Here is a 65,648-nt window from a genome sequence, read left to right as displayed (position 1 = left end):
TCTGTCCCTCGCAAAACTCACACTCTCCTCATCACTGAGCACAGCTCCATGGGAGGAATCAGTGGCCCAGACACAAGAAATCTTCCACAGAGGAGCTGCCCCAGCCTCCCTGCCCCCAGCATGTGCCTGCTGCCCGCTGCAGCAAACCCTCCCCGGTCTGCTTGCTGGGAGCCATTCAAAGGCTCCTCTGTTCTCCTCCCTTGCTCAGGGCTGAGCAAGATAGGCAGCCGCAGAGCTGGGCAGGAAATGCTAATCTCCCAGATGTTCTCCTCCATCCTCCCTACTCTACCACCATCAAGCCCAAATCCTGCACCAAGTGGTGGGAGCAGAACTGGGCCGGCGCAAGGCCAGGGTGTGTCTACTCTTCGCCCTGCTCTCTGTCCCTTCCTAACCCACTGCCAGGCTGGGCACTCTGGGGGACCTGAGCCTGAGACAGTGTAGAAATGAGGATGAGGCTGTTTTCCCAAAGAAGGAGGGCAGGCAGAGGGCAGAGACTGGGAGGTTACATTTGAGGAGAGAAGCCAGGTTCCTGGCCCCATACCAAACTGGGAGGAGGACCTGACTGACAAGTAGGATATGGGGTCAAGTTCTAAACTGATGGTGCCTGAGATTCCAGCTGAGACTATGGCTGGGGATTGGACCCTGGGTGATGCTTGGTGTGGGAATGGTTGGGATGCTTGGGGCCTAAGGCTTTTGCTGTGATATGTATGTGCCTGGGATGTGCCTGTGACTAAGAAAGTTAGGATGGTGTAGATCTTGGCATAGTAACACAAAAAAATTGTTGCCACTGATAGCAGCTGGGACACTGTTGTGATGCTATGATGCTGGTGTGCCTAGGCTATTGCCAGAACAATCAGATTATGAGAGAGGCTGTTGTGTGTGTTCATGTGGAAAGGAGGGCTATAACTGAAATGCTGTAAGCCTTGAAGCTGAAGATGTGAGGCTGGCATACCTGAGACTGGCTATAGCTGAGAAGCTGTTCTCTGTTCATATGACATAGGTAGAACTGTAGCTGGATCCATTGCTTAGGTCCTAGGAGATGAGAGGCTGTTGCTAGGAGCCTGTACCTAAGAGGAAGGCTGTTACCTGGGATAAGAGCAGAGCTACTGTTGTGTATAGGACTGTAGCTGGGATGCTATTGGTCCTGAAACTATAGCTGTGATGACAGCATACTGGGGATTGGCTATAGCTAAGATGCTGTTGCCCAGGCTTGTGGCTGGTCTATTACTGTGTGCAGGACTCTAGCTGGGATGCTGTTACGCCTGCAGTCATAGCTCTGAAGCTCAAATGTAGCTGGGAGGTCATTTCCTGGTAATATAGCTGGACCACTCTTGTGTGGGGGATGGAGCCCAGACTCCGTTGCCTTGGAGATGAGAAGCTGTTCCCTGGGAAGCTGTTCTGGGAAGCAGGATGCTACCTGAGATGGGAGCTGATCTTCTGTTGGAGCTGATCTACTGTTGTACTTGGGACGGCTCCCGAGTGGCTGTTGCGTCTGTGGCTGGCTGGGTGGGGGAAGGCGAGTGAGTTCTGCCTTGAGGTCTGGGAGATGCCAGGAGCCCAAAGCTGGGGGGGGGGGGCTGCTGTTCTGGGAGGCTTCAGCAGCTGCTTTGCTGTGAAGCTGGGAAGCCTGTTTTCATTACTGTTTTAACTCTTTTTTTAACCTTGTTTTTCTCTCGGCTGCACTTTTGCTCACTCATTAATTTTGGTATTTTTCTCACGGTGCCTCAGTCCCTGTCACGGCTGCCATGGCAACAGGAGCCAGTTTGCACAGCGCCAAAATATCTGATCAAAAAATAACCAAAATAAGCAAACACCAAAACGACTGTTCTGGGGGCTCCAGCCGAGGGAGAGCCAATGGCTCAAGTCCAGGCAACTCTAGGCTCCCAAGGGACCCTTTTTCTTCCCCAGGGAAGCTTTGCTAAACCTTCTGATAACCTCGGAGGCCCCTTCCCAAGGGAATCCCCCCCCAACAAATTCTTCCAGGATGCTAAGATTTCCAGTGGTCCCTGCCCAAGAGGTATTGAGAAGATGTGAGGACTGGGGTTCACTTCCCAGGAGCTGAGTCAAACCTCTAAGAAGCTCCCTCCCTGCCCTCACCATACATGTCTGCACTACTCCATCCACCCCTCTTCTGTTCCTCCTTCCTCAGGCTTCTTTTACTTTCTCTCCTCCCAACCCCTGCTTGGCCACCTCCACTCTCTTCTTTTCATACCCCAGCATCCTGACAGGTTGGATAGAGGGGAGGAAGCTGCAGCCTCCAGACCCATCTCCAACTCTTCAATGGAGATATGAGGAGAGATGCCACAAAAGCACCTGACACTCCTAGGCTTTGGCCACCTCCAGCTCCAGCTGCCTACAGGAAATTCCTGAACAGCCCTGAATACCCACACCCACTCTGATTTCCCCCCAATAGCATTCTAGTTTCCTGGGGACCTCCTTCTCTCAAGTGGGCATGTCCCCCAGAGGAGTAGAACAATAGAGCCTCAGGTGGAAAAGGCAGGGGCAAAACTCTTGGTACTACCTGTTTCTCTTCTTCACCCACTAATTTCCCCCCTGACGGGGCTTGTCTAGATTTCTAGAGCACTAATAACCGGAGCAACAAGAAGGCATGCTTCAACTCTGCCTGAGTCACATCACAAAATTATGTTTCTGGCTTCTCTTCTTCGTGCCCCTCCAGCAGTGAAAATCTCACTCCCAACAGGTCTTTGTCCCCCTCTGAGAGCTAGAACTCACCTTCTGCTCCTTATGTTCAATTCCTATAGCCCTCTCCCCACCAAGAGCAATAGTGGCCTTGGCCTCCTGGCAGAGCCTTTCTGGGCCTGTTACCATAGAAACCGGATAGTCTGTGCAGTGTGAGATGGGGAGGGGAGACAGGAGCAGGGAGGAGGGACCAGACCTCAGGGACAGCCCTAGAAGAAGGGACCCAGGCACTGAGAGGAGGAAGCTGCCCCATCCAAAGCCAGGGTGGGGGGGGGACCTTGATTTGGAGAGGGGAGAGAGAATCTTTGTAGGTTCTGTCCCTACACAGCTTTCTCTGTTGCCTCCCAAGGAGGCACACAACTGTCTCCTCGCCTGGCACAGAGAAGGGGAGTTCCTCTTTCCCCACACCCCTAAAATCCTTCTTTACCAGGAACTTTCTGATCTGGGATAATTCTCTTTCCCAGCAGGCACCAGTCTTAGTCTGAGACCAGGATCATAGGATACCTTCCCTCCCCCAAGAGCTGTGCAATTGCCCCAGACCAGTGACTCTGTGCTCTGAAGGCTGGGCAGCCCTGGGACCCGGTGGCCGCTGCTGACCCCGTGGTGTGCGGCTCTGAAAGGCCCCATTCATCTCTGGGGGCTGAAGGCACCATTGTCCCTGGTGGGGGGTGGTGTAGGCAGTGGGGGGTCTCTACTCAGAAGGAAGGAATGTGTCTGGAGAAGTTGCCCCCAGGGCTCCAGTCTCCAGGTCCCCACCACATCTCCATCGGGACCCCTTCACGACCCCAAGCCCTCTCCCCCACTGCTCCCGGCAGCCTTCACGCTTCTCCTAAGGGTGGGAATTGCCGCGGTTTTGGGTAGAAGCCTCGCCCCAACCAACCCTCTGGCTCTCTCTGGAGAAATATTTCTGTGGCTGGGAGCTGTCCAGCACCTCGGGTCCTGACGAACCAGTGATTCGCCTAGGTGCCATCACACCAGAAGGGGCTCAGGGCCAGACTCAGCAGGCTGGGAGCTTGGGGTTCTCCTCCACCTAGGCTAACACTGCAAACCACACCTAGCCTGGGTAGGCATGGGTGCAGCTCTGGACATGGGCATCCATGGGTGCTTAGAACTGACCCAAGGAGCAACTTGACTCCTGCCCTATCTGAGGAGAATTGAAGGGTCAAGTGCCACCAGACCACTCCCCTAGAATGCTGTCTCTGATAGAGTTAAAGAAAAAACTGGGAGAGGTCAGGCCCTGCCTCCCTTCCCCCATCTTTGCCTTGCCTCTGTTTCTGTTTTCCTAACTCTCTCCACCCTCCTCCTCTCTTTCCCTCCCTGCTGGGTTGGGGGCTGCTGAATTATCATTTCCCAGCTCTGCTAATGTGCTCCCTGCTGCGGGGAGGGATCATAATTCGGGGAGATGATTAAGTTTCAAATTGTTTTTCTGTGTGTTGTTGAAGATGAGGCTTTAATATGGTCCCTCCCCAGATAGGGAACCTGGCCTGGCCCCAGCTGCTTTCCCTATCCTTCTTTGCCAGCCCTCTCCTCTCTGATAGACCAGGTCTGGGAACACGTCCTTTTGTGTGCCCTCTGAACTTATACAGGGGGATAGGGGTACCTTTGACTCAAACAGGAGTACATATAACGTGATGGTGAGAAATACTGGTTTTGAAGTCAGACAAGTCAGGATTCAAGTCCTAACTCTGCCACTTACTATCTGTGTGATCTTGGATGAATTAAATTGTCTGAGCCTCAGTTTCTTCATCTATAAAATGAAGATACTTTAACAGTTGCCTCATAGAGAGCTTTGTGTATTTAAATCCATAATGCATGTCAAATGCTTAGGAGAGTGCCTGGCTCATGGTAAAACTTGATGAATATTAGTGGTTATAAGTACGCACATATCCCATCCTGTGTTATAAGTACCCATCCTGTGTGATCCTGCCTCCCCCATCCTTCCTAACTTTGTTCTTCAGTTTAGTAAATATATATCTAATTCCTGCTATTTTCCAGGCACTGTGTAATAGAAATCAAGTTATTCAGGAGTGAGGAGGTGGGTTTTCTTGCTTATCTCCCCTTAAATACCCCTTCAATCGCCTCCTTTCCTCTTTTCCATTTAAGTTCACTCCCAGTTTACTCTCCCACATACTTCCAGCTCTTCCTTCATTATTCCTACTTCATTTGTTCTCTGCAGTCTTATCACTTCACCTTGATTCTTATCCTCCTAACACACACACACACACAAACCTTTTATCTTCTACATGATTCTCCATCCCATTTGGGGCCATCATACTAAATAAAAAGGGCTGAATTTTCAAGCTAGGAGAGAGAATCCCGAGTCATGCTCTGTGTGTGTGTGTGCGTGCGTGTGTGTTTGTATCTAAGGATCACACACATTCAGTGTGCATTCAATAGTGGATCTGTAACAGACTTCTGAACTCACACATTTAAACTGAGTACTTATTTGCCTTCTATCCCCTTCATATAAGCCTTACAGCCCTTGAAATATGTCTGTTTCTTTTCCTACTATCTACCTACTCTGCCCCGCCTCTATCTTTGTTATACTCTAATTGGGAAAGCCTACTGGTTGTCAGTAACAGAAGCTGATTTATGATAGTGTATTTTTGTTTTTTCTCGACTGGTTTCCTACCTATCCTTCATTATACTGACTAGTTTGTCCAAGAAGTCATTCCACAACTCTTTGAGGGCTTGATTCAGTGCAAGAAACAGAAACTACTCTAGGTGTTTTAAACTGAAGGGGATTTAATATAGGGAATTAAGTCCTTACAAAAATATTTTAAAAGACTTGTGGAGTGGACTCCTAGAAGCTGTACCAAGAGAGCTAGGACATATTCCATGATCAGAAATGGGGACTCAAAAAGCCACCATTGGAATATTGAATTAAAGAACACACTGCCAAAGCTTTGCCGTCTAGGAATTAGGAAGAAGAGACCAGGAAGCTGGAATAACTGTTGCAGGAGAACTGCACCTCTCCAGATTCCTGCTTACCAGCAGAAAGCCCAAAATAGTAGAAAGAAGGCCTTTTCCACTTTTCTGCCTTCCGGTCACACAAGTGCACTTAACTGTAAGGGAGTCAGGGCTCCCTAGAAAGCCTAACTTTCTAGTCTCTAGAACACAGTAGAAGAAAGTAACAGTAGAGGCTGCATGCCCACTGACCCTATTCAACACTAATTTGGACCTTGCCCTTTAGCAGTTCACAGACTAGAGGAGGAAACACCAGGATCAATGCAGGCTAAAAAGATGAGCCGGAAAGTATCTGTGACAGACCAAATTTCAGCCACATGGGGTCTGGGACCTTAATGGTCTTAAACTGAGTCCAGACCTACTTTGGAGTTCAGGCTCTGCTAATCCCTGGAGGAATAAAACTGAGGTGAGTGAAGGAGGGAGAGGTGGGAAAAAAGAGACCATGACCCAGTGTCCACAATAGTTCTCATTTTCTAGACGGGGCTCTACACAATAATCCAGGACCCTAAGTGAGATCCCAAGAAAACAGAGCCCATGCTCCGTGGTAGATCCTCCCTCATACTGGCTGGTTTGGGTTTATGTGACCCTGTGTGGCTCATCTGTCACTTACCTCAAACCATCAGTCTAAAATAAGCCCTCAGGATCACCACTGGGAGAAGAGAAGTCCAGAGGGAAGGCTAAAATGGGCCCAACTTTCAAGCAGAAGGGCCTGAAGCTGGGCATGTTTTCCTGGGGAATATCCAGGAACTGGCACCTTCTTGCGGTATGTATCTGCTTCCTCTTGCAATTCCAGATGTTTTGGCATCTTTCCTCTTCTTTGACTCTAGGAACCAGGAGCTGAGTCTAGGTGCTTCTAGGACAAGATCCCAAATAAATCCCAAGTTTATAAATGGTGTCAGTTTCTATCTTCTGAGTAAGTATGAAAGTCTAAGGGTAAGGGGTAGGCTGGCATTTCCTCGTGGGCTTAAAATTATTGTTCCGTCACTAAGTCATATCTGACTCTTTGTGACCCCATGAACTGCAGCACACCAGGCTTCCCTGTCCTTCACTATCTCCCTGAGTTTTTTCAAACTTATGTCCATTGAGTTAGTGATGCTATCTAACCATCTCATCCTCTGCTGCCCGCTTCTCTTGCCCTCAATCTTTCCCAGCATCAGTCTTTTCCAGTGAGTCGGCTCTTCACATCAGGTGGCTAAAATATTGGAGCTTCAGCATCAGTCCTTCCAATGAATATATAGGGTTGATTTTCTTTAGGATTGACTGGTTTGATCTCCTTACTGTCCATGGTCCACTGGAGAAGGGAATGGCAAACCACTTCAGTATTCTTGCCTTGAGAACTCCATGAACAGTATGAAAAGGGCTTAAAATGGAAGGTAGTATATCCTGGTGGGTGAAAACTTGGCCACTAGAGTCCTGTCCTGACTCAACTACTTCCTAGTTTGACCCTAGGTGACCTTGGGCCAATGACATAATCTCTCTGAGCTGTTCGCCATCTGTAAAAGGGAATAATACATACTTGCCTCTCAAGACGGTTGGAGAACTAATTGAAATAATTATATATGTAACTATTGTTAAGTGCTTGATTCAGTTCTTGGCACATAGTAAGCTTTCAGTAAATGCCAGCTGTTAGTATTTTGTTATTATTATTGATGTCGTACATTCTCAGCAGCAAAGATTTTCCATTTTATTTGCCAGGAGACATCTAGAAGAGGGGCTTCCTCATACAAGGCTTCCTCTAGAAGTATGAGTTCTTAGTCACGATTGGGAAAAGTGGGGAGCCAGACCAGGCAGGATGCCCCTCAAACCTCTTTCTTCCAGCTGAGAAGTCTCTGTCAGCTTACATCCCAGTGCTGCCCCTGTGTGGACCCATTCAGACATCTTAGCATCACCCAGGGAAGTGGACCTGATGTCACTCTAGCAGGTTAGGAAAGGCAAGACTAGTGATATTCACAGGCCCAGGATTTTAAAAGTTTGGAATTATCTGCTCTGACCTTTTGTGCCCCTTTTTATCCTTTCCTTTCCTCAAACCCTCCAACTTCATTTAAATTTTATTGAACATCTACTATATACCAGGCAACATGTTAGGCACTGGGGGTACAGTGAAGATCAGAGAGAAAGACAGCCTCTAACCTACTGGAACTCTCAGTTTTATTGCAGCCACAAACTATGCAACTGTAATGACACAAATAATCATTTAATTACAGTTATAGTGGATGCATCTAAGGAAAATGACAGAGAGTAATGGGAGTGGATGATGGAGGAACTTAACCTCCCTTGTTAGTCTAGAGGAAGAGGGAGCGGGCAGGAAAGGCCAGATCAGACCTGAAGAATGAGTAAGAGTCAGCCAGCCACGCAGGGAGAAGTGCCCTGGGCAAAGGGAGTTCCTGCCAAAATGTTAGATGATAACTTTATGGTGTGTTGCCTTGACCAGAGGTATTTGATTCTTGACTGGGGACTCCCAAAGGGATAAATATTTAATGGTGGGATTTTTGAGAGACATGTGACCAGCTGATAGGGTCAGGAGGCCTTCTCAGTAGCATTCGAACCACACCATGTGGCCAGGAAGCCTATCTCTGGGTATGCATTCTGTGTTGGAATGTAAATGCATGTTTGAGACTGTGAATGTAGGTGCAGGTGTGTATGAATAAATGCAGAGCTATAACTAATAATTTTGACATCTGGGCCACGCAGCAGAAACATATCTTTAAATCCAGGGATATGCCAACTCATGGGGGAGATGCAGGAGAACCAAGAAGGAAAACTTCCCCTGAATGCACATAGGAGCCCCCATCAGTTAAACCCCGCATCCTTGACCTTGGACATCCCAGATCATCCATCTCTGCCAAGTGTCAGGGGCAGACTAAGCAGCCCTGCTAGCGAAGCATTGGTATTGAAGGTGGGGGAGGAGGAGAGGCTTTAAAATTTGCACAGTCTTTTAGAAAATTGATATTTAGAACATCGGCATCCTCCATATTTTTGTTCCTGGGACTTTGGTGAGTGCCATGTGCTCAGTTATGTCCAACTCTTTGCAACCCCATGGCCTGTAGCCTGCCAGGCTCTTTAGTCCATGGAATTTTCCATGCAAGAATATTGGAGTGGGTTGCCATTTCTTCCTCCAGGGGATCTTCCAGACCCAGGGATAGAACCCGGAACTCCTGTGTCTCGTGCATTGCAGGAAGATTCTTCACCTGCTGAGCCACTGGGGAAGCCCCTGGTGAGTGAGCATACCTTTATTGAGATTTTGAATGTATGTATACATCTATATATGTGTGAATGCTGACTGCACGTGCTTAAGCATGTGGATATGAATAGGTGTTTGGGACCAGTGTCAATTGTGACAACTAAGAGTCTGGGGCTGGCAGGCATGTTCCTGTGTTCCTCCTCTCCCGTTATGCCCGTCTCCACCGACCTCATGAGATGCAGAGGCTAGGATTGTCTGCTGGTCAGGGCCGAGTCCTTTCATATTCATGGACCAAAAATGTACTGACCACAAGGCAAGCAGAAATAATATGCTCACCTTCACCTCCATCCCATAAAGCAAGTGGAACCTGGGCCCTTTGCAGTGAATGAGCTTCAATAATTCATCCCAGCTGCGGGTGTGGTATTGACATAAAGCTAATTTAACAATGGGGAAGCCAACGGAGGTGAGGAGCAATTATGCCTTCACCTGCAGCCTGGTCACTCTGCTAGCTCTCTGAGGCTATGTTGAAAAGCAGAATCCTAGGGTGGGAAAAGGTGGGGGAGGTCACTTGTCCCTTTCCCTCCTTGTAGGCAGTTGACTTTCTGAGGCTGTTAAGGTGATGTTCTATTTTCTTCTTGAGAATATTCTTGAATAGAGACTTCCCATCGCCATTTCAGGACTTGAACTTCCCAAAAGTGACAGACGTGTTTCTTAGGTCAGACCAAGTTCTCCTGTATCTCTTTCTGAAGAATCAAAACCATTGGCACTTTCTATAGGGTGTGATGGGTTTTGGAGAAGTGAGGTTGAGGGTTTTGCTGGACAGCGGGAACCTATGGTTAATGTTTTAAATGACATCCGACAACTCCATTTGATTTTCTTTCTCAAAAATAAAAATCACTCATTCAACATGCAAAAAATGCTCATTGAGTTCCTTTCTTCCTTTATTCAATAAATGCTTCATAAGCACCTACAGGTACTAGAAGAACCAAACAGTCTGAATCCCTGCCTTCAAGTGGGTTTATAGGATAACGGCAGAGAGAAACATTAAACAGATACACACATGAATGAGTGCAAACTGTTGCTAATGTTACTTATTTGTATTCATTCACTCATTCAAATACCAATACAATGAGGGAGAGTAATAGGGAACAACTTTGGAAGAAAAGGCCTCCCTGGAGCCCTGAAGGTTGAGTAGCCTGGGGAAGAGAGTGGGAAGAGTAAAGCAGGGGGACGGAGAGGCACGTGCTCAGTGCTCTGCTTCCTGCTGCAAGTAGATGGTGAAGCTTTCCTGGGGCCTGATGGGAGAAAAGGAATTGGAAAAGAAAGAGCTGAGTTCAAATTCTGCCTTTGCCACTTTATAGTTAGGTGGCCTTGGGCAAGCTACTTCTCTCTTTCAAGTCCCAGTCACCTCTTCTATAAAATGGAGATGGTAACATTTCCCACTTTATAGGACTGTTGTGAAAAATTAAGTAAAATAATGTTCTAAAGTGCTTACCAGTGCTTGGCATATGGTAAGTGTCAATAAATTACTATTATTGCTATTATGATTATCCTCAAACGCTCCAAGTTCTTTCTTACCCCCAGGCTTTGGCACAGTTTGTTCCCTCTGCCTGGATCACACCCCATTCCCTTTACTCGCTTATATGCATCTGTCAAGTAACAGCTGAAATGTATTTCCCTGGAAGGACTTTCCTGACCCTAGATCAATGGCTCTCAAACTTTAGTGCATGTAAGAATCATTGTGTGTGTGTGTGTGTGTGTATGTGTGTGAGTGAGTGTGGCTTATTACGACACAGATGCTCAGTCTGACAAAGTACCATGGTGATGTAAGATGAAACATCATGGGAAACTGAGACTGAACGAGAGATACACAGGAACTCTTGACTATCTTTGCAGCTTTTCTGTAAGTCTAAGATGAGTCTAAATTATTAATTAAAAACTTTATTTAAAAAAAGATTCCTATGCAAGTCACAGCATAATGAGATAACACCACATACTATTAAAAAGAGACAGAGAGAGTAATAAGTGCTGGCTACTTTCATGCACTGGAGAAGGAAATGGCGACCCACTCCAGTGTTCTTGCCTGGAGAATCCCAGGGATGGCGGAGCCTGGTCGGCTGCCGTCTATGGGGTTGCACAGAGTCGGACACGACTGAAGCGACTTAGCAGCAGCAGCAGGATGTGGAGAAACTGAAACACTTGTGCACTGTTGGTAGGAATGTAAAATGGTACAGCCACTTTGGAAAATAATATGACAGTTCCTCAAAAACTTAAAATAGAATTATCATGTTCCACCAATTCCAATTCTGGGTATAACCCTGAAAGAATTCAAAACAGGGTCTCAAAGAGATATTTATACACTCATGTTCACAGCAACACTATTCACAATGGAAGCAGTCCAAATGTTCCTTGATGGATGAATCACTAAACAAAATGTGGTATATACATGCAATGGGCAGACACTTTAACCTCTGAGCCACCAGGGAAGCCCAATGGAATATTACTCAGCCTTAAAAAGGAAGGAAATTTTGACATATACTACAATATGGATGAAACTCGAGGACTTTAATGCTAAGTGAAATAAATCAGTGACAAAACAATGAATACTGTATGATTCCAAGTATATGAGGTATTTAGAGTAGTCAAATTTATACAGATGGAAAATATAATAGGGTTTCTAGGAGCTTGAAAAAAAGGCAACTGGAGGTTTTTTTTAAATGTATATAGCGTTTGTTTTGCAAGATAAAAAAATTTTGGAGATAGGTTGCACAGCAATGTGAATATACTTAACACTATTGAACTGTACACTTTAAAAAGTTAAGATGGTAAATTTTATATTATGTATATTTTACCACAATTTAAAAAATTCAGATAGCAGATTCATGGGCCCCATCTTCAGAGCTTTTGACTCAGTGAAGAAATGGAAAAAGCTGATCCTAAAATTCATATGGAATTACAAGGGACCCTGACTAGCCAAAATAATCTTGAAAAAGAACAAAGTTGGGGGATTCACATTTCCTGATTTCAAAACTTACCATAAAGCTACAATAATTAAAATAGTGTGGTACTGGCATAAGGATAGACATATAGATCAATGGAATAGAACTGGGAGTTCAGAAACAGACTCATGTATCTACAGTTAATTGAGTTTTGACAAGAATGCCAAGAATATTTTATGGAGAAAAAATAGTTTCTTCAACACTTGGTGAAGAAAAAACCAGAGATCCTTATGCAAAAAGAAAGAGGAGAAGAGGGAAGAGAAGAAGAGAAGCTGGACCCCTACTCTGCACTATGCTGCTGCTAAGTCACTTCAGTCGTGTCCGACTCTGTGTGACCCCATAGACGGAAGCCCACCAGGCTCCCCCGTCCCTGGGACTCTCCAGGCAAGAACACTGGAGTGGGTTGCCATTTCCTTCTCCAATGTGTGAAAGTGAAAAGTGAAAGTGAAGTCGCTCAGTCGTGTCTGACCCTTAGCGACCCCATGGACTACAGCCCACCAGGCTCCTCCATCCATGGGATTTTCTAGGCAAGAGTACTGGAGTGGCTTGCCATTGCCTTCTCCAGAGTCTGCACTATACATAAAGATTAATTCAGTGTGGATCAAAGGCCTGAATATAAGAGCTAAAGCTATTACACTGTGAGAAGAATGCATAACAGCAAATCTTCATGACCTGGGTTTGGCAATGGTCTTAAATGTGACACCAAAAATACAAGTAACAAAAGAAAAAATGGACATATTGGACATCATTGAATTTAAAACTTTTGTGCATTGAAAGTCTCCATTAAGAAAGTGGAAAGACATTTTGCAAGTTATATTTCCAATAAGGTTCTATATGGAACTCTTACAACTCAGCGACAAAAAGACAAATAACCCAATTTAAAAATGAGCAAAGGGCTTGAATAGACATTTCTCCAAAGAAGATTGAATAAGTAGCCAATAAGTACACGAAAAGATGCTCAACATCATTAGTCAGGGAAACAGAAATCAAAACCACGATGAGATACTACTTTACATCCCCTAGGATGGCTGTAGTAAAACAAAACAGAGCAAACAAACACACAAACTCACCAAAACAAAAAACAACTGTTGGCAAGGATGTGATGAACTTGGAGCCCCTGTACATTTCTGGTGAGCATGTGAAATTGTGCAGCTACTGTGGAAAACAGTTTGGTGGTTCCCTAAAAAGCTAAACATAGAATTAGCATGTGACCCAACAATTCCATTTCTAGGTATATAACCAAGAAAATTGAAAACAGATACTCAAATACTTGTGCATGTATGTTCACAGCGACAATATTCACAATAGCCGAAAGGTGGAAACAATCCTAATGCCCGTCGATGGATGAATGGACAAACAAAACATAGTATATTCATATAATGGACTATTATTCATCAATAAGAGGAAATGAAGTGCCGGCATACGCCACAACATGGAGGAACCTCAGGAATATTACAAGTTGAAGAAAACAGGCACAAAGTGTTATATGTCACATGTGTATAATTTCATTCAGATAAAATATCCAAGACAGGTAAATCCATGGAAAACAGGTTAGTGGTTGCCAAGAGATGGGGGGAGGGGAACATGAGGAATGACTCCTTGATGGGTGATGAAAATGTTTTGGAACTAAATGGAAGTTATGATTGCACCACGTTGTGAATATGCTAAATGCCACTGAAATATTTACTTTTAAAGCTATTGTTTGTTATGTACATTTTGCTCCAATGAAGAAAAAAGCAGATTCCTGGCCCCACCTTCAGTCTTTGACTCAGTAGATCTGGTATGAGGCCCAGGAATCTGAATTTTCTGCCAAGACCTTAGATGCCTGATGCAGGTACAGGTACATATTTTGAGAAACAGCACTAAACCATCTTAAGCCTCCTGTTGATGATACCTTCCCACAGGACCTAAGCTTCTCCTTTTGTTCATTGCTTCATCGTTCAGTGACTAAGTCATGTCAGACTCTTTCTGACCCTACAAACTGCGGCATGCCAGGCTTCCCTGTCCTTCACTATTTCTCAGAGTTTTCTCAAACTCATGTCCATTGAGTCAGTGATGCTATCTAACCATCTCATTCTCTGCCACCCCCTTCTCCCCTTTCCCTTGATCTTTCCCAGCATCAGGGTCTTTTCCCATGAGTCAGCTCTTCGCATCAGGTAGCCAAAGAATTGGAGCTTCAGCTTCAGCATCAGTCCTTTCAATGAATATTCAGGGTTGATTTTCTTTAGGATTGACTGGTTTGAGCTTCTTGCTGTTTAAGGGACTCTGAACAGTCTTATCCAGCACCACAATTAGAAAACATCAATTCTTCGGCACCCAACCTTCTTTATGGTCCAGCTCTCATATCATACATGACTACTGGAAAAACCATAGCTTTGACTATACGGATCTTTGTTGGCAAAGTGATGTCTCTGCTTTTTAATACACTGTCTACGTTTGTCATACCTTTTCTTCCCAGGAACAAGCCTCTTTTAATTTTGTGACTGCAGTCACTGTCCACAGTCATTTTAAAGCCCAAGAAAATAAAATCTGTCACTGTTTCCACTTTTTCCCCATCTATTTGCCATGAAATGATGAAAGTGAAAGAGGAGAGTGAAAAAGTTGGCTTAAAGTTCAACATTCAGAAAACTAAGATCATGGCATCCGGTCCCATCACTTCATGGCAGTGCATCCAAGGTTTCAACTCCCTTCTCTCCATGAGTTTCACTGCATGATGAAGTGTATCCTCCCTGGTGTGGAAACCAGCACACTCTGGCTGGGAAAGGCCTTCCCAGGACCCAGATTGGGGTCCCCATGGGAAGGCCTACAGCTAGGGAGCTCCTGGCCAAGCCTGGGGACAGCAGTTTCGGTTCTGGGACCCTCAGACATGGCATCTATAGGTACACACCTCTGTTGGCATCTCTTGGCTGGAAGACTCGGCCAGGTTTTCCCAGCCTCCTGGCTGATCCCAGTGCCTTTTGGCTGGGTGACTGCTCTTGTTCTTGGCTGCCTCCACGGTGCCTTAGAGCATGCCGTCAGCAGAATGGCTTCCCTCGCTGTCACTCAGCTGGGCCTGAGCCATCCTCCTATCACCTGTGCAGACTTTTGAGGCCTCACCACACTACAGGAAACATGATGCAGCCCAGAAGGTGTAGGTGAGACACCCCAGAAACTGGCCAGAGCCTCACGCCTAGACCTCAGATGAGGCCTGCAAAATGCAGTTTTCTCCTCGCTGCTGTTACCCCTCCCATCCAGGCTCCCTAAGGTGACCCTCCCCTCTGTGTCTTCTCTGAGGGGGCAAGTGAAGTTTCCCAGCTCTGCACTAACCTTAGGACTGTCAATTAACCCTAAATTACCAACCAATGCCCCCCACAGACTTATATTTACATACCAGATATCACAAAAATAGGAAGACAGTGTGTCTCAAAGGAGAAACCAGAGCATTTAAAATTTTTATTACTGGCTAATAACGTGGCATTTCTCCAAGGCCCCCAATGTTTCCCTCAACATGAAAACAGTCACTTCCTTTGAGCACATTCTATACACTGGGAAACAGAGCTTAATACTCCGTGCGTTACCCCATTCAATCCTCACAGGCCCCTACCAGGCATGTGAGGCTTTAGGGGCTGAATTGTAAAATATAGCAGATACACAGAAGATGTCTAAAACATGTATATGAACTGTTCAACACATGCTTGTCCCCTATAATATATTAATATAATAACAATATTATAACATTGGTAGATCGTGTATTACTATCACATATATCTGTGGTAAACATTCCCTTGTTTTTCTTTATAGTTTTGTTACCCATGTATGCATTCCTAGGGCTTCCCAGGTGGCGCTAGTAGTAAAGAACCTGCCTGCCAATGCAGGAGACATAAGAGACATGGCTTGGGAAGATCCCCTGGAGAAGGGCATGGCAATCCACTCCAGTATTCTTGCCTAGAGAATCCCATGGGCAGAGGAGCCTGGCAGGCTATATATATAGTCCATTGGGTCGCAAAGAGTTGAACACTTCTGAAGCGACTTAGTACATGCATTACTAAATCGTATAGTTTTCGTTTCTTTTAAAACTACACATGAATGGAATGATACAATATATATCCTCAAAAGGTTTTTTCTTATCATGAATCTATGTGGAATTCATTTATGTTGTTTCATATATCTGAAATTAACTGGTATTCATTGGTATATATTCCACTATATGAAATACCACAATTTATATTTCCATTCATTATAGATGGGCATTGGGGTTGTTTCTCCTTTTCGGACCACACAAACATTCTTGTACGTGAGTTCTGGTGTACATGGGTCCGTAATTCTCTAGAGCACATACATAATTAGTAATGGAATTGCTGCATCATAGAGTATGAGTATCTTCAGTTGTAATAAACAATCCCAAAGATTGTTTTTCAAAGTGGTTGTGTTCAGTGTTGTGTTTATCCCTCTCATTTTACTAATGAGGACATGGATACTCATCAGTAGCTCAGGATCACTGGTTCTAAGTGGAGGGGAGCTAGGATTTATACCAGGTCAATCTGACTTTGAAGGTCAGGCTCTTAACCAGCTCACTACCTACCCTCTGCTCAACTGCTGTAACTAGAAAACCAGTAATAACTCAGTAGTTTAAAATATAAATCTCTCATATAATGGTCTGAAGGGAATGTTTCAGATCAGTAGGCAGTTCTGTTCCACAAGCCATTAAGAAATCAAGGTTACTCTAGGACTTTGTCATGAAATACATGATTGAGGCCAGATTGCTGCCATGTTCGAGATCCAGCTGGCAAGAGAGTGGAATCTTGTGTAAGCCCTACTGGTCCAGTGGTTAAGACTCCACACTCCCAGTGTAGGGGGCCCAGATTCGATCCCTGATCAGGGAGCTAGATTCCCCACAACTAAGAGTTTGCATGCTGCAGCTCAAGATCCCGTATGCTACAACAAAGATTAAAGGTTCCATGTGCTGCAACTAAGACCCAGCACAGCCAAATGAATAAATAAAGAAAGATTTTATGTACATGTAAGGTTTTATGAATTTCGCCTGAAAGTGCTCTGTATCATTTCCTAGTCTCCTGGCTATACCTAGCTATAATGGATGGTGGAAAATATAGACTGACTAGACAGACATATCCCAGCTCAAATCTATTACCATGGACGGGGAGGTGGGGGGGAGATGGATTTTGGTGGATAATTAGCCTCCTCACCACAATGTTTTGCCTCCCCTCCCTCCATTATTTCTAGAGTTGCTTCTTCCTCGCTTACCTTACTAATAATGTTCCTCTTCTTTTCTATCTCATGGCAATCTCAACGATATATTATGTAACCAAATAGTAGGTTTCAGTTCAAGAAGAAGGTAATGGGGGTGGGGGTGGGGGTGGGGGGCTTGCCTGATAGCTCAGTTGGTAAAGAATCCTCTTGCAATGCAGGAGACCCCGGTTTGATTCCTGCATCGGGAAGATCTGCTGGAGAAGGAATAGGCTATCCATCCAGTATTCTTGGGCTTCCCTGGTGGCTCAGCTGGTAAAGAATCCACCTGCAATGCCAGAGACCTGGGTTGGATCCCTGGGTTGGGAAGATCCCCTGGAGAAGGGAACGGCTATCCACTTCAGTATTCTGGCCTGGAGAATTCCATGGACTATACAGTCCATGGGGTTGCAAAGGGTCAGACTCGACTGAGTGACTTTCACTTTCAGGCAGTTGCTGAGCAAACTGAACAGAAGTGCCCTCCTATACAATCTCATTCTCTTTAATAATCTTATTTTGATAATAAGATTATTAAGATAATAATAAGATAACTATAAGATAATAATCTTATTTTAATAATCTTATTTTGTGTAAGGCACTGAGCACATACAGAGATATCAAACATGTCTGTTTGTCATATAAGGGAGTTTCAGAAAACAGCTTGTGTGGAGAAAGAGTTAAGGACATGTGCACCTACAGAGTGAGCTTAGAACCAATCAATCACAGAGTCCCAGATATGTAGCCATGTCCTGCCCTGCAGGGAGAGCCCCACAGAGCACATGTAGAGAAACTTGGACTGGATGGAATATACATAGGGAGGGAATGTGCTTCACGAAGGATGTGCTACGGAAAAATCTCACACTGAGCAATCCCTCCCTCGTAGCAACAAGGGGTCTTAAGGTGCTTGGTCTGTGGAAATCGTGGTTTGTTACATTCAAAGGGTCTGTGAGTCTCCTGATAGCTAGAGGCACCCTCAAATAGAAGTGGCTATAAGGAGGTGAGTTTTCTGTATCTGTGGGGAAAGTCTGAATGGATTAGGTAGAAGACAGGATGAGATGACCTGTAGGTGCTGCCCAAATCTGGGCCTGTGTTCTAAGGTTAGATGGATATTGTTCTAAGATGTCAGACATCCTGAACCATAACTACTAATCTTTTCTTCTGCCTCGTGGTAAAGAGGGTGCCCCCTTTCTGCTGCAAATGGCCTATGGTGAGAAACCTGGAGGAACAGTGGGGCAAGAGTTGGGAATGAATAGGGTGAGGATCAGAAAGACATAGGAATGTGTCCTGGCTCCAAGCTAGTCAGGCAAATCTCTTAACTATGCTCAGCATCAATGTCTCATCTGTAAAATGTAACTGTATCTGAGGAAGAAACAATAATCATCCCCATTTTACAGGCTCAGAGTAGTTTTACAGGCTCCTTTTAGAGGCTCAGAGTAGTTAAGGTACTCAGGAATTCACTATACAAAGTGAAGTCAGGATTCAGACTCAGGCAGTCTCACTCTAGAAGTGAAGCTCTAAGAATCACTACTTGGGTGGGGTGTGCAGGGGCGGAGGCGGCGGGGGTAGAAAGAGATACTCTTTAATATGTTTAATGCAGACATCCACTGTTAGATGGAGAGTTAGTGTCTTGGCGTGAAGGGAGGGCAGTACTGTGGGTAGGCAGGAGGGAGAAGGAACAGACTGGAGTCTCTCCTGCCGTTTCTTTGTCGGGTTTGCAGGCACCAAGCAGGGCAACAGCCATGTTAACGGGGGCCTAGGCGCCTGCTCCGCCCCGCCCCAAGCGTACCTGCCGCTGCCTTCTCCACGGGGTGCCACTCACTACCTTCCTCCTGGCAGCCACGGTTTGGAGGAGGAAGGAGGGGTACAGCGGTGGGCACATTTTATGCTTCTCCAGAGCTTCGGAGCAAGATTTCCCCAAAAAGCCGTATTAAATAAATAAAAGGAAATTCAGCAGATGGAAACATGAATCAATGAAAACTCCCATATGAGTGCAAAGATTTATGTCAAAAAACAAAACATCAACATCTGGGAACTGCCGCGTCTCCTCTTGGCTGCTCGTTTGGAATGGATTCTTGGTGTCGCTTCCGCCCCTTTCTAGCCCTGGGAGAGGACAGAGAGAAAGAATAAACCCATTTTTAAAACAGCCATTTTTTAATCAGAAATGAACGCTGTTTTCTCCCTCAAGGCTGGAGGGAACGTGATCCGGACTACGGGGGGCGTCGCCGGGAGAGAGGGCCCTCTGCAGGATGCGGAAGGGCGCCCCTCCTTCCCCACACCCCCGCGGCTCTCTGGGGTCCGGTACCTCCAGACTTCACAGCCGCCGCGGCAACGCTAGCATACATACCAGTGCCCACCGCACTGCGGCCGCGCTCCACGACTCCAGGCGCCCGCGCCCCGACCCCTCACGTGGGTGGAGGAGGCCTGCGCAGAGGTGGCTGGGTGCCCGCCCCTACCCGCAGTCCGGCCCGCCGCCTGGGAGCTCATCTCATCCGGGCGAGCCTCTGCGTGAGTTCCTCCAGTTCCCGGGAGAAGGACTGGGAACATGATGAGAATAAAGTGCAGGCTTTGAGGATGAAGCGCACGGATCGAAGACAACGTTTAGTCCATAAATTGGGCCACGCAGGGATTAAGAGGGCAGGCATTGGCATCCTGATGGTCCAAATCCCATATTGGTCACTGCCAACTGGATGACCTTGAACAAGTTAACCTCTGAGCCAGGGTTTCATCATCTGTAAAATAGGAATAATATCACCAGCCTCCTGGGGGACTGTGAAAAGTAAATCAGAAAACACACATAGAGTGCCCTATTCAGTACAAACACACATAAAACTGAATAAATGTTACCTATTATCATCAGGATAAAGGCTTAGATTCTGACCATAACCTACAAGGCTCTGCATAATCCATGCTCCCAGCTTTGTGGCCTTGGAAAAGCCACTGATCACTCCATCCTAGGCTCCAGTCGTTAACTTCTGCACAGCAGCCTAGCTCCCTTGTACCTCGGGACCTTTGCACATGCTGTTTCCTGTGCTTGGAAGGCTATTTTCCACTTTCCACTTCAACCCAGGCTGCCCATTCTTAGGGCTTCAGTTTACTTGTTACATCATCCAGGAAACTTCCTGATTCTCCATTACCACCCTCAAATGTAGTCTCTGCTCTGATACTCTCATAGCAGCCCCGGCTTCTTACTAGCAATGTAGCAATGCTCCAGTTGTAATATATCATCATTTTTGTTGTATCTTTAATGTCTGTCACTCCCTGGACAGTTCACACCGTGAGGCCTGGAGCTCATCCTGTTCCATTCATTGTGGAATCCCCAGCCCCCAGGACAGTGACTGATGTAGGCCCTCTATTTGTGGTGAAATGATGGAGCTCTGAGACCAGAGAATCTTGAATCTTCTATATTGTTTTACCACTTCCTTCCAACAATAAATGTATATATTAAGCAGGGCACCAAGGGCACAGTTCAGTTCAGTCGCTCAGTCGTGTCCGACTCTGCGACCCCATGAATCACAGCACGCCAGGCCTCCCTGTCCATCACCAACTCCTGGAATTCACTCAAACTCATGTCCATTGAGTCGGTGATGCCATCCAGCCATCTCATTCTCTGTCATCCCCTTCTCCTCCTGCCCCCAATCCCTCCCAGCATCAGAGTCTTTTCCAGTGAGTCAACTCTTCGCATGATGTAGCTAAAGTATTGGAGTTTCAGCTTTAGCATCAGTCCTTCCAATGAACACCCAGGACTGATCTCCTTTTGGACTGGTTGGATCTCCTTGCAGTCCAAGGAACTCTCAAGAGTCTTCTCCAACACCACAGTTCAAAAGCATCGTGGAAAAAGCAAGAAAGTTCCAGAAAAACATCTATTTCTGCTTCATTGACTATGCCAAAGCCTTTGACTGTGTGGATCACAATAAACTGTGGAAAATTCTGAAAGAGATGGGAATACCAGACCACCTGACCCACCTCTTGAGAAACCTGTATGCAGGTCAGGAAGCAACAGTTAGAACTGGACATGGAACAACAGACTGGTTCCAAATAGGAAAAGGAGTATGTCAAGGTCGTATATTGTCACCCTGCTTATTTAACCAAAGGCACTGCTGCTGCTTGTGTCCGACTCTGTGCGACCCCATAGACGGCAGCTCACCAGGCTCCCCGTCCCTGGGATTCTCCAGGCAAGAACACTGGAGTGGGTTGCCATTTCCTTCTCCAATGCATGAAAGTGAAAAGTAAAAGTGAAGTCGCTCAGTCATGTCCAACTCTTAGCGACCACATGGACTGCAACCCACCACACTTCTCCATCCATGGGATTTTCCAGGCAAGAGTACTGGAGTGGGGTGCCATTGCTTTCTCCAAACTAAAGGCACAGATCCATACAATTCTGTTGCTGACCTACTAGAGCTCATAGTCCGATAGCAGAGACAGACATGTAAATAGAGGACAACACAGATAGGCTAGAGACAACAGAGTGTGTGTGTTGGGGGGTGGAGACTGGGTCTACAAGGATAGGACCCTTGGTTCCAGGTGGTTTAAGTGGACTAAGCTTCATGCTTGACCTGCATTATCTTACTAAAACTCACAACTGTTAGATAGGCCTATTATCATCCCTGTCTTCACCAACGGCTCAGCAGTTAAGAATCCTCTTGCAATGCAGGAGATGCAGATTCCACCCCTGGGTCGGGAAGTGGAGGAGGAAGTGGCAACCCACTCCAGTATTCTTGAGTCAAAACTCCCATGGACAGAGGAGTCTGGTGGTCTACAGTCCAAAGGGTCGCAAAGAATTGGACATGTTTGAGCGAGCGAGCAGTTATCATCCCTATTGTACAGATGAAGCATAGAGGTTAAACTGCTTGCCTGGGATCACAAAGATAGCCATGGCAGAAGTGGCATTCAAAGAGGGGTGCATTCTGCTTCAGGCCCAGAGCTCTAACTACTTGGCCTTCTGCCTCAGAGCAAAGGTCTCTCAGTGAGGTTATTCTTCCTGCCCACGACACCCGTTCTGGTTCCAGACCAAATGACAGTGGGGGCACTGCCCCTCACTGCGTTCCTGCTGGTAGAAATCCCGCCACCCAAGCAGCAGAGAGGGAGGTGGGAGTGCCAGGCTGAGGGGCACGTGAAAGCCATACACCCTGTTCCGCACAAGAGCTTAATGAGGAGTGTTCGCAGGGTGGCAAAGGGGACGTGCAACAGCTCAGCTAAAAACAGGAGCGCCTCTGGCTTCTGTGCTGCTGAGCCCCAGCTCTGGAGGGAGGCCCCAGCCTAAGCCAGCTCAGCGCCCTGAGGGTGTTGTTCTCACCTTTCACACCCACCCCGAAGCTCCACTGATCCTGCTACTTCTCCTCTCACCACCCCCGGGGCTTTTTTTTTTTAAAGGTTGGATTCACATCTTTCATTTGCTTTCTTAAAGGCAGCCGTGCCTGTTCTCCCGGATTCCAAGAATCAGCCAGCTTTTGGAGGGTTACAGGGGAGCTTTTCTTCAGTCTTATCTTCTTGAGCCTGGTTGAGGCTAGGTCAGAATTCCTTCAAGGATCTGATGAGACCACTCCTCTTTTTCAGCTTCCCCCTCCTCCAGTTCTCAGAAAGCCGCATCTTTCAGCCAGTTCCGTTCAGTTCGGTTCAGTCGCTCAGTCGTGTCCGACTCTTTGCGACCCCATGAATCACAGCACGCCAGGCCTCCCTGTTCATCACCAACACCCGGAGTTCACTCAAACTCATGTCCACAGAGTTGGTGATGCCATCCAGCCATCTCATTCTCTGTCGTCCCCGTCTCCTCCCACCACCAATCCCTCCCAGCATCAGACTCTTTTCCAGTTTCAGCCACTGGCTCCTGCAAATTCTGACAGGAGGGCCTGAGGTCACAGCAGGATATCCAATGGAAGAGACTAGCTGGGAAAGAGAACAAGGGTAAGGCTGATAAAAGCTGCCATTTATCGATTCCTTTCCGTGTGCAGGGGTAAGCGCTTCATGTGTGCTTGCCCAGTGAATCCTCACATCAACGCTGTTAGGAAGGGACCTGTATTATCCCCATTTCACAGACAAGGAATTGAAGCTCAAAAATTCAAGTAACTTTGCCAGTTCACTCAACTATAAAGTGGAGTTGGGGGGTACTTCCCTGGTGGTCCAGTGGTTAGGACTCTGTGCCCCCACTGCAGGAGGCATGGGTTCAATCCTTGGTCCAGGAACTAAGATCCCATATGCCTTGGGGCAACTAAGACCAGATGCAGCCAAAAATAAAAACAACACAAACAACAACAACAACAACAAAGAAAGTGGTATGGGATTCAAACCCAGGCCATTAGGACTCAGGAATTCAAGCTCTTAATCACCCTACTCCTGTTTAGGAGTCAGCAACCCAGAAGGATAGTCAAGCAAAGAGCAATGGACAGAGAACTGAAATGTGGTCAATGCTGTTACTCAGTGTCAGGAGGAAGAAGCAATGCAGAAACAGTAATCAGGAGGTAAACAAACACAGGAGATCCAGTACAAGGGAAGCTGCAAAGGAGATTCAAGGAACTGACACAAAAGATGGCAATTTTTACAGGACTTGTGACTAGCTGGGTGTGGGTGTGTCTGACACTCTGGGGTGCAGATCATCCCAAAAGTCTCCTTCTGGAGAAACCTAGAGAGAGAGAACTCATTTCACTGACTCCAAGTCTACAGTCCTGGGCTTTCCTGGGCTCCAGTTGCAGCCTGTCTTTGGGGCTCCATTAGCTGTCCCCCACTCCTCCATATTCTGATTAGACTTTTCTAAAAAGCTGTCTTCAACAAGTTTCTAATATTTGCAGTAAGATTCAAAAGTAATGTGGGGGTGGGCAGAGAAGGGAGCTGAATGAACCCCAAGCTCAAGGTTTATTCCTCAATGGTTGGGGAAAATGATACAGTTGACAGAAATAGGAAAGACAGATGATTAAGCAGTTTGGTATGTGAGAGTTAAGGAGTGGATGGTCAACTGAGTCAAATGCTCCGGGTCAAGGAGGCTGACTGAGCAAAAGCCCACAGGTGGTTAATGAGGTGGTCTTTGATGACCCTGGTGACAGCTGTGTCAGAAGAACAGCGATGGAAGCTGGGAGGCAGCTGAAAAGTGAAGGAGTCAGGAAGGAATGGGAGGCAATGTGTGTGTTAATTAAGAAATCTGACAGTGGAGAGAATGAAATAGGAGCTGAAAAACACAGCAAATACAGGATGTTCTCCAAGATAGGAAAGGCCTGTGTATATTTCATAGAAAGAAAAAACTAATAGATGTATTCTTGTCATGAGGGTCAGGATAATTATAGACAAGCTTCTAGAAGAGATAGGAAGGGAATGGAACTAGGAACAAACACAGAGTTTGGTCTTAAGACAAAGAAAAGCGACCTCTTCAAATGAGTCTGTGTTGTCATTTCCTTCGACTCACATTCATGCCTTACATTTATTTGGACAGTGTGCAGCTCAATATCCACATTTGCGCTCACAGCAGCTCTTCACGTTAGAGCCTTCTTCATATCACTGTTTGTTGACCATGTGCCAGTCAATGATGTGTTACCTAATGAGAAGTGTACCACTATCATTCCCATCTTACAGATGAGGAAACCAAGATAAAAGATTATAATTCACTTGACCAAGGTCACTCAGCTTAAGTAGGAGAGATGGATTGGAGGCCAGTCAGTCCCATTCCGGTGTTCTTCTGTGCTCTTCCTGAAATTTTAAGTTGAAAATGGTTGCCTCTAGGTAGTAGGATGAGAGGGTAGAGAGCTGTGTGTGGCATGGGTCTGCAGGGTTTTGTTATAAGCTATATAAATACCATTTGATTTTTTACTGTGTAGGCTCTCCTTTAATAGACCATTTCTTAAGTAAGGGTTAGATAGAATCCACTGAGCCTGGCACAGTCCCTGCTCTCAGCAGACGAGCTCTTCCTTAACACAGTTCACAGTTAGGTATGAACTGGTTGACCACCTGGCCAACCTCATGTCCAGATCCTACTGGGAATAGCAGGTTTTCTGTGAATTTTTGTTTATTTGTTTGTTTGTTTTTCTAATACAAAACAAAATGAAAACAAAAACTTACACAAAGGAACTTCCCTTTAGTCCAATGGTTAAGACTCTGTGTTCCCAATGACGGGGGCACAGGTTCAATCCCTAGTCGGGGAGCTAGGATCCCAAATGCCACAAGGCATGGCCAAAAAAAACAATTTGCACAACACAAAGGAGTTTGCAATTTTTTAATAATACAAATTCCTACTAACAAAAAGCAAAAAGAACTGGTATTGGTGCTGAGGTGATGACTCAGCCTTCTCAGTGATGAGGGGTGAGGTCATTGGCTAGAAGGGACAGGATGACGGTGAGGGCTTGACTTTCTTCAAACCGTCCCCCACACAGCAGCCAACAGCCTTTTAAAATCCTACAGGCAGGCCTGATCATGCTTATCCTTCCTTCTTTAATGCTCTCCAGACAGAGTCGAGACATGGGGTAGGGGTGGGGACTATATAAGACTTTGTGGTCTGGTCTCACTTGGCTCTCCAGACCAAAGGGCTATTGCTATCCCATACCACCCCTGCCCTACCTATAGCCTACAGATCTTAAATTTTGCTCTCTTTGCCTCCCTAGGCCTTCACATCAGTTGTTTATCCTTCCTGAATTGTGTTTTCCCATCCCTTCTTCATCTGATTAGTTTCCATGCCTCATCATTCAGCTTCATCAGTTTAGAGGTCACTGCCTCCAGGAAGTTTTCCTGACTTCCATACCTAGGTTATTAGCCTCCCCTGGGTGTTCCCATAGCACTCTGTACTTTCCCTACATTCCCTAGTATTCATGCCCTTTTGTCTTCCCCTCAAACACTGATGCTCAGATGACCCTGTGAATTGTTTTAACCAACAGAGTGAAGAAGTGACCCTGGGCAGGTTCCAGACCTAAGCCTGAAGAAGCCTGGCAGTTTCCACTTCTGTACATTTAGAAGCTCTGAGCCACTATTTATGAAGTTCAGCTACTCAGCTGGAGAGGCCCTGGGACTGCATGAAGAAAAACGCCTAGTTGAGTCTTTATATGACTCCAGCCCCAGCTGCCATCTGACTGCCACCTCATGACAGACCCCAAGTGAGACTAGCAAAATTGCCCAGCTGAGCCCAGTCAATTCACAGAACTGCGAGAGATAATAACATGATTGTTTTAAGCCACTAAATTTTGGAGAGTTTGCCGTGCTGCAATATATAACTAAAGGACAATTTGGGATTTTAATTGTCTATGAGTTTGCTTACCCTGCCAGACTACTGTCTCCACGAAGGCAGGGGCCACATCCAGTTTTTAAAAATTGTTATACACTCAGGACATTCCCCAACACAGAATACACTCTCATATATTTAATGAATGCAAATTAAGAACGTCTACAGAATGAAGGCAACAACAAATGTCTAGAACATTCACTGAGTTGACTATACAATGATATCAATACAAGGTGATTCACTGGACATCTGGGCAGTAAGTTCCCAATGTAACTGAGATAGCTTACCTTTGTAGAAGGATTTGCAGAGCTGCAAGGCAACACCTAGCAACCTTGGAAGCAGAAGAGAAAGGCTAATCGTTTGGGCCTGGAAGTTCAGGCCAAGGTAAAGGCAAGGGAACAAAGGTGTCATCCCCAATAGCACTCCCCTGGGCAGCACTAAACAGGTGATCTGGCCTATCAGTGAGGACTATAGCTGCCCCTGTCAAGTACCCCTCACTCAAATGGTCTGTTAGTGTTCACAGGCTTCTAGAGACAAGGGACACCGAAATGCCATTCTACAAATAGGACTAGACATCTTCAAAATTTTTCAACTCACTTTAAACATGAAGGGCCTTCAGTGTATGCGGAATGAATACATTTCCGCTCAAATCAATAAACCCCATGACTGTGGTCATGTCTGAAATAATCATCAGCACAAAGTCTCTAGTCAACTCAGTGGGTATCTTTCGAACACCTTCTGTAGGCTGACAGTTTGTGTCAAGCCTTATGTGGGACGCAAAATGGGAAAATGCTATCCCTGCCCTGAGGGGAGACTAGACTTACACAAATGAGATAATTAAATAACAGGACAACATATAATTACTGCTAAATTGTGTGGCAAGAAACTTAGTGCTACAGGAATTGGGAAAAGTGGAGAACAGCAAGGGCTCGAACAGTTGAGGAGTTGTCACTAAAGAACTGGAGGTGGCTGAGCCTTAAGGAATGAAACCAACTCCCCGCCCCCCCCCCACCCCGCATCTCTCGCTGAAAGGAAGGAGGCAGAAGTTCTTAGGAGGAAGAAGAGACCCGAACCAGCATGCTTGTTATTTTACTTTGATGCAGCAACACAAGGAATGTGAAAGGTGGCTGCCCCAAATTCCAAAGCAAGCGTATTTCTCAAGTTTCCCAATATTAACACTTCTAGGCCTTTATCTGGAGAAGGAAATGGCAACCCACTCCAGTGTTCTTGCCTGGAGAATCCCAGGGACAGGGGAGCCTGGTGGGCTGCCGTCTATGGGGTCGCACAGAGTTGGACACGACTGAAGCGACTTAGCAGCAGCAGCAGCAGCAGGCCTTTATCAGTTTCTTGTGCTTGCAAGCCTTTTTCCCTTCTCCCTCCACCTGGTGAATTCTTACTCGTATTTAAAGGTCCAGCTCAAATGCAACTACTTTTCTGAATTCTCCCATAGCAGCAGCAGCAGCAGCAGCATGCTTTTATCGAAACATATCTATGCCTTTGGCCTACTCACTTCCTCTATTGCTGCATTAACACCAACTTACGCTTACTAGGCTTTTACTATCTGCTCGGAACTAAACATTTAAAATGTGTTATTTAAGCTTCACAACAACTGCATGAGGTATTATATTTCCTATTTTATAGATGAAGAACCCGAGGCTTAAAGTGGTTAAGTAAACTGCCCAAGGGAGAAGGCAGTGGCACCCCACTCCAGTACTCTTGCCTGGAAAATCCCATGGATGGAGGAGCCTGGTGGGCTGCAATGCATGGGGTTGCTAAGAGTCGGACACGACTGAGCGACTTCACTTTCACTTTCATGCATTGGAGAAGGAAATGGCAACCCCACTCCAGTGTTCTCGCCTGGAGAATCCCAGGGACGGGGAGCCTGGTGGCCTGCTGTCTATGGGGTCGCACAGAGTCGGACACGACTGAAGCGACCTAGCAGCAGCAGCAAACTGCCCAAGAATACCAAACAGGAAGTAAGAAGGCTGGGATTGGAACCATTCGTGGAACTCCAGAAAGTGAAAGTGAAGTCACTCAGTTGTGTCCAACTCTTTGGGACCCCATGGACTGTAGCCTACCAGGCTCCTCAGTCCATGGAATTTTCTAGGGAAGAGTACTGGAGTGGGTTGCCTCAGAGGCCACTCTTAAAATACTAGACCATGTCTTCCTGGAGGCTATAAATGCCTTTTACTCATCAGTCTTCTCAGATTCTAGGGTGGTGGCTGACACATGGCTCAAAATTTGCCAAAGAAATCAACACACTTGTCGTAACACATGCCTGGGTCTAAAGGTAGGTCCCCCCCACCCCGCACCGCCGCCCCCCATAGACTTGCACCAACCCAGAAGTCACCTGCCAGGGAGAAAGGAGGAGGGAGAAAGTGTGAGCAACTTACATTTGAATTTGAGATCCTTTATTTCATGGATTCAGCTGTGGGGAAAGAGGATTGATTCTTTGCCCAACAAAAGAATACACAGATAACACTGGCATAGACTGAAGATAAGAGCTCTGATTAACAGGTGGCCAGGAGGGGGCCAGTCTCCTCTTTGAAAGCAGCAATTCAAACCAGAAATTTGTTCCTGTCAAACCAGGAAGCACCAGGCGAGATCACTCCATCTGATCCTATCATGGGGCAGACTGAGGTAGTGACAAAGGAAGGGCTCAGCTGGAGGCTACACAGTGAGACAAAGCCGAGCCAGAGCCGAATCGGAACCCCACGTGCAGTTTTTCATCTATCAAGTCGAGCTGGGTCTGCAACTTCAAGCTGATGGCCTTAGGCGGAAAGAAAGCTCGGACTACTGTTTTACTCCGTCGCACCCTAAGGCTCCTCTCCTCCACCCACTGGGTCTGGTGTCTCCCATCTCCTCTAGCCTCGGGGGCTGGGGAAGATTGTTCCCCCTCGAGCCTCCACGGGGGTCAAGCACCGCGGAGGCCGCTCTCGCCCCGTGTCTCAACGGCCCTGTTTCTGAGGCGGTTCGGCTTCGCCGCCTGCCACCCCGTGTCTCTGTGCGATCCCCCCCGTTCTTGTGCAGCCAGCAAACAACACCTCTTCCACAGGACGCTGGGGCAACATCCCCGTGCCCTTGTCGCAGTTCACCTCTCCGCTACCCCCAAATACGCCCACACCCCCACTTCCTTTCGCTGATTGCCGTGCTTCCGGCTGGGCTCCCTTCTAATTGGCTGGCAGCGGGCTTCCTAGGGGACTCGGCCGCTCGGAGGGCGCCACAGCGGCCGCTCTAGCCGCTGTCCGTGGTTTGGCCTCCCTCTTTCGGCCGCGAGCTCTGTGGTGCTGACGACGACATGTGGCGGCTGCCGGGACTCCTGGGCCGAGGTAAGGGACGTCGGAGCCGCGGGTCTTAAACAGCACCTGAGACTTGGAACTGAGGAGGGTGCGGCCAGGAGGACCAAGCCAGAAGCAGCAGTGGGCGCTGCTAGAGCGGAGGAGCGGCTGCGTCGTAAGGGGCGGGGCTACAGTCTGTGTCAAGGGGTCTTTGGAATTTGAGGTGTGGGCGTGGTTAGTGGGAAGAAGGTGGAGCGTGGAGCCTGGGAGTTGGTGGAGTTATTGGAAGGGGAGGAGTCGAGTAGCCGGAGACGGTGCGCGGAGTCCAGGAAAGATGAGCAGAGTAGGCGGAGCCAATGGAAAGACGCGAGATTTATAGAGACCAGGCGCTCCAAACTGAGCGAGAGTTTGTGTTTGAATGAATGGTTGTTTTAGAACAGTGGTTATCAGAAGGGCACTAGAAATCACCCAGGGAGTTTTTCAAAACAGCTCAACCCTGAATGATCCTGGTTTGTTTGGTTCTGGGGTGGCACGCTGGAATCTGTTGTAGGCAAAAGATTCTTAAGTGTATCCTTGTTAAAGAACCTCTGCAGAAGCAAGTGCCAGTGTTTCCTGGGTTCCTGGGGTGGGGCTCTGTCAAGGGTCAGAGGGAAGACTGGTGGATGCGTCGTTGCCTCAATCCCGTTCATGTCAAAGTGACTGATCCTTGCTCTGTACAGCTCTTCCCCGTCTGCTGGGACCTGGCCTTCGTGGGGTGACCCCCAAGTCCTCCAGCCCAGATGGGCCTCAGGCTACCTCCTCCAACCTGCTGGTTCCTGTGCCCAGTTTTGACAGGTGAGATACTGCCATTCTGTCACCCATGTGCTCCCTGGCCTCCCTCTACCCTCACTTAGGCCAGAACTTGATAGCCTCTGTTACGTCTAGGTCCAACCCCCACTGCCCTGGCCCAGGCACAAGCAGGGGCCCAAAGTCCCATGGATGGAAGGATGCCTTCCAGTGGATGTCTGCTCGTGGCTCCCGGAACACATTGTGGGATGCCATATCGTGGGTAAGGCTTCCCCGGTCCTTTCCTTGACCTTCATCGTGGATGAGAATGATCCTGTTTGGAAGTGTAGCCTAGAAACAACAGCTAGGACATCAATGTGCCCACACTCCAAATTTGAGTAAGCCATGGTGTTGGAGCATATTTGGGGAGATATTGCTGATCCTGTTCCCCATGTATATAATCCTCCTTTCATTCAGTAAACATTTATTGAACACCTTCATTGAGCCAGGCATTTTTTGCTAGGCCTTAGGGACATAGCAGAGAACAAGGTAGATATGATTCTTACCTTCATGACGCTTACAACTAAATATTACTAAATAGCTAACTTTTAATTTATTAATAGATTCTCTGCATATTATCTTATTTAATCCTTACAAAGCTTTACAGAGGAAATATAATATTCGTTTTATAGATGAGGAAACTCAGGCTCTGAAAGTTTAGGTCACACTCTTAAGGGCACACAGCTATTAAGTAGAGGAACCAGATTTTACTCTGGAGCTCATGCTGTTAGCTACTGTGGTCTGTACCTTGGTTGCTGTATCTAGTATAGCTTGTAAAAGCACTCAGTACACATCCTGGCCTGTAACAGTTACTTAGTAAATATTTATTGACTCTGATCTATAAAAGCAGAGGTTTAGTAACATGAGCTGACAGGAGGTCTATCAGGGCAGAATCTTTGCCTCTCAGGTTCTGTTTTTAGGATACTTTAAATGAAGTTGGCACTCACATCATTCTCATGTCCATCATTTCTCATCCCTCCCACTTTCATGCTGTACTTTGGGCAGGAGGTTTGACCTCTCGGAGCCTCAGGTGTCTAATCTTTAATTTGGTGTCATCAGCAAAGCTGAGCCTGGAATGTCTTTACACCAAGGGCACTTCTCTCTGGGGAGCTGTGGCCTATGGGCATAACACATCCTGGAGAGGCAAGTGTTTTCCCATTTTGTCAATAATATGAACCCTAGGGTGATCCTGTAGTGAGTCCTTCTAGAAACTGGGTCTGGATCTCAGAGGTCCTGACATCACCCCTGAGCTCTGTCACTACTGTCCATGTGAAAAAGCCTGACCTTGTTTATTCAGTCACTCACTCATGCATCTATTCAATATTTACTTATTGCTATATCTATTAGGTGCCTGTATCTACTAGATTATATAGATAGATAAGTCTATATCTATTAGACTATACCTATGGTCTACTAGGAATACACAGGTGAGCAAAACAGAAATGGTTCCTGCGCTTGTAGTGCTTAGAGACTAACAGGAGAGACAGACCTTGATGGATAATTGCAGAGATGACTGTTTAAGTACCAGTGTGATCTGCGTACCAGTGTGATCCACAGGGGAAGTTTGGGTGCTTATGAGAGTGTGTAGTGGGCAAGTGGTCACAGCCAGAAATCAGGAAAGGCTTCTCGAGGGAGTGACATTGGACTGTAGGAGTTGATCGATGGAGAGCTGTGGCCATTATATGCTGTCTTCCCCAGGGCACTCTGGCCGTGTTGGCCCTGCAGTTGGCGAGGCAGATCCATTTCCAGACGTCCCTGCCAGCAGGACCTTGGCAAGTGGAGCACTGCTCTTGGTGCAGTCCGCTGGACCGCTTCCTCTCATCTCCCTTGGGGCACCCTTGTTCCTGTGAGTTCTCAGTCCCAGGGACAGGAGGGCTGGGCTGGGAGTTTCTCTGGGCCAGGAAGCATCTCTGGGCACACCTCAGGAAAAGAGCCATCAGAGGCTTCTTGCTGTTCCTGTCTGCAGTCAGAGGAAGGGGAATGGGAGGAAGTTCTATCCACCCAGAGTGTGGGCCACACCTGCCTCCAGGGTCCTCCCATGTCCTCCCCTCACCTTCCGAGGAGGGAGCCATGCAGGGGTCCAGGAGATTTTAGATTCTAGGTGTGGCTCCTTGCCCAGTTCTCAGCCAATTAGGTTATTCTCTGGTTCCATTCCGTTCCGCCGCTCAGTCGTGTCCGACTCTTTGCGACCCCATGGACTATAGCCTACCAGGCTTCTCCATCCATGGGATTCTCCAGGCAAGAATACTGGAGTGGGTTACCGTTTCCTTCTCCAGGGGATCTTCCCGACCCAGGGATCGAACCCGGGTCTCCCTCATTGGAGGCAGGCACTTTAACCTCTGAGCCACCAGCTTAGTCATTCATTAAAAAGTGAATCTTTGTTGTGGTGGCTTAGTCGCTAAGTTGTGTCCAACTTTTGTGACCCCATGGACTATAGCCCACCAGGCTTGTCTGTCCATGGGATTTTCCAGACAAAAGTACTGGAATGGGTTGCCATTACCTTCTCCAGGGGATCTTCCCAACTCAGGGATCGAACTCTGATCTCCTGCATTGCAAGCAGTACCCCTGCGTTGCTGGTGGATTCTTTACTAACTGAGCCACCTTATTGAATGGCTATCATGTGCCGTGGTACAGAGGCAGTGCAGTGTAGTGCAATGTAATGGTTACAGGTCTAGAGTCACACTGTCAGGATTCCAGCCCAGAACTGCTGAAACTAGTTTTGTGTCCCTGGACAAATTACTTAAAAAAAAAAAAAAAAAAAACTTACTTATTTTTTGCTGTGTTTGGTATTAGTTGCAGTACTCAGTGCCCTAGAGCATGTGGGTTCTTAGTTCCCAGAGCAGGGATCAAATGTGTGTTCCCTGCATTGGAAGGTGGATTCTTAATCACTGGACCACCAGGGAAATCCCTGGATGAGTCACTTAACTTTCCTGTGCCTCAGTTTCTTCACCTGTAAAATGAGGAAATAATAAAACACACCCCATAGGTTTCTTGGAAGGACTAAATGAGTCAATACATGTGGAGGACTTGGAACAGTGCCTGGCATATAGTAAGCACTCAGTAAGTATCCCTTTAAGTTCTTGCATTTATTATTATGACTACAATCATTATCAATATTACCATCAAACCAAGTGCTAAGTGCCGGACTAGAAGAGTGAATAAAGTAGATGCCTCCCTGTGGCTGAAAGAATTCAAGCCAAGGAGAGATTTATGTTTGAGGGATGTGGGTATCAGCAGAAATGTGGGCCCCTTTCCACCGCAGTGGAGGGAAGCCGGCCAAGGAAATGGAGGAGGAGGCATGTGATGGACATATCTCAGGAGTTTCCAGATTCTTCCTTTGGTCCTTAAAATCTCAGGGAGAGCTCAATCAGTCCCAGTAGGGTGAACCGATCCCCTTCTCTCTCTTTTTTTTTTAATTTTATTTATTTGGCTGTATCACGTGTGGGATCTTAGTTCCCCGACCAGGGATCGAACCCCACGCCCCCTGCATTGGAAGCACAGAGTCTTAACCACTGGATGGCCAGGGAAGCCCTGAACTGATCCTCTTCTAATGTGACTGTTTTCACGGGCTCTTTCTAGCACTGCGGAGACACATTCTGCCCAGCCCTGATAGCCCAGCTCCCCAGCACACTGGCCTTGGGGAACGTAGGCTGGGCCAGGAAGAACCCTCCACTCAGCCCAAAAGCGTCTCTTCACCCAGCTCCTTGAGAGCAGCTAGGCATCAGGATCCCTCTGAGGAAGGTATGGCCCCAGCTACTAAAACCAGAAAGCTGTGGCGGGGTGGAGTAGGAGTGGGGAATTGGGCAGATGGACTTTTGTTGCTGCATATGCCAGCTAAGGGAATTGTCATTCTTGTGAGTCCTCATGCTTTCTGGGGCAATTTGGTATTATTTTGGTTCTTGGCAGTGGTGCTGGCTGGAAGGCTGGGGGCACTGGGAGAGTGGAAGAAAAAAGAAATAACACCTTCCTCCTTTGCCCTTTCCCTCGCAGATCCCAGTGATATCAGCTTCCTGCATGACAGCAGTAGCTTCAAGTCCAAGGCAAAGCTGGACCAACCTCAGCCCACTGACGAAAAGCAGGTATTGTCCAGATGTGGCCACCTGGATCCCCATAACATTTCCCTAGACAGGCAGCACTCCCAGGGAATTGTCCCATGATGACTCTATGTTTCTTCCCCAGGAACAAGAGAAATCAAAAAGTCTTTCCCTCGAGGAGGCCGTGACTTCCATTCAGCAGCTCTTCCAGCTCAGTGTTTCCATCGCTTTCAACTTCCTAGGTAACTGGGTGGACCCTGCCTCAAGGAAGGCAGATGGGAAAATGGGAAAGATATGGGGTAGGTCAAATAAGGTCAGGGCAGCGAATGGCCTAATAATAACATAAATAAATATGAGAATTTATTTTCTCCAAGGTATGTCGATCAAAGCTGGCATAATGGCTCAGTGGTGTCAGGGACCTATTCTCAGTCCAATAGTTCTGCCATTCTTAAAACAGGGTAAAGGTCCAATTTGCCTCATACGCAAATACTAGCCCGCTGGAAGGGGAAAGGAGAGAAAGCTGAAGAACCACTCCTTCCCAACCTAGAAGTTGCACAGATTATTGTCCAGAATGAAGACTTGAAGTTATATCTAGTCTCAGAGGAGCCTGGGAAATGTAGTCATTAGCTGAATGACCATGTGCTTACCTGGAAATTCTGTTACTGTGTAAGAAGGAGAAAAATCTTGGAATGATACCTTGAATTTTCTGCCACGCTTAGGCAAAGACAGTCTCCTGAGGTTTGGTGCAGGCCCTCAAGTGCCCTTACTTACCCACATCTGGAGACCCAGATACCTCTCAACATTTGTCCTATTCACCACAGTGACCTGGCTTGTTTCAGGCCTTCTCATGTGGAGACCCAGATGCCTGGCAGCATCTCTTGGAGTCTAATTGGCCTGTGGGTGAAAGGCTGGGATTCATTCAGTACAGATGTATTAAGCAGTCACCTTTGCTAAGCCCTGTTTTAGTTGTTGGAGACACGGTGATTCACAAGACAAAGTCCTTACTCTCATAGAGCTGTGTGAGCTGAGGGCGAGAAAAACAATAAATTGATAAACAAAAGAGAGAATTTCATTTGATGATAAATCTTATGGAGAAAATTACACAGGGGGATGCATTAGTGACTTGGGCAAGGAGCAGCTCTGATTTGGAAGGCCTTGACCTGACTGAATCACAGATGGAAAGATCCTTGACCTGGCTGACAAAAATAAGCCAGTCTTGTTTCCCTTTGGAGAAAGCTTTCAAGCTGAGGGAATAGCAATTGCAAAGGTCCTGAGGCAGGATTGAGTTTTGTTTGTTTAAAGGGAAAAAAAGGTGAATGTGGCTGGAGCTCAGGGATCACCAGGAGAGTAGAAAGAGATGAAATTAGAGAAACAGGCAAGGGCCAGATCAGATCAGACCTCTGAGCCACAGTGGGTGAGACAGGAAGCTACTGGAGGGCTTTTGTACTGCAGCAGGAAGCGGGGGCAGTGATGTGATCTGATCTACTTTTTCAAAGATCTCTCCTGCCTGTGGGACTTCCCTGGTGGTCTAGTGAGGTAAGGACTGCGCTCCCAATGCAGGGGGCCTTCCTTCGATCTATGGTCAGGGAACTAGATCCTGCATGATGTAAGTACAGCCAAATTAAAAAAAAAAAAAGAAAAAAATCTCTGCCTGCTGTGTAGACAGATGTGGATCATAGGAATGCCAGAAGGGAAACAGGAAACTAGCTTGGAGCTGATGTGATAGTGACTTGGTCTAGGTTAGAGGCAGAGGAGCCATGTGGGGAATGGAGACAGGGTGGGATCCTTCACCCTCTGGAGTCTCCTCCTCAAGGACAGAGGGCTCTGTGAACCCTTGACAGTGAGTTTTCAGGCAGCCGGGAGGTGACTCATTCACTGCTAGCCGAATGGAACCCAGCTTCCACCTCATTAGCTTTTTGTGATTTTTGATGGGCAGACAGTCTTCTGAGAATTTTCTTGCCCATTCCTTCCTTCATATACATATTCATTTATTCAGCAAGTGTTCAGCACTGTGGCAGAGCACAAAGGGACCGTAAGCCATAATCATATTTTGCATTTGTATAGAGCTTTCACCCTATGCAGAGTTATTTCTTCTACATTCTTTCTCTGCTTCTGCCTCCGGGATTTTACAGTTTAATTGAGGAGACAGGGCCTGTACTCTCGAAACAGTTTAGTTCCTAGAAAAAGGCTTATATATGAAGTAAGTGCCAGAAGAGTGTTTAAAGCCTGAGTGTGGTCTGAAGATTCTAGAGCAGAAACAGGTTGGGACGGCCTGATGATGGAGGCAGAAAAAGGCATCCCAGGCAGGAAAAACAGGCTTAGAGTTGAGAGTAGGCCGTGCCCAGCCTCTTCCCTGTTTTCCTTTTTGTTCGGATGATCAAAAGAACACGGGCTTTGGAGGTGGTCTCTCTTATATTATCTCTCACAGTTTTCTCATAAAGCAGGATTAACAGTATCAGCTGTATCAGTTACCTTACGTTGGTGACAAGTAGCCTAAACCCACTTTGGCTAACCTCAGCACAAAAGGAATCTATTGGGATCTATAGATTCCAGCCAAGGAATCAGAAAGGACAGGAATCAGAGAGGCTCCAGAGCTCCAGAGGGCAGTGACTGAGCACCAGTGTCTGCAGAGTGCTGCCATCAGAATAACCTGCAGGAGCTGGTCTCTCTCCTTTTACAACCAGATCAAGATTCAGATTCCTGAGAGAGGGTCTCATTGGTTGGGAAGAGCAGAGGCACATTGATTGACAGCACTAGGGGGAGGGCTGTTCCCAAAGGGAAATTAGGATGCTGTTCCCAAGAGAAGGATGGAGTATAGGAGGGCAGAACCCACGGATGTCTATGGCAAACCAGTGAAATACTCAGAGGATGGAAATACACACATGCAAAGTGTCTAGCACAAAAAAGAAAGGAAGGAGCCTCTGGGTATCTGACTAAGGATGTGGGGAAGTTCACAGAGGAAGCTGTGTTTACACCCTGTGCTTTCTTACAGGGACAGAGAACATGAAGAATGGGGACTACATGGCAGCCTTTTCTTACTTCCAGAAAGCAGCAGACCGCGGCTACAGCAAAGCACAGTACAACGTGGGCTTGTGTCACGAGCATGGCAGGGGCACCCCCAGGGACCCCAGCAAGGTACTGCACCTCTTCCTGCCCCCAGGCCCATTGCCTGTGCTGCATTGCCCATAGTGACCTTGAAATGAGCAAGGGGCAGGGCTTTGGAAAGTCTAGCTTCTCTCTCCAAGCCTGGAGGGAAAAATAAATAAGTCTCCAGCTTCTCAGAATTTAAACTCCAAACACAGGAAGGCCAGGGACCTTGTCTTTCTTCTTTGCAGCTGTATCCTCATGACCTAGAATGTTACCTTGATGAATGGATTAATTAATTCTAAAAAGTAGGGTAGGCAAAGATGTTGTACATAAGAATGTTATTTCTTGGAATTGTATATGATGGCCCAAAAAAGGGAAGCAATTTGAAGTTCCCTCAATAGAGAATTGGTTAGTAACATCTATGTTGGCCTTAAAAATGATGTCCTATGTCTATATTTATTTATAGGGGAAGGTATTCACGGTGTATTACTTTTTTTAAACTAGCAGCTTTTTAAAGTTTTATTTATTTATTTTTGGCTGTGTTGGGTCTTCACTGTTGCATGGGCTTGTCTCTAGTTGCAGAGACCAGGGGCTGCTCTTTATTGCAGAGCACAGGCTTCTCACCATGGTGGCTTCTCTTGTTGCAGAACATGGGCTCTCGGGTGCATGGGCTTCAGTAACTGCAGCTCCAGGACTTTAGAGTACAGGCTCCATAGTTGTGGCGCATAGGCTTAGTTGATCTGCAGCATGTAGGATCTTCTCCACCCAGGGATCAAACCTGTATCTCTTGCATTGGCAGGTGGATTCTTTATCACTGAGCCACCAGGGTGTAGTGTTATGTGAAAAAAAATAGGTTACAAAATAGTGTAGTTCTCTCTATCCCTACACACACACACACACACTTATATATGTGTGTGTGAATACATATACAATGTGTATATATATGTTAATATTATAGCATATGGGGGAAGGCTGTACACTAAAATATTAACAGAGAACAATCTTCAGAAGGTAGGATTTCTTGGAATTTTATTTCTATTTTTGACTTATTTGTATTTTCTGACTAATCTATTGATATAGTGATTATATATTATTTAATTAAAATAATTTTTTAAAACTTCATTCCAAAAAAAGGCAGCCTGCAGAGTTCTCAGTTGATTGGATATTTTTCCCTTCACCCCAGGCAGCCTTTTATTACCAATTGGCTGCCAGCCAGGGCCACAACCTGGCTCAGTACCGCTATGCAAGGTGCCTGCTACAAGCCCCAGGCTCCTCGTGGGACCATGAGCGGCAGAGGGCAGTGTCCATGCTGAAGCGGGCTGCAGACTCAGGCTTACGAGAGGTGAGTGCCATTGGTAGGGTCTTTCCTGGGTACTTGGGTCATGTGGAACTAGGCAGTAACCAGGATACCTTTTTCCTTCCTCCTTGATCACAGGCCCAAGCTTTCCTCGGGGTGCTTTTCACCAAGGAGCCCTACGTGGACGAGCAGAGAGCTGTGAAATATCTTTGGCTTGCAGCCAACAATGGGGTATGAGGTCTCCATATCTAGGCATGATGGGGATCAAATTGGATAAAGGAAGGGATTTGGGAATGGGTACCATGCTTAGAAGAAGGTTGATAGGAGCATTGGGCCGGCTTCAAGCCTTAACTCTCGCTAACTTATTGTGTGCCCCTTGCGCAGTGGTGTGCTGGTGCCAGCTCACACCAGCATAGAAGAATTGTCGTTAGCTTGAAATCAGCTGTGGGTGGAGCATTAGCACCACAGAATTGTCAAATGCTACACAGCAGGGCTTTTCCCCTTAGACAGCTCGTTGTTAGACATTTACTAGCATACTACTGAGCTGGTCACTTGTTTTCCTCATCTCTGAGATTGGAGTAATAATGCCTGCCTGACCTGCCTACTGCTTCACAGGGTTGTTGTGAGGATCAGAATCTAACTGAGATAATAAGTGTGAAAGCACTTTGTAAAGCGCACACATAAAAGGTGTACCATCGCAAGGAACTTAGTCCAGGGAAGTCAGCAGACACGTGGGGTGAAGGCATTGGGGGGTAGAGGATGTCTGGTTGTCTATGAAGTAGGGATTGGTATCCAGGTAGCATGACCCAGAGTCTGTTCCAGAGAGCATTAGCATAAATAATAAAAGGGAAAAATGCTCAGATAGGTTCAGGAAATATTGAGTTAAACATATTTTTAATGCAGGAAATTTCAGAGCTTTATGTCGCTGTGAATCACTGAGAAGACATCTGTGGGTCTGCTGTATCCTCAAGTGTCTCTGACCAGTGTATATATTTTTTGAGTTGTATCTTGAAGGACCAGGAGCCCTGAATTAAAGCCAGCAGTGGCCATGTACTAGAATTTCCCTGCATAAGGGCTGCTGCTCCTCTTTGCTTTCTGGCCAACGTGGTGATGGCTTCGGTGAACTCTTGGGCATCAGAATACTTCTCCTTTTTCACACTGTTCACTCTGTGTTGTCCAAAGTATCTGTGGAGGTGGCATGCATGGTCAGTCATGTCTGACTCTTTGTGACCTCATGGACTTGCCTGCCAGGCTCCTCTGTCCATGGGATTTTCCAGGCAAGAATACTGGAGTGGGTTGCCATTTCCTACTCCAGGGTATCTTCCCAACACAGGGATTGAACTCACCTCTCCTGCATTGGTAGACAAATTCTTTACCACTGAGCTACGTGAGAAGCCCAAAGTATTTGCAGTAGCTGTCAAAAGGGGACCGGTGTCACCGAACAGTACCAGCCTCTATGCCTGCCTTTCCATGAAATAGCTGCAGAGCCTTCCTAGAGCTGGGTAGGCCTTGGGACCATGTGAGGGACAATCCTGGGGACACCCTGGCCTGTGTTAGTCACCCAGCAGGCCAGGTGGAAAAGTACACAGAGGGATGTTGTATAACACGTACGTGTGTAACAGCATGGGTGTTTTGACCTGACTGTGTTCTCTCCTGGCCTGTAGCCATGAGTCTACCATATTTATTACATAAACTCTGGTCTACATGTTACAGAAACTTTCCAGAAATTTGACTTTAGAAGACAGAAGAGAAATGGAACCATGATTGGGAGACTGAATATAATGAAAATATTTATTATAGAGAGGGAGAGATTAACGATATGGACAATAACAAGTGTGATAACAATAACACTAATCTAGGCACTTTCCATGTACTGACACGTTTAATCTTGACCACAGAGTTGATAAGGTTGGTGCTGTTATTAGTCCCACCTTACAGATGAGGAGACAGGCACAGAGACAGACTGTCATGTCTGAGATTACACAGCTGGGAAGTGCTGAAGCCAAGACTGGAACTCAGACATCTGGGCTGTACAGACTGGGTTCCTAATGCCTACCTGATACTGCTAGTTCTCAGCGAGAGAGAGAGGACCCAGAGCCAAAGGCAAAGGGATAAAAGCATTTTAACCTTTTAAAGGAGGAGGAACACGTGCTCAGTAACATAGGCTTTGTAACCATCCAGGTAGAGATCAGGAAGGCATACAGGGCTTGCAGAAGCCCAACCTCTACCCTCTATCAGAAGAAACAGCTCCTGGCTCTTTCAGGAAAACCTAGGGGCCTGACTCCTTGTGCTCCCGTAGCAGGACTTGGTGCCTCTCGCAGACTCCGCTTCTGCACACTTTCAGTACCATCCTCAGCAAGTTTCCACACTGCTCTGGCCGGAATCGCACTGGGTGGAGGGAACCCTGTTTCCTCTGTTCTGGACCTCTGGCTCTTCAGAGTTGAGATCCCTTGGTCCAGCGAGGTAGTCGGGACTGGGCCTGACCCTGCGGGCGTGAAGCGCCAGCCTGCTGACTGCTGCGCCTTCCTGCTGCCCCAGCGTTTCAGTTCTCAGTCCTTCGTGTGTGTGCATTTGTGTGTCTGTCCATTTCTTCCTTTAGGACTCACAGAGCAGATACCACTTGGGAATTTGCTATGAGAAGGGCCTTGGGGTACAGAGGAGTCTGGGAGAGGCCATGAGATGTTACCAGCAGTCAGCAGCTCTGGGGAACACGCCTGCCCAGGAGAGGCTGCGGGCCCTCTTCTCCACGGAAACAGCAGGTACAGACGAGAATCACAGCCATCAGGTCCCTCCCTGAGCTTAGTACTCTGCGACAGAGAAGCAGGTGACGGTAGCCTTCTGTCTCTCTGTTACTTCCTGCTCCAGTGGTGGGTATGAGCCCAGCTTTTTGAGTCTGACAGATCAAACCTGCTCTGTCACTGAACTTGGATTGCATGTTCTTGCACCTCTGTTTCTTCACCTCTGAAAACTCATTAGGTTGTTTGTGCCCTTTAAGAGTGGAGTCTCTGTTTCCCCCAGTACTGTGGAAGTCCTGTAATCAAATCCCGCCAGCCTTCAAAGTTAGATTTCCTGGGGATTCCCAGTCCCTTTGCCAGTTCCCTGGGCTGGGAAGCCTGACGTGGGGCTCAGAACCTTCACAACAGTGGGAGAACTTCTGTGATACAGTTATTTTCTAGTTTGAGGGCCACCCACTTGGCAGGTATGGGATTTAATTTTATTGTGATTGCGTCCCCTCCTACCATTTCATTGCGGCTTCTCCTTTGTCTGTGGACGTGGGATGTCTCTTCTTGGTGGGTTCCAGCGTCCTCCTGTTGATGATCGTTCAACAGCTAGTTATTGGTACTCTCACAGGAGGAGATGTGGGCACGTCCTTCTGCTCTGCCATCTTAGAATCAATCTCTGGAAACTCATTAAGGATTAAATGAGACGACAGCCAAGGGCTTAGCATAGCCTGGCGCATAGTAAGTGTTGAATACATGGTGGCCTCTCAGGTGACTTGTCAGGAGGGACACTATGCTGAGGCTGTCTCCAGGCCCTGACTTACAGTCTAGGGCTCTGGGAGCCCTGCTCACCCCTGACTCACTCTGACTGATCTGGTGAACAATGCCAGGGCAGCAAAGTCCTTTAAGAAACCCTTGCTCCAAAGTAGAAGTCCAAGAACACAAGGTAAGAGTTGCTCTCCCCTCTCCTCACAGCCCCAGGGCCCAGCGACCTAGCAGTGAGAGGACTGAAGTCGTTTTCCAGCCCTTCTCTCTGCAACCTGAACAGGAGCCTACTGGCAGGAGCCTCTTGCCTGCCACACGCCTCAAGCACAGGGAACCTTGGCCTCCTCTGTAGAAGCGGGCATCTCCAAGCCAGCCCTGGAGCCCCCAGCAGGGCCATCCCCCCACACCCCTACCCCTTGGAAAGGAGTCTCGTCAGACTGGGTTTTGGCTAAGGTGAGATAAGATGCAGTCACCAGGACCTCTCACTGGTGCTAGAGGGAGGGGCGGGCAGGAAGGAGGTGAGATGGCAACAAAAATAGGGTGTCAGTATCCCTTTCTGGGGTGGAAATTCCATGGGAGCTCAGGTTTTTAAGCCATTTCAAGTACATGGCTAATAGATGACTCTGATCATTTCTCATAGACCCACAAATGAGCTGTGGATGTATTCACAGTCATTTCTGGTCTGTGCATAAGACTCCTTCACTGACCTGGGGAAAACTTTATACTGAAGGGGCCAGAGACCCTGGTCTTTGCCTTGGCCTTTGTCTTTGAGAAATCGCTTCCCTTCCCCCTCTCCTGGGCTCAGTTTCCTCAGGCTCAGACTACATCATTTTTTGCCAGCATCTGATGTGTGTGCCTCGGGTGGTTCACAAGAGGATTTTAGGTAGCATGCAAACTAATATTTTTTTATTTTAGTATTTGTATTGTTAATATATATTATAAAATGTGATTAGCATATTATAGTTTCACAGATATTAAAAAACAGTGAATCAAGTTCAAGAAAAACCTTGTGACATTGCATAAAAGGAGCCCAGATCCAAAGAGGTGGCAAAAGTCATGGGGTGGTCCCACGAACACCTGCAGCTCAGGAAATGCTGAATCATGTTGCTTTTGTTCATCTCCACTAGATCCATGATTGTCTCCATTTCACCTTTGATTTGGAAGGAAGGAGCTTAGTGTCCAAAGGCCTGATATAACTGTTCGACTTTTTTCAGACCTTCACACTTCACTCAGCCCTAAAGATGGAGCCTGCGAGTTCTCAGAGAGATACCACAACTTGAATCCCAAAGAAGAGGCCAGCTATCCACCTGCCTCCCCAAAGAACCTTAAGTACCTGGCCAGCACAGTCAAGAAGAGGGAAGTGTATAAAGACCCAGGTTCTGGCCACATCCCCTCGAAGCAGTGGCCTGACTCGCTGTGTTATTTCCTCAACTGTAGACCAAAGGCAGCGGTGTCTGCCCTCCTACCTACCAGGGCTGAGGTGGGACATTTCACTGAGAAAGGACCTTGGTGCACACTCAGGCCCGAGGAAGCAGAGCGATGCCCTGGTTCCGTGGGTTTGTGAGTCATCAGGCCAGGACTAGGATCCTGCCTCTTGACCCCTGGCCCAGGGCTCTTTTGCACAGTTTTCACTGCAGTTTTATGTGAAAGCCTTATTATCGTCCTGCCAAAAGGAGGGACATTGAGCCCCAGGAGTCTTGGTACCAGAGAGTGTAAATTTTGAGATCTTCGTTTGTGAAAGGTTTGTGCCAGAAATGGATGGGAGTTTAATAAAAGAGATACTGGAGATTATCTCATTACTCTTGCCCTTGAGTATGTTGGGGAAAGCCAGGGAGACGGGCAGGGGAAGCTGAAAGCCGAGGCTCCATCCTCATATCTAAACTCTCCATTAACCAATTTAAAGGGTCTTAAAAGCATCTCCAAGAGAGAGACATAGAAAAAAATGATTTCTGAGTCAACGCTAATGACTCCAATTACTGAATTTGTGCATAGCTGTTCCCCGGCTTCTGGATGTTAGCCCAAGTTCAATAGCAGAGATGTGGTTGAGGGTGTGGGGTGGGAAGGACTGAGGACCAAGCCCCTAGTAACTGTTAAAATGAGAAAGACCACCCAGCATGGCTAGCTCCAAGTGGGGAGGGTCTGAGGAGGGGAGTTCTCCACATTTCTCTCTCTGCTGGCTGCACCCCCTCCCATTTCTAGTGATCTCGCCACTGGAGCTCTAAGCTTCCTCCAGCTCCCGCGCCATCCCTGCCCTCTACTCCCTTTCCAGGGTTGCCTTGTACATGGGTCACAACCCCCTGGTCCCCTCCTGTGACTTCCTCCCACAGATGGCTCCTTGGAAGAAAGGACTTTTTCTTTGGATTCCAGTATTCTCAGCACTTAGCATGAGGCCCCATTGTGCAGGTAAGGGCTCAAGACACACACTGGTTAAAGCTCAGGGTTTTAAGCTGTGCGGTGCACTCATCTCTCTGCAAAAAAAAAAGTTCTGTGGTCAGATCAGTTTGGGAAACACTGCACTAGACATCCCCGTTTTATAGATTCACAATATACATCAGCATATTCAAGGTTCCAAGAAGTCCTGCAGTAAAGAACTTGGTTAACCGAAGGCTCCCCTCATAGAGCTGGGCACAGAGCCCAGCTCCCCTCAGATAGCTGGTGAACCTTCCTGGGGCACCCCCTGTGTAAAGTGTCACTTCCTGCCTTCCCGTGGAGCCATGCTCCCCAGCCTCTTCCCCTCCTTTTGTCACAGGGTTTTCTGATTATCAGCTTCTCTGGTCATGCCTGGGGCCAAGGGGCAGTTCACACAGTCTGGGGACCCTGGGCCTCCTGTGGTGATGGCCAGGTAGGGCTCTCCCTCCTCCTCAGTTGTTACAAATTAAGTGCTAATCCAATCTGGCATGCTAGATACAGAGAGGGGATATTTTTAAGCTCCCGTTGTGGAGAAGGAAGGATGGAGAGTCATGAGAGGAATGTTGTCAAGGGACCAAAAATCCTCCGCTGTTCAGTCCCTGCGGTCTCTGTACAGCCCCAGGGGATGGGCTTCCTTGCAGCCCCTGGAACTGCTGTGCTTTTGCCATTAAAATTCCGCTATTAATGACTCATTGTCAGTGCCCTAAAAGGAAATGTGAGGGGAGGCTAGGGAGGTGGCCCCGTTAGCAGGGCCAACCTGGGTCCAGATGACCCAGCGTTGGAGCCCTGGTGCCCTCAGCAGTGAGCCCTTTGCCAAGGCTCTGCTGCCTGTTTCCTTATCTGGAGATGCTGTTTTCAGAGGGCCCTGCCACTGTGGCTTCCCTGGTGGCTCAGTTGGTAAAGAATTCACCTACAGAGCAGGAGACCAGGGTTCGATCTCTGGGTTGGGAAGATCCCCTGGATAAGGCAATGGCTACCCACTGCAGTATTCTTGTCTAGAGAATTCCATGGACAGAGGAGCCTGGTGGGCTGTATAGTCCATGGGGTCACAAAGAGTCAGACACGACTAATGCTTTAACTTTTCACTGACACTGCGGATGCTGTTTGGTTCATTATATTTTCAGTGCAGGGCATTTAGCAAATGTTCAGTAAATTTCATTCAGTGAATGAGTGATTCTATGCATTATCTTCTCTCCACCTGACCTCAGCCAGTGCCAAGACTACCCAACACATAGGAATTGCTTTAAAATATTTAAATGATTCTGTGTACCCCTCCCCCCACTGCCATTCCTCATGCTACTTCTGACCCTTAGTAATTACTCATAAATACAAAATGTTTGTTGAATGAATATTTCTGATCATGCATTGTACCCACTTACTCAGCAGGGACTGGAAAATACTGACCTATTTTCTAGGTGCACACTGTGTGCCAGGCTGAACCTGTGCTGAAACTCTTCCCCTCCCCTTCCTGTCTTGCTGTGTTAGGGATTCGGTTTTCTCCAGAGTCCCAAGGGTGGTAGTTGCCATATCCCTCTCATTTCAGTCAGAGGAGAGGTAGGGTCAGTGAGCTGCCAAGCTGAAGTTGGGTGACAGACAGGGAGGCTGCCTGTCAATCTTGAAACTGCCCCCGGGCTCCAAGTGAGCACTGCGTTGTGGCACTCCCAGTGCTGGAGAATGACTGACTATTGATAAAAAAAATGTCCCCCTGCACTTTCCAAATTAAGACGACATTTAACCGAGCGCTCGCTGGCTCGCTTGCTCCTTCAGTCTCCCGGGGGACAGAGTCCATCTTGGTGGAAGATGTTTGAGCATGTCCAAAGCCTCAGCTCTGACATCTCAGCTGATGTCAAGAAGTTTCTGTAACCTTTCCGTTCAGCACACTCAGTTCTGTCAGCATACACACTGTCTCATTCTCAACTGTTTCTTGGGGGAAAGGGCTGGCATCAGCCCTTGGAGGGGTTGCCAGGTTTGGGCAAGAGCACCAAGGCTCACCAACATACACCCCAGCCCTGATCAAAGGTCGGTTGCCTCAGAAACAGCTCTACCTACGAGTTCTCCAGATTCTGTGGGGAATCGAGGATCACAGTGGTCCTTAATCTTATTTAGGTCACAGACCCCTTTGAGAATCAGATGAAAGCACCGTCTCCTTCTCATGGAAAAGTACACATCCTCCCAATTTTGCATGCCATTCAGCAGGTCCTTAGATCCCAAAGCTTGACCAGGAACCCCAGGTTAAGGACCCTTGATACATCAGAAAGAACATCATCTGAATTTCAGATGTAGATGCTAGCTCTGCCACAAGCCTGCTGTGTGGCTCTGGGCCAATCAGTCCTTTCTGTCTTGCCATTTCTTTGGCAATAAAGCATTGAGACTCCTTGTGATTAAAACTGCCTGTCTGTGGAGGTTTAGTGACTTAGAGCAGTGCGGCTTACCTTTTTTATAGGTCACATGTTCCTTTGAAAATCTGGTAACTCTGTGTCTTCTACCTAGAAAAAAAAAGCCTATACACAAAATTTTGCCAAGTATGCAGGGGTTCCAAGGACTACAGATTTAGGTCTTTTGAACTAGAGGGAGGCAGTGATCCAATTGTGAGCAGTGGTTCCAGTTTCCTTAGGTCATCTCCTCATCTCTTCTCTCCATCGCCCAACATCAGCTCTGCACTGAAAATCCGCTAGTGATTGGGGGTCAGCACTGTCTACTCCAGTGCTATGGTTTTCAGACTGTTTTCGTGTAATGGAACCTGTTTTTTTTTTTCCTCTCTTTTCTAATGAAGTCTTATACCTGGAGCTCCAGTATAGAGAAAAGGGAATCCTGTAGCATTTCTGTACCCACTGTTTCATTTTTTTCTTCCATTCAACAAGTATTCATCAAGTGTTGCCTTGGGCCAGGTGTCTTGCTGGTCAGATTGGAGACCCTACCTGCTTGGTGTCCCCCTGCCTCTTTCACTGGCTTGGGGAACCAAACAGCTTGCAAATCACTGATCTTGTAAAGAGGTTATTCTGCCCTGGAGTGAGATATCAGAGACCAAGAGACCCTGCTCCCAGAGCTCCTGAAGCACTTTGGGGGCCCCATTTTGTTCAGCTGTAAAATGCAATAATGGAATAATGATGCCTCATTATATTCCAAGTATGGATGGTTTTCATTATCCCTAGATGGGAGTATGCTTGGCACCTTTCAGTGAACAGTGAACATGTGTTCTGAGCTCCGGAAAAGGATGAAAGGAAAGGCACAGAAATTTTTTCTTTAGTATCAGGGAGAGCCTCCATATTGTTGAGAAGCTGAATAGACTGCTTGGAAATTTCCAGGAAAATTATAAGGCTGAAACTTGGGAAAATATTTGCTGTTTTTTTTTCATCCCCTCCTCCCCTGGAAGGTTTGCTGCTGTCAGTGTTGATTTCATAGACCCAGTTCACACACTGTCCTCTAGGGCCTGAATTCACTGCTGTGACAGAGGAAGATTTACCCGTGATCAGTGGGTCTGGAAAGATGACTTCGGCACCTGAAGGGCTGCTTGCTAGGGAAGGACAGGAGTCTGCAGAGGCCCAGCCTGCATCAGGTCAGTGACAAGTCCCTCTCACTCTGCACTCAGAAGAGCAGAGATGTACGGCCTGAGAGGCTTTGGAAATACTCTTTTCAATATTTTTCCTGAGGGGATTTCAGGCAAGTTCACTTCTGGCAAAAGCCCACCTGTGGTAGCTCTTCCTTTCTTTTCCTTGGCTGGCAGTCTAGTGCCAAAATCGAGAGCATGGACAAGCCTAGTTCCAATTTCTGGCTCTGCCTCCTTTCTTTGCTTGATCTTGGGCAAAACAGCCTCTCCCAAGTCTCATGGCCTTGTATGTGAAATGGGGATAATAACACCTCCCCTCCTCGAGTTGTGAGGAAATGAAATTAAATCCTGTTGTAAAGACTGGTGCCTGGCCCCTGTTAATACTCTATAAATACTCATGCTTTTCTTAGCTTTAATTTTCAGCTGGGAAGTGGATTATTTGATACTGGAGCAATAGGGGAGCGAGGGTCAAGTGTACCTATGTCCATCACCGCTGACCTAACACTGTGCACCCTCCCATCCAGGCCCACAGTGACACTCCAGCCAGCGACTGGATGACAAAGAACCCTCACCCTACTCTTCCCTCCTCCCTGTCCCTCCTGACAGGTGCAAACAGGGTAACCACCCACCGCTTTTCCTTTATTAGTAGGTCAAAGAGCTTTGCCTGGTGCCCCAGGATCCAGTCCCCAACCCTCCAGTATGCAACCAGGCCCTCCTTCCTGCTTGGGATGCTCCTTGGCGTCTGTTTTGCAAAGAGGATGAACCCTCTGTGCTCTTCTTCCATGTGTTTTGCCAGCAAACACTTAGCCACAAACTGCCTCCCTCCTCCAAAAATTCCACAGGTAGAGCCAGCACCTAACATGGGGTTGCTTTGGTCAGCCAGCCCTTTGTCCTGGGGCTCCGGCCTCCTCGGTGGGGGAGCATCCGTCACCCTAAAGTTCTCAGGCCACCTCTGCTCAGTGAGTGCGAAGATCAGGGACACCAGTTCCTGTCCCAGAATCCTCAGGGCCGGGGCTTCCTAACATCTCCCAGGGTCCCTGGTTCCTGGATCCACTGGCCCCTGCTGCTGCTGCTGCCACTGCTGGTCCTGCTCTCGGCCCCCTTGTTTCCAGCTAGGCCCGTGGGGCCTTCGGAGCCGGCGGCCCCGCTGGTGGCCAGGTCCAGGCTGAGGGTCCTCCCGCAGACCGAGAGCCGCCGCAGCACCTCGGAGGCGGCCTCCACCGGCACGGCGGGGCGCTGCTCCAGCAGCAGCTCCAGCAGCGAGCTCATCTCCGACAGGAAAGCGCTGGCCAGCCGCGTGCCTGTCGGGCTCAGCTCGGGCGTCTTGCCGAACGTCTGGAAGGTCCTGGGCTCCTCCGAGGTCGCAGCGTCCGGGGAGAACACGTTGTCACGGTAGTTGGTGGCGAGGGGCAAAGAAAGTCTCGCCATCCAGGCCGGGTCGGGGACGCTCAGCCGGTCCAGGGCCAGGCCTGCAGGGGGCGGAGGGGACGCGGTGAGGGCGGAGCCCCGGGCGCCAGACAAAGGAGGGAAGGGAAGCGGGGGCACAGATGGGGCGGCCGGAGCTGGGCGGGAAGGAAGAGGCCCTGACGGGGAAGCGCGCCGGGCAGGAAGGCGGCAACTGAGCTTCGCTCGTGAGCTGGAGCGGGGACGCGGCCGCGGGAGGAGGAAGGCCTAGAATTAGAAATCGGCCTCTCTAAAGCATCTCCCAGTCCCCGGGTTTTCGGGTTTCGGTGGCCTCCATCCTTCCCTGTACAGCCAGGATTTTCACTTCCTCAGGACAGACACCACTAGTTGAAGATAGGGGCGCTGGAGGGATTCCCCTTTTTAGCCAGTGCTGTAGTTCCTGGCTTGCTGCTGCCTTCCTTTCCTATTCCTAATAGTAATAATAGTGACCACTTATAAGTATTTCTGTGCCAAGCAATTTACATAATTATTTCATTTAACCTCCACACACACCTCTGAAGTCAAGAGTGCTTTGTGGATGAGGAAACAAGTTCCAGGAAGTTCAGTCATTCATATACTATGCATCCAAGCCCAGATTTGACCCCCAGGTCTGATGATTGGAAGCCCCCTGTGACTACCACTGAGACCCACTGTCTGGAGAACTTGCCCTTCCTCTCTGCCTGGATGCTAGGTGCTCACCTGTGGTTCTGGTTTCCCTGGCCTGCTAAGGTCTGTACTGTCACTCCTTCTCAACACTGCATGCTCTCAACACCACAACCTTCACCTCTCAAGCTGCAGGAAACCCTGTGAAGGGGCTGGCTGCCTAAGAGCTGTCCCAGGAAAGGGACAGGGCAGTGAAAGAGTGTCCTCCTGACCCCAAATCCCACCATCACACTTCTCCTTTTGCCATCTCTTCAACAGAAAATCCTGTCTTAGGAAACCAGTCCCAAGACCAGTGATAGAGGCCAGGGCAGAGGAGACAAAGCATAGGCCTTGTAGTTAAGAATCTGTATCTTTAAAAAAGAAAAAAGCACAACATCTTCTTTAACATGCATTTAATATTTGCTTAAGGTGAGCCGGTTTAAAATCTGTGCATAGAGTGAAAGACTGGAAAGGGATAAGTCAAAGTATTAGCTGAAATTGCCCCGGGCAGAAATGATTTATTCCCTTTTTGTTTATCTACATTTGTCTCTATTAACCAAATATTACTTTTGTGATTTTGAAAAGTTATTCCAAAATACAGCTAAATGCTGTTTCTATTGATAAATGAGCCTTGGTCTTGCCTTGTCAGTGCGGAGCTACGCAGGCTGTGAGGCAGGGTCAGCCCCTTTCTGACTGGTTCAGCCCACGCCCAGGGCTCAGTGAACGTTTATTGAATGATTGAATGAACATAAATATTAACCCTGGACATTTGGGAAATGTAAACCTTAGTTCTCTGAGACTCTGGGGTAATAAGGTTGGAACTCTTTTGGTGTTACAGAATCAGGCTTTTCCTTGTACAAGGGTCAGAGGGCTTCAGAAGGAATGAAGCTTGGAATGAGAAAATCAGTGGAGTGTAGGAGAATGGCTGAAACGTGATGGTGAATTCACTCTGAGGCAGGTGGGCACTGGGCAGACCAGGGTTTGATTTCCTAGCTTTGCAGCTTATGAGCAGTGTGAACTTGGAAAACTTGCTTAATCTCTCTGAGCCTCTTTTTTTCTCTTATAAAGTGGTGAGATAGTAGCACTTATCTTGTAGGTGGCTATGAGGATGCAGTGAGTTCATGCAGCCAGTAAAATATGATCATCATCACATCCTCCAGTGGGGCTTTTATCTGGTGCAACCGAGATCCCAGTGTCGGGCACAGTCACCAGTAGCCCCATCACGATCCAGCCCTATGGGCAGTGCAGGCTCTGCTACCATTGCTGTGCTATTCGTTCTCCGACTTGTTACCATCCTCCTGTGTTCCTTGCCCTCTGTGCTATGAGGAATCAGGACCACATGGGAACTAAGCCCCCAGGTTCCAGCACAAAGTTGGGGCATAGAGATATAACACCCGCACCGAGGTCATCTGAAATTTTCTAATAGCCAGATTTAAAAAGTAAAAAGAAAAGGTCAAGTTAATTTATGTAAGTTTTTTATATTTAATATCATCATTTTATCATGTAATCAGTATTTTTAAAATTATTAATGAGATGTTTTACATTCTTTTTTCATACTAAGTCTTCAAACTCTGGAGTATGTTTTATACTTCTATCATATCTCAGCTGGTCCAGCCATTTTCACACATGGCTATTGATTATTGGAATGGACCTCATAGCTCTACATTCTAGACAATGCAGTCCTATAAAGTTCTCTGTATTTGTGCTGTCCAAAGCAATATCCAGTAGCCACATGTAGCGCTGGAAACATGGCTGGTATGACTGAGGAACTGAATTTTTCATTTTAATTTTAATTAGAATTCATTTTACTTAATTTTAATTTAGAGCCACACTGCCTGGGTTAATAACCATAGGCTACACAACCTTGGGAAAATTATTAAAACCCTAGCCCCTCAGTTTTGTTTTTTTTTTTCCTTTATGAAATGGGGATAATGAATAGTCCCAATCTCAAGATTTTCTCATGGGGCACTTAGAAGAGGAACTAGCACACAGAAAGCACTCAATAAATGTTAGCTACAGTTGTTTAACCAAGGAAAGGGAAATCCCTGCCATGCCTTCACACACAGAATATGTCCAGATGAGAAATAGATTATTAACTATGCAACAGAAAACCACAGCATAGGTCAGACTTAGTGTGTGTTACTTGAAGGAGGCTGACTGATGCGTGCTGCGGGGGAGGTGTGGGGGAGCTAGCAGATTCTTGAGTTCTCATGGTAAAGGGGTCTTCAAACACATTAAAGAAGTGCGGATGAGTGGTTTAGGAGGTCAAGAGAGGTCCCCTAATGGTAGGTGGGCCCAGGTTGACTTCCCTTCCATCACTGAGGAGCTAGGTGATTCTGGGCAGGTTGTGTTACCTTTCTGAGCCTCAGTTTGCTGATTTCTAAGTTGGAATTCCTAATGTCTACCTCAGAAGACTGTGTGGAAGCTTAACTTGAGATAATGCCTACAAGATGCTTCCTTACTACCTGGCACACACCAAGAGCTCAGTAATTGTTCACTATTCTTTGATGACTTTTTAAATGAATAATCAAAGACGAATCTGGTCTTTAAACAAATTAAGACTTGAAGCTCCAGGGGAAGTAAAAAATGTTGCTGATAGTCTTCTCCAGAAATAGACTAGCTGTGTTTCCCTGCAGTTGATTGGAGCAGCCCTCTGAAGCCTGGGCACAGGAAGGGACTGTAGGGGCAGAAGTGGGGTCAGGGTGACCCTGGGAAGTCCCTACCTGTGTGGGGGTCCAGGAGGTTCGACAGCTCTTCTTCTAGCAGCTGCTTCACAGAGAGGTCCTCTTCAGGGTCCAGGGGTCCTTCCTCGTGGTCTGGTTCTGTCTGGCCACCAACCCTGGCGCCTGGGCCATCTGTGTCTGGGATTGCACTCCTGCAGAGGAAGCCAACCCATTCCACCAGTGAGGAAATTCACACACAGATTCATTCATTCCTGCTTATGAATATTCTGCTATTCATGTCAGCATTCATTCATCTGCAAACTGAACTGGGTTCCCAGCCCTCTTGCCTACTCTGAGTCTGTTTCTTCATCTGTAAAATGGGAGCAATAAATAACACCCATCTCACGGGGCATTGTGGGAGTAAAGTGAGGTGTCACAGGTAAAGGCCTTAGCACAGTGTTTTAAGTACTCAGCAAACAGAAGTGACTGAATGCACAGATATTATTCACCATTGTCCCTCCATTCCTTCTCGTTACCTGGTACAGAGTAGGAGTTTAGTAAACCTTGGGTGACCTAGCGCAGTCACCCTTCCATCTCTCCATCCCTCAAGCCAAGTATGAGTTTCAGTGATGGCAGGGTTTTTTTTTCTTAGTATTTACTTTTATTTACTTATTTGGCTATTCCAGGTCTTAGTTGCAGCATGTGGCATCTAGTTTCCTGACTAAGGATCGAACCTGAGCCCCCTGCACTGGAAATGTGGAGTCTGAGCCACTGGACCATCAGGGAGGTCTCCAAGGGCAAAGATTTTTGTCTGTGTCATTCCCTGCTCTCTCACCAGTGCTCTGAACAGAGGTTGGCACATAGTAGGTGCTTAATAAATACCTGGTGGACTGAATGACTGAATGTTCCCTCCTCCTTGTTTGAGGCTAAATCCCAGACCAGAAGAGCAGGTCAATAGAGGATGCAGATGAGGTAAGGCATCCCAAAATACTAAGAGTCTACTATGGGGTCTCTTGCTGTCTCCCTGGCCTCTCCCTCCCATGGTCTCTCTCTATCACTGAGGAGGCCAGTTCCTGGGACTACCTCAGCACAGTGGGCAGGCCTGGCTTTTCATCCCAGCGTCTGGGAAGGCTCCCCAACAGCCTTTAAGGCCTGGGGTCCTTGCTGCTTTTTCGCTATGGCTGTTTCAGCAGGAAGGTGGCAAGTTTGCAATAATGACAACAACTAATGTTTATTGAGCAATTACTCTGAGTCAGACATATGCTTTGCAAGGTATATTCTCCTTCTCATCAAACCTTTCACTTCTATAAGGGCTTCTCTTGTTATCATCCTCATTTTACAAATGAGAAAACCAAGACTTGTAAAGATTATGCATCTTGCCCAAGGTTCCCACAGGTTAAGTGATGAAGTCAGATTTCAAAGGCAGGCTGAGGTGACTCTGGAGTGTATGTGCTCACCCCTAACTCTACAGTGTTTCTAGCTATTTTTGCCAAAAACCAACCAAACAAAATGACTATAAGTTGTTACAGCAAGAGCACTGAATTGGAAGTCAGTGTCCTGAGAGCCAGTCTCAGCTTTGCCACTCACTAGTTATTTGACCTTGAGCAAAGTCACTTTTCGGGGAAAGGACTTAGCATTGTTTGTATACCTCCTTTGTTCCAGGCACTGGGCCACAGGCTTAGAACACTTGTGTTCACTAAATTCTTACCCCATCACTACAAGGAAGTGGCGACCTCCATCTCACAGATGAGAAACTGCAGGCCTGAGACTTGATCTGATTTACTCAAGTTTATGTAGCTGGGTAGGATCAAACTACTTAGAGCCTCAGTTTCTCCATCTGTAACAAGAGGGAGTTAAATTAGTTGTCCTCTTGAGGTCTCTTTAATTCTAGGACAGCCCAAAGAAACACACCCACATACCCATATCCTTAGTCAGGAACCTTCATATTATATTTAAGGGTCAAGAGCAGGAAGACTGAACATTATAGATTTAAAGTCCATAGTCTAGTCCCTCTGAAGTCAGAGTACAGATAGAGCCTTAGGGATGAAGTCATTTCCTTATTGACTCTGGGTCCTGTAAATACTATTAATGCAGTAGCTCCAGGATCAAGCTGTCTGGGTGGGGGATGGATGCTGTTCGCTGCGGTCTCCCAGGGGAGCAGCATCTGGAACATGCTCACCCTTCCTTGCAGCACAGAGGCTACAGGCATGAGGGCAGGCTGGTGGGGAGCGGGCTTGAGAAACCAGAGTTGGGGCTACGTGCTGCTTACCTGCCGCTGCCAGGCTTGGCCAAGTACTTATTTCCCCGGTGGTTTGGTTTGGGCTGGAATTGGCCCTGATGCAGCAAGGACAGCAGCTGGGAGATTTGCTACAAGACAGGAAAAATCTGTTGACTCCACACAATTCCGACCCAGCACACTTCCTCACCGGATGTTTCCCTCAATGCCGGCGCTTTCTTTTTATAGTCTTTCCTCCAGCTTCAGATGTTTGTGGATTGGATGGGGGATGGTGAACGGTGATGGTGACGGAGGCAGGGACGTGTGCAGGCAGGTTCCTTGCTTGGCTTTGTGTCAACTACAGATTCCTGGGACCTGGGTTTCTGAGAGAAAGAATAAGGGCCCTCTGGGGGCCCCCATGAGACCTGCTCCCTGTGGACACTGTGGGTTGGGAGTGGAAAAGGCATTTCCTAACTATAAATGTATTATTACTTCAATAAGGATCATCTTAAAGTGTTATATCCCCCTCTTCAGCAGTATTCAAACACTCAGCCAGTGTTGGTGGGTCAGATGTAACTATGTTATAAGAAGGCAGAGGGTGCCTTTGAATCATTTATTCATCCTTTCATTCATTCGACAAGTATTTAATGAGGGCCTGCTTATGCCAGGACCTGTGCTTGCTATGGGAGTAAGAATGAGATCATGCTGCCCTCAGGGAACTCCCAGTCTGCCTGGGAGGACAGTCAGGGGAGATAGGGCATGTGGGCTACTATGGGGGGTTACATCAGAGTTGGGAAAGGATAGAGATCAAGTGGAGCAGACGAAAGCCCCTCACCCAACTTAGAGCAAAGAGGGAGTTGTGTGTGTGTGGGGTGTGGCTACAGGGGGAAGTCATTCACTTATTTCAACAAATGTTTTCTGAGTTCATACTGCATCACAGGCCCCTGTACTGACACCTGGAGTTTCCATGAAGGGTTAGCAAGTGGAGAGAGGGTGAGGGTCTGGGTGAGGGGTGAAAGGAGTTTCAGTCAGAACGTGCTTAAGCTGAAAGGCCAGAGGAGACAGTGGAGTTTCAGAAAGGCTGGTGAATGGGACAGGGGTGGGTGAGATGTTCAGGGCTAGGCCCCACAGGCTCCTATGAGTTAGGCAACAGACTAAGTCAAAGTCATTTCTAGCTTGTTGTGTGATGACAGGCAGATTTTTAGACGGACTCAGATCTCAGTTTCCTCATCTCTAAGGTGAATCTAAAACTAATACCCAGCCTTCTTCACAGACTTGTCAGGATTAATTAGGTGGTTTGAAAGTTTAAAATGCTCCGCAGAGTCGAGGGGTTTGGGCTGTTACTCCTAGAAATGTTGTTTCTGCCTCCCAGGCCCAGCTCACCTCCCCCTTGAGGAGATCTCTCTGCCCTTTGGGCAGCTGTGACAGAAAGGGCCGACCTCAGAGGAGGTCTGGAAGGGGAGGTGACTGGGACTGGGGTTTCACTGTGACTTGGGAGTGTCAGGGCCCCACTGCCCACCTCAGGGCCATTCCCACCTCCTGGCCCAGGCCCAGAAGCCCTCCTAAGGCACCTGCCACCCTTTTCTCGAGTGACAGCGGATACTTCAGGGACACTCCCTGAGTGCCAGCCCCTAGGTGATGTGCTGTCATTCAGGGTCATTTCACAGCTAGGGTCAGACTTGAGTCAGACTCAGGTTCAAATCCTAAATCTTCCCCTGCTCCATTTCCCATCTATGTGACCTTAAGGAATCCTGAGACTCAGTTTCCTCAGCAGTAAAACAGGGGATAATAACAAGACCCAGGTCATGTGTTGGTTGTGGATATGAGGATTAAATGAGTGAAAGTCTATAAATCACTTAGTAATAGATCTCAGGATAAGCACTTACTATCTGGTGGTATCTAATCTCATGTCATTCTTCAGTAACCCAAGGAAAAGGATGCTATTATACCCATTTTGCAGATGTGGCACCTGAGGCTCACAAGGGCTACCTAGCAATTAGAGGCAGGGCTGGATGGAATTTGAACCCAGATCTGACTCCACTGCAGCACTGTGCTACTGGACAGATACAAGCATTAGGCAAGCTGCCTCTTACCCTTACCCTTAAGTCGATCTCACCTGGGTGCCCTTCTCTCTTTCAATAGGGTCACCCACAGGGCCTGCTCTCTGCTATCTCTGGCAACCACCAGCACCATATTTGACACAAAGAGCTTACTCAATAAACATTTGATGAATGAATAGGTGAATGAATGAATGGCTCTGGGCAACACTTCTGGGCTGCACAGAGCCAGGGCAGGACTCCTGAAAGAGCAGCTGGTCTGCCTCCAGGTGGCTTCCTGGGGAAGAGGTGGGGGAAGGAAGCAGTGTCCTTGCTCTGCAGGAAACATGAGCTGATGGCCTGGCTCACGACAGAAGTGTGCCTTGGGCACAGGGAAATGATCTGGGGTTCAGAGGAGTCGATGTGGATGTGCGATCAGGCCCCATCCCGGAAAAAGCTTTCCCATTTGTGTCCAGTAAACCTAGGTCACTGGACACAGCCGTTCATCATCCCATTTAATCTTCAACCCCCTGGGAGGTAGACACAGGTAAGTTTGGTATCACAACTCCCATTTTATAGATGAAGAGAATAAGATAATGCTGCCCAGCTCCTAAAGTGACTGTGCCGAAATTTGAACCTAGATCTGTCTAACTCCCAAGTCCCAAGTTTGTTTCCACTGCTCTACCCAGCAGGCCTAGCCGGCAAGCTCTGGGGTCTCAGGCAGCCCCTGAGACCCGGGGGCAGTAATGCCCGTGCCAGCTTGCTTCACAGGGAAAATTGCCCAAATGAGATGAAGGCAGGTACTGTTAATCACTGCCTTTGCTGTGTGTCTGCTTGTGCCAGGTGCTCTGAGTAAGTGCTCAATAGGAATTAAGTGACAATTCTGTGAGGCAGGTGCTCTTACTGTCTTCCCTGCTTTATAGATAAGGAAACTAAAGCTCAAAGACAGTAAGTCATTTGTTCAGGATCACACAGCTAAATTCTTTTGACTCCAGAGCTGAATCACTGCACCCAATGCATCCTAAGGTGCTTGATGAGCCTAAGGAATGAATGTGAGGGTCACGGGGTCTGATGCTGTTTGTGGTGGTCCAGGGGTGACCAGAGAAAGAGGTACCTGAACAGGAGGCGAATCCACGGTGAGCTCCTCTACAGGGTTCCGCTCCGCAAAGGCGGCCACAGACAGCCGGACCAGGCTCCGCAGGATCTGACGGGGGCCTGACTCTTTCTCAGGGGCTACTTTACCATTGAGATTCCTCTGCCGCCTCAGGGTTGCAGAGGAGGCTGGCGGGCTCTGCGGGGCCTCCTCGCTGCCCTGGTCTCCAGGCACGCTTCCTGTGGGGCTGCCCGCAGCCTTCAGGAGCCTTGAGCGGGGCTGACCTACAGCAGGCTGGGGCTCAGCAAGGTTCAGGTTCTCCCGGGAGGCGTTCCTCTGCCTGGGATGGTTGAAAAGGAGGTTGACAGTGTCCTGCAGCACCTCTCGGCTCTCAGCCAGCGTTCCCTGGTTGCCTTGGTTACGCAGAGTCCTGTACAGAGTCGGTGTGAGATGAAAGGGGGCCTGCAGGCAGGAGTCCCAGCCTGCTTCCATCATTGCTTCCTCGCCCACATGCTTGGGGGGCTGCCCGACTTCGCCAGGCTCATCCACCTGGCCCCTGAGCACAGGCACAAGGTGGATGTCCGCCTTCTGAATGTGTTTCTGGGGCCTCTTGGGCTGGTGACGGTAGGTGGACTCGGCCTCCCGACAGTTGTAGGCCCTGTTGTCCTTTTTCTCCGTCCGGCAGATAGATGTGATCAGAGCCAAGATCGACCCAAAGACGGCAAGCAGTACGACCAGGCAAATCACCGTGAGTACCGATGTGCTCAGGGCCCCTGGCTCACGGGCTGAATCCCTCAAATGGTCCACACTGGTGACAAACAAGACCTGCAGCAGGGCTCGGGTCTGCAAGGAGGGGCTGCCTCGGTCTTCCACCACAATCTCCAGCTCCCACTCACTCCCAGTGAGGCTGCTGGCATTGGTGATGTTGATGAACAGCTGCCCCAGGTGGGGGCTGAGAACGAAGACACCGGCTTCGTTCCCACTCCGAATGGTGTAGAGAAGCTCTCCATTTGCCCCCGAGTCTGCATCTCTTGCTGTGATAGTCACCAAAAGGAATGGCTGAGAGCTGGAGGTGGCCTGCAGTGGTATGTCAGTGCCTGCTGGGCCCAGGCCACTGGGATTCTCAATGGGCACCAGCAAATGACCTGTGGAGGCATTTACAAGCACCGAAAGGCTGGCTCTCCCATTGCTCAGTGTGGGGTGAATCACCTCTGGGGCATTATCATTGGCATCCAGGAGGCTGACCCAAACAGAGACGCTGGATGCGAGCTGGGGCTGCCCGCTGTCCTCTGCAATCACCAGGAACTCAAAGCTGGCCATCTGTTCATAGTCCAGTGACCTTTGAGCGGTGACCTCACCTGTGTCTGAGTCAATTGCTACCAAGTGAGAAACTGGGGAGTCCTGGATGTGGTATGAGATTTTCCCATTAACACCCAGGTCTGCATCGTGGGCCTTGATGGTGATGAGGTGAAGAGAGGGTAGGTTGTTTTCCCGAGTGGAGACCTGGTACCTGCTTTTCTCAAACACAGGTGCATTGTCATTGGCATCACTAATCTGAATGCTGAGCTGTTTCTTGTCTGATAAAGGCTGGGGTCCTTGGTCTTGGGCCAACAGAGTGAGGGTATATTGGGGCCACTGCTCTCTGTCCAGTGTGGCATTGGTTAGCAGCATGTATGTGTTACCATTGGTCCTTTTCAGCCTGAAGTGGCCCAGCTCTTGGCTCAGCCAACAGTGGACCAGACCATTGTTTCCTGAGTCCAGGTCATTGGCCATGACGAGAGCAATGAAACTGTCCTTGGGAAGAGCTTCGGACACCAGCAATGGTTGGGAGGCCCACGTGATGTGGATGCTTGGGGCATTGTCATTGACGTCCAGAACCTTGATGAGAATCTTGCAGTGGGCTGGGATGGGATTGGGACCCAGATCCCTTGCCTGGACATCTACTTCATAGGCCGGATTCTTCTCGTAGTCTAGGTGCTGGAGCAGAGTCACCTGACCCGTCTTGGCATCAATACTGAAGGTGTTCAGCACCTCCAGAGGCACGTGCTTACTGAGAAAGTATTCCACCTCCCCGTTGGGGCCTTGGTCAGGGTCTGTGGCAGTCAGGTTTATGAGGAGAGTACCAGGGGCAGCGTCTTCTTGGATTTCTAGGGCCAGTGAGCTCTCAGCAAACACAGGGCTATTGTCATTGGAGTCCAGGACGCTGACCTTGACCAAGCTGGTGCCTGACTTGGGGGGATTCCCACTGTCATAGGCAGTTAACACCAGATCAAAAAATGAGTGGATTTCCCGGTCCAGCTCCTTCACCACCACCAGTTCCGCGTGTTTTGTCTGATCGGGCCCCACAATGACATCCAGGGCAAAGTGCTCACTGGGAGACAGGGTGTAGGAGTGCAGGGTGTTGGGGCCAGTGTCTGGGTCCAGAGCTCTGTCCAGGGGGATCCGGGTGCGCAGAGAGGCGCTCTCGGAGATTTCCAGCTCCTGCTCACCTTTGGGAAACTGCGGCTGGTGGTCATTGATGTCCAGCACCTGGATCTCCACGTGAATGAGCGCCCGCTCCCCTGTGGCCAGCACATCAAAGGACACTAGGCAGGGATCCTGCTGCCGGCAAAGCTGCTCCCGGTCCAACCGCCTCCCTGTGCTAAGCACGCCGTCCTCAGAGTCCACCTGGATGGGGAGTCCCTGGGGCAGCTGTAGGACCTGGAAGGCAGCCCCCGCTTGGCCAGGCCCCTCCTCCCAGCCCCGTTCCTGAGGCAGCTTCCCTATCACGGTGCCAGCTGGTACCTCCTCTGCCACCTGATATCTCACAGTGAGAGTGGCCACCTCCTGACAATCCCCTGAAAGGAACAAGTAGCCACCTGGCCCCAAAAGTCCCAGAAGTGACAGAAGTCGCATCATGCTTACCGCCAGAGTGCGCTAGATCCAGAAACCGCTAGAGTTCTTCAGGGGCTGGGCGAGTCCTCCAGTGTTTCCTGAGGGGCTTGATTAGCCCCGTTCTCTTGCCCCCAGACCTGTTGGCACAGCCTCGTCCCATCATTAGATAATGGAATTAACAGAAAGAAAGGTCATTTTCATCAGAAGAGATTTGAGAGGTGCAAGGACCAATGAGGTAAAATTGCCAGGGGAGGCCTGGTACAGGGGCACTGTGGGTCCCTGTCAGCCAGTGATGGACAAGAGTCGGTCCAAGAGGAACTTGACCCAGTGAAGCAGGATGTGGGGATCTGACTTCTAAACAGTTTGCTAGGCCAGGGAAACAGAGAAGCAGCTTTTTCCTATGGAAACCCCACCTACAGGAAAAGGGAGGGCTGTGAGTTTCTATGCCAATTAGAGAAAGAGAGTTTCCGTGAAGCTGAGTGGCCTGCCGCTGAGGAGGATGCGGCTGGGGACAGGCCGGATGGGAAGGTGCCGTCCATGTGGCCAGGCGGCTGCTGAGGGGAGGGCAGCCCCTGCTGTGGTCAAGTAAGCAGAGAGCCCAGCCCCTCCGGGACGAGTCATGCTTCGGCCTCTCTTCCTTCCTTGTCTCCCCTTGTTTCCTTCGTCTCCCATTATTCCTCTCCCATTCTTCTTTTCCCACCCTTGTCTCCCTCTCAGTCTTGACTCTGCCCCCATCACCCATGTTTGTCTCAAGGGAAGCAGAGCTGATTAAGAGAGTGGCCATCAGAGCTGAACTGCCTGGGTTCAAATTCTGACCCTGCAACTTCCCAGCTGGGTCATGTGGGACAAGTCATTCAACCTCTCTGGGCCTCATCTTGAGAGTGCAGATGGGAATAAGAACAGTAGACCTCTCAGGCGGAAATCTTGGAGATGAAATGGAATGTGCGTGGAGAGCCTGGCCCAGAGTCTTGGGCAATGACATTGTTATTGGAGGTGGGTGTTGTGATCTGCACAGTTTGGCCTGCTTTGGGACTGCCTCTAGCTCCTTCACTGACCGAGGGGCAGTCCCTTGCCCACACAGACAGGACCGTAAAGGTGCCCGTGGCCTTGGCTCCTGAAGCACAATGACCTCTCTGACCTGACGGTGCGGCCTCCCTCCCCCTTCCCTTCTGGCTCCCCAGCCTCCTGGCCCATTGTTCTCCACATCTGGTCCAGCTTGAGCTCCTATCCCGGGAAATCCCCCAGCCTCCCACTCCTTGGTCTTGGAGGTTTTTATACCTTTCCCTCTCCCACACTTTCCTCTCCCTTTCCCTCCCTTTCTCCAATTCTTTACTCCCCACTGCAGTTCTTGTCCAAGAGTCCTGTCACAGAGATGAGACCCAGGAGGGGGCCAAGGGGGCAACTGGCTTGGATGGCCTTGAGGTGGCAGCTCCTCCTGCTGCTGCTGCCCCACCATTGTCCCGTCTTGCACTTTACCTTGAGGTTGAGTCCAGAGGTTTGTAAAGCATTTGATGTGATGGGAGTTGAGGGCCAACTTTGCCCAGGTAGGTTCCTAGGGTTGGAGGTGCCTGTTGGGACAAAAGTGACTCCAGTCGGGCCACTGGCCTGGAGACTTGTGGCCATTTGGATGGCGTGATGAGGACCTCCTTGGCCTAAGCATCACCTGTGCTCCCCCCCTGTACTTTCTTTTCCACATCCTACCCCCTCATATTCTACTCCCTGGAGATTCCCAACAGCACAGGGTCTGAATCCAATGGGGGTATTCCCTGGCTCTGGAGACAGAGCACTCACTGGCTTAGAGACATAGCACAAGTCACATAACCTCTTTGGGTCTTAGTTTCCTTCTCTAGCAGAGCATGGCTATCCTGCATCTCCTGAGTTTCTGATAAGGATTCAATGAGATGATACAAGTGAAGGCTCAGCGCAGCACCTGTACAGAGAAAGCACTCATTGCATGGGTCTAGTTTACCTGGTGTTATTTGCCAGGCTGGAAGCAGCATCAGACTTTATTTTTGGGGGCTCCAAAATCACTGCAGATGCTGACTGCAGCCATGAAATTAAGACACTTACTCCTTGGAAGGAAAGTTATGACCAACCTAGATAGCATATTAAAAAGCAGAGACATTACTTTGCCAACCAAGGTCCATCTAGTCAAGGCAATGGTTTTTCCAGTGGTCATGTATGGATGTGAGAGTTGGACTGTGAAGAAAGCTGAGTGCCGAAGAATTGATGCTTTTGAACTGTGTTGCTGGAGAAGACTCTTGAGAGTCCCTTGGACTGCAAGGAGATCCAACCAGTCCATTCTAAAGATCAATCCTGGGTGTTCATTGGAAGGACTGATGCTAAAGCTGAAACTCCAGTACTTTGGCCACCTCATGCGATGAGTTGACTCACTGGAAAAGAGTCTGATGCTGGGAGGGATTGGGGGCAGGAGGAGACGGGGACGACAGAGAATGAGATGGCTGGATGGCATCACCGACTCGATGGACATGAGTTTGAGTGAACTCCGGGAGTTGGTGATGGACAGGGAGACCTGGCGTGCTGTGATTCATGGGGTCGCAAAGAGTCGGACACGACTGAGTGACTGAACTGAACTGAACTGATACCCTGAGGGCAAATGCTAAAGATGGTCTTGCATTTGTCCCTTCACTTTTTTCTCTGTCTTCTCCGCCAGGAAGTCTCACTTCCCAGGGTGTCCTCAGCTTGAGCGCAGGCCAGGGCTACCTGACCTGCAAAGAGAGCCAGTGTGGGCCCCAGGTCCTCTGGTGGTAGCCTGCATGGTGGCCCCACTGCCTGACCCTCACTCATCCTGCTGTGTGCAAGGCAGTGAGCAGGACAGAGTGACCCCCAAGGGACTCGTAGTTTCAGGTCAGGGTGGGGAAATGAAAGAAGTGGGTCCATTGGAGTGGCTCTGGATTCAGGTCCTCCTGGAGGACCCTTAGATGCACCCAGAAGGATGTGGAGGAGTGAGCCAAAGGAGGTGGGTGGGCAGCAGGGAGGCAAGGCGGGGGGAGGGAGCAGGATGGAAACAGCCTGAGGTGGGTGAGCTGGCTCCGCATGGTCCTACAGGAGGGTCTGTGGACAGAGGAAGAGGAAGTTGGGCTGGGGATGTCAGCGGGGGCTGCGGATGATGGCGGGCCTGGGGCCCTATGCTCAGGACTTGAACCTTGTCCTGTAGGCTATGGAGAGCTTTGAAGGGCTCTGAGCTGCATGATGAAAACAGCAGCTACCTGCCAAGCCTTGTGCTGAGTGCTTCACATACATTATCCCATGCCACCCTCACAACAGGCCATGGGTGAAGAAGCTGAGCAAGCCTGGTAGGCTACAGTCCACGGGGTCGCAAAGAGTCGGACACGACTGAGCGACGGAACGGAACGGAACTTGTCCAGGATCACGTACATTTGCCTTCCAGAAAGCCCCACAGGCTGCATTCTGGGAAATGGATCAAAGGGACAGAGAAGAGGGAGGAAAGGCGGCCAGCTAGGATTCATGCAGGGGAGCTTTGGTGCAGGAAGCTCTGGTGCGGAGAATGTTTCCAGAATGCCATCTGGTGGCCAAAGGCAGAGAGGCAGGGAGGTGGGTGGCTGGAGTTCACAAATGTCCACAGCTCCAGGGAGAAGGCAATGGCAATGCATTCCAGTACTCTTGCCTAGAAAATCCCATGGACGAAGGAGCCTGGTAGGCTACAGTCCATGGGGTCGCTAAGAGTTGGACACAACTGAGTGACTTCACTTTCACTTTTCACTTTCATGCATTGTAGAAGGAAATGGCGACTCACTCCAGTATTCCTGCCTGGAGAATCCCAGGGACAGAGGAGCCTGGTGGGCTGCCATCTATGGGATCGCACAGAGTCAAACATGACTGAAGTGACTTAGCAGAAGCAGCAGCAGCACACCTCCAGACCCCTGTTCCTGTGCTGCGTGCAGCACAGCGGAAGGACCCATACCCAGGTGATAATCACTTCTAGTGGGAAGCCAACTGTGGCTGAACACCCACAGAGGGGGGATGATAGAATTCAAGATTTTACCTGAGGTTTTTTTGGCGGGGGAATGCTGCTTAGTTCCTCAACCAGGGAGCAAACCTGTGCCCTCTGCATTGAAAGTGCAGAGTGTTAACCACTGAACCACCAGGGAAGTCCCTTATTTGAATATTCTTCAAAGGGCATTTGTGTGTGTGTGTGGCCTTGACATCCTTTTGCCATGGATGCAAAAAATGGACTCACAGGTCATGAAAATCTTTGGATTTCGTAGGTGGTTTATTATTGTTCTCTGTTTGTTTTACTCATGTGGGGGGCAGGAAGCTAAGACAACCCTTTAAGAATCCAAAGGCAGCAAAGGAAGCACCAGACCTTTTAAACACTATTGTCTCTAGGAATGAGGTCCCCATTTAGTAATATTTCCTCCTCTTTTTTGGCTGCAGGGTCAGTTGATCTTTAGCAGCCACATGTCAAGGGGTAAAAC

At 48.2% G+C, this 65,648-nt stretch overlaps 2 protein-coding genes across 6 annotated transcripts; one reads left to right on the top strand and one right to left on the bottom strand.

Annotated features, from left to right (window-relative positions):
* Positions 1-29,430: 29,430 nt before the first annotated feature.
* DELE1 (DAP3 binding cell death enhancer 1) lies at positions 29,431-44,057 on the top strand. 4 transcript variants are annotated; one of them, XM_055429009.2, is made up of 13 exons: positions 29,431-29,589; positions 30,258-30,372; positions 30,463-30,586; positions 32,062-32,209; positions 33,943-34,104; positions 34,354-34,442; positions 34,543-34,639; positions 37,390-37,532; positions 38,668-38,826; positions 38,920-39,012; positions 41,381-41,540; positions 42,477-42,719; positions 43,481-43,617. In XM_055429009.2, the coding sequence occupies exons 1-12, from the start codon at positions 29,559-29,561 to the stop codon at positions 42,716-42,718; spliced, it is 1,563 nt and encodes a 520-aa protein (XP_055284984.2). In that variant the 5' UTR covers positions 29,431-29,558; the 3' UTR covers position 42,719; positions 43,481-43,617. The 4 variants fall into 4 exon arrangements, with proteins under 4 accessions (XP_055284984.2, XP_055284985.2, XP_055284983.2 ...); XM_055429010.2 differs by having other exon boundaries at positions 43,394-43,528; XM_055429008.2 differs by lacking the exon at positions 42,477-42,719 and having other exon boundaries at positions 43,481-44,057.
* A 472-nt stretch (positions 44,058-44,529) lies between these two features.
* Positions 44,530-61,535, bottom strand: PCDH12 (protocadherin 12). Of its 2 annotated transcripts, XR_008686380.2 has the most exons (5): positions 58,336-61,535; positions 55,240-55,337; positions 53,031-53,182; positions 47,108-49,691; positions 44,530-44,734 (listed from the first exon to the last, which is right to left on the bottom strand). XR_008686380.2 is itself a non-coding variant. In XM_055429006.2 (4 exons), exons 1-4 carry the CDS (start codon positions 61,210-61,212, stop codon positions 49,225-49,227), a joined length of 3,594 nt encoding a protein of 1,197 aa, XP_055284981.2. In that variant the 5' UTR covers positions 61,213-61,535; the 3' UTR covers positions 46,068-49,224. The 2 variants fall into 2 exon arrangements, 1 of the variants encoding a protein (XP_055284981.2); XM_055429006.2 differs by lacking the exon at positions 44,530-44,734 and having other exon boundaries at positions 46,068-49,691.
* Positions 61,536-65,648: the final 4,113 nt, after the last annotated feature.

Source organism: Moschus berezovskii, chromosome 8 (assembly GCF_049115385.1).
Source record: "Moschus berezovskii isolate FMDL1 chromosome 8, NW_MosBer_1.0, whole genome shotgun sequence".
Lineage (NCBI taxonomy): Eukaryota > Metazoa > Chordata > Mammalia > Artiodactyla > Moschidae > Moschus > Moschus berezovskii.
The sequence above is the reverse complement of the archived record's forward strand: the minus strand, read 5'-3'. Positions and strand labels throughout refer to the sequence as shown.

Bases quoted from the DNA above. Each gene is read 5' to 3' on its own strand.
- DELE1 (XM_055429008.2), top strand. From the start codon at position 29,559: ATGTGGCGGCTGCCGGGACTCCTGGGCCGAG. The intron at 32,210-33,942 runs GTGAGTTCTCAG...GGCTCTTTCTAG, and splicing joins CTTGGGGCACCCTTGTTCCT to CACTGCGGAGACACATTCTG. The intron at 41,541-43,480 runs GTACAGACGAGA...GACTTTTTTCAG, and splicing joins CTTCTCCACGGAAACAGCAG to ACCTTCACACTTCACTCAGC.
- PCDH12 (XM_055429006.2), bottom strand. From the start codon at position 61,212: ATGATGCGACTTCTGTCACTTCTGGGACTTTTGGGGCCAGGTGGCTAC. The intron at 55,338-58,335 runs GTACCTCTTTCT...CCTGTCTTGTAG, and splicing joins TGGATTCGCCTCCTGTTCAG to CAAATCTCCCAGCTGCTGTC. The intron at 53,183-55,239 runs GTAAGCAGCACG...CTTCCTCTGCAG, and splicing joins GCCAAGCCTGGCAGCGGCAG to GAGTGCAATCCCAGACACAG.